This window comes from Plodia interpunctella, chromosome 3 (assembly GCF_027563975.2).
Source record: "Plodia interpunctella isolate USDA-ARS_2022_Savannah chromosome 3, ilPloInte3.2, whole genome shotgun sequence".
Lineage (NCBI taxonomy): Eukaryota > Metazoa > Arthropoda > Insecta > Lepidoptera > Pyralidae > Plodia > Plodia interpunctella.
The window spans coordinates 1-71,051 of NC_071296.1; the positions used below are offsets into that span (position 1 = coordinate 1).

Consider the following 71,051-nt stretch of genomic DNA (forward strand, 5'->3'; position numbering starts at 1 on the left):
AAAAAAAAAAAAAAAAAACCGAGATGTCGTCGTCCCCATCCCCAGCGGCTGACTGTCAAGTCCGCGCCGAGAACAGCGGCGCCTCCAGCGAAGTGACAGGTGCACCGGCGGTCCCCATCTCGCCGATCACACGCCAGCCACTGGTTACGGGACAGCACACGACAGAAAAGGACAAGAGAGCTGTGCCAGGGCCCAGCAAACTACCCAAAACCTCCGCTCCCAAAAAGGCCAAAAAGGTGACCAAGAGCCCACCAAAAGGCGCCATGGAAGTGGGAAGAAGCTGGGCACTGGCACAGTCAGCCAAAAAGAAAACAAAGACTGGAGGGTTGCGAAGAGCAGTGGTCATAAAAGGCGCGCAAGCTGCAGCCAGAAGAGGCCAAATAGACGATGCCAGGAATCTGGCGGACGTCTCGGTACTAGAGGCCTCGCAGATAGACCTCACACAACCCCCTGACACACCAAACACTACTAACATGACGCCCTCTTCTGCCGAAACAGGAGAGGAAAAACCTAACACCACAACCATGACACCCTCTTCTGTCGAAACAGGAGAGGAAAAACACCTGACACACACGCCAACAGGGGAAGTACCACCCACGACTCCGAAGTCACCGGAAACCCCAGAGCCGCTAATGCCCACTCATGCCCCCCCAAAACATGATCACTACTCGATAGTGATCTCCACCACCTCCGCACAGCAAGAGGAATCGCCAGAGTCCGAAGCCAGCGACTCGCAAGAGAAGCTGAGCAATCCAGTGGCGTGGGAGGAGGAGAGGTCAGAGGCAGGCTGGGCATGGCATGGTGAAGAGTTTGCCGAAAGAAGACAGAGCATACTCCCCCCCCTCGGACCACACAGGGGAGTATCTAAGGACATGGCAACAGACGCAGCCAGAGATTACTACCAGAAGGGGAAGGACGCGGTAGAAAGCTCAAAAACCCTGAAAAGGGAATTAAGAGCGACCGCTGTGGAGTGCATGGGCAATCTCTTTGAGATTGTCCTCGCCCTGGCCGAATCCAGAAGCAGGCACCGCCTGAACCTGGAGTTGGAACGGACGAGGGCAACAAAATACATGGTGAGTGTAGAGAGAGCCCATCAAAAAGCCCTCCAGGACCAACAGGCAAAGTTTGACGCAAGGCTCAAAGAGATGTTGGAGTCTCTAAAAGGAACTCAAAGCTCTGTCGAGAACGTACAGAGCTGGCTAAATTTCGAGATGGACGGAGTGGTCACCAAATCGGTGAAGACCGTCCACCTCGAGATGGGCCAAAAGTCCACACCAGCGCCAAACAAAAAGCCAAAACGCGCCAGACTAACAAGGCGCCACCCCCTGAGGAGTAATCGGGCAGCGAAGCCTAAGCTGTCGGAGAAGCTACAGGACCTAACAAACACGGTAGGATCTCTAGTTCACGAGGTGCACTATCTAAAGACCGACACCACCACCATCAGGGAGCGAAGTGAGGTATCTCCCCAATCTCCCACACAGCAAGAGACCGATGAGTCCTCCTTCAAAGGCATAAAGGAGGAGGTAAAGGAGCTGAGGCTGGAGATGGAGCGTATGCTCCGAGAAATCCGAAGCCTCAGACCAGTCTCGAAAGAGGAGATCGGGGATGAAATCCGAGAGGTCACCGCCCCCCTGATGACCAAGGCAAAGAGAATCCTCGATGGTGTAGAAGAGGTAAAAGATGTAGCTCTCTCCAACTCGGCAAACAATACCGGCCCAGGACTCGGAGCTGAACTGGCAATCGCCGACACCGCTGCCCAAATTGAGGGAATGCTAAACCCGATAAGGGCGGAGGTGTCGGAGATAGCCACAAACAGCCGAAAAACTATGGAGTGGTACAACTCCTCAGTTAAAAACGCTGCAATCCCAACGGCTCCTCCAATGCCCAAACAGCAAGCAAGAGACTATGCCGCCGTGGCTAAAACACCAAAGCCACAAAAGAACCCCAACCACACACTGATAATCTCTAGCACGGACCCAACCAATACGGGAGAGAAAGTGCTGGAGATAATCACAAAGACGCTGGACTTTAAAAATACCGGCGTCATAGTGGACAGGGTAAGGAAGGCGAGGAACAGCAAGATCCTGCTGAGCTGTGAGGATAAAGAGGACGCCAGGAAATTGCAGTCCCAAATTAAAAAAAACGCATCCCTGAAAGTTCAGGAGGCAAAGCCACAAAACCCCCTAATCAAGGTGAATAACATCATGGCGTACCTGAAGGATGAGGAGATGGTCGAGCACATTAAGGCCCAAAACAGGAAACTGTTTGAAAAACTTCCTGGCGACCAACAACACATCCGATTAAGGTACCGAAAGCGAGCAAGGAACCCGCTACAGTGCCACGCAGTATTCGAGGTTGCACCCTTACTCCACAAGCGCATGCTTGAGGAGGGAAAGATCCATATTGCAATACACAGGAGAGATGTAGAGGATCAATCCCCCCTCGTGCAGTGCGCCAAATGCCTAGGGTTCGGACATCCTAAAGCACTCTGCCGGGAGTCGGCGCAGTATTGCAATTACTGCGGCGGCGCCCACTCCTGGCAGGAGTGCAGAACCAGGCAGGAGGAAAGGCCCCCAAAGTGCAAAAACTGCAAGGACGCCAAGGCACACGACATCTTCCCCCACATGGCATTCAGCGAAGAGTGCCCAGAGCGCTTAGTGTGGGACAGATTAGCGCGTTCTAAGATAGCGTATTGCTAAGGGCAGCCAGATGAACGGACCTGGTACCTCTGGAGAAGGAGCAGGGACAAAACTGGGGATTGTGCAAATCAATCTCCAGCACTCCAAGATCGCCACAGCCGAGCTACTAAAAGTAGCAGAGGAGAAAGGTATTGCTATTGCACTGGTGCAGGAACCATATACTGGATCCAGCGGCAGAGTAAAGCAGTACCCCGGCACTAGAGTAATCCAGTGCTCCTCAAACATCAGCAGCCGGAACCCAGTTAAAGCAGCGATAATAGTTTTCGGTGACCAGTTCAGGATCATACACGATCCTCAGCTGGTGACCGAAACGGAATCTGCAGTGGTGCTGGAAGCAGGCAGCTTCAGGCTTGGAGTAGTCTCTGTATACTTTGACGGAGCGGCCGACATAGGTCCCTACATTGAGCGAACCAAGGCGACATGCAAATCGCTTAACACGCCAAACACCTTGTTAGCGGGAGACGTGAATGCCTGGAGCCACTGGTGGGGCAGCGAATCCGAGAACGAGAGAGGGACGGAATACAACGCCTTCATCAACGAAATGGATTACCACATCCTCAACACCGGAAACACACCGACCTTCGAAGTCTGGCGGAGAAACGTTCTATGCACCAGCATAGTTGACGTGACTGCGTGTAGTTCTTCACTGCTGGGAAAGATCAGGAACTGGAAAGTCGACAGGACGCTCATTACATCAGACCACAACGCCATCACGTACACACTAGAGTTAGGAGTGCGGTTGCAACACGCAGCAGCCCCCACCACTAGAGTGTACAACACCAAAAAGGCAAACTGGTTAGCGTTCGACGAAACACTCCTGTCTTTGCTTGCGGAAAGGGACATAACACCTGCCAGAGTAGGAGAGATAGTGACCGGAGAGGAAATGGAGATCCTTACAGAAGCCTACATAACAGCTATTCGGGAAGCGTGCGAAAGCGCGATCCCTAAGATAGGCAGAAGGCGCCAAGGTACCCCCCTTCCCTGGTGGACGGAAGAAATAGAACACCTAAAAAGGGACCTCGTTCGTAAAAAGAAAAGGATTAAAAACGCTGCCCCGCACCGGAAGGAACACGTACTGCAAGAGTATAATGAGGCCAAGGCGTTATACGCCAAGCAATCAGCAGAGGCCCAAACTCGAAGCTGGAAGGAGTTCTGCACAAAGCAGGAGAGAGAGAGTATGTGGGACGGAATCTACCGTGTCCTCAGGAAAACATCAGGAAGGAAAGAAGAGCCACTTCTAAGGGGACCGGATGGAAAGACGTTGGACCCCAAGCAATCTGCCGATCTACTGGCGAACACCTTCTACCCTGAGGACGCGGTGGTAACCGATACCCCGTATCACACTCAACTCCGAAAAATTGTGCAAGAAACACCTCAAAAGCGTTTGGGAGAATTGAAAGAGGACGACCCACCGTTCACCGAGGCCGAATTGGAGGCTGTGCTGCAAGAGCAAAACCCCAAAAAGGCACCGGGACCGGACGGGTTCACCTCGGACACTTGTGCCAGAGCGATTCGCTGCTCAAGGGAAGTATTCATGGCAATTGCCAACAAATGCCTAGCCATTTCTTACTTTCCGAGACAGTGGAAGATCGCCCATGTAGTCATTCTCAACAAACCGGGCAAAGAAGATTACACCAGCCCCAAATCCTATCGCCCCATCGGACTGTTGTCCGTCCTGGGAAAAACGTTAGAGAAACTTTTTGTGAGAAGACTACAATGGCACCTACTCCCAACCCTCAGCCCAAGGCAGTACGGTTTCTTGCCGCAGCGCGGAACCGAGGACGCCCTGTATGACCTGCTGAAGCACGTCAACGCGGAAAAGGAAGCGGGAAGATCCGTGTTGATAGTGTCGCTGGACATAGAGGGGGCCTTCGACAACGCGTGGTGGCCGGCTCTGATGAACCAACTAAGGATCAGACGTTGCCCCAGAAATCTGTACCTGATGGTGGACTCATACCTCCAAGACAGAAAGATAATCGTTAATTATGCAGGCGAAACCAGCGAGCGGGAAACAACCAAGGGATGTGTGCAGGGCTCCATTGGAGGCCCTACTTTCTGGAACATCATATTGGATCCCCTCCTGCAAAGATTATCGTCCGAGGAAGTCTACTGTCAGGCCTTCGCAGATGATGGGGTCCTGGTATTCTCCGGAGAGTCCATAGATGGAATGGAGGATCGCGTCAACAGAATATTGGAGCGGACGGTAGAATGGGGTAGAGAGAACAAGTTAAACTTCGCAGCACACAAGACGCAAGTCATGTTGCTAACAAAAAAACTGAAGTACACTCCTCCCCAAATCACCATGTCCGGAACAACTCTATCTCTGGTAGACGAGATCAAACTCCTAGGACTGACCATAGACAGGTGGCTCAACTTCAACTCGCACGTGCGAAACATCTGCACCAAAGCGGCCAGCATATATAAACAGCTGATATGCGCAGCAAGAGTCACCTGGGGACTTAATGGAGAAATTATCAGGACACTATACGTCGCAGTAATAGAACCTATTGCGACCTATGGGGCCTGCGCATGGGCAAAAGCGTCTGAAAACCTAACCAACAGGAAAGCGCTAGATACACTCCAGAGGGGTTTCGCGCAAAGGATCTGCAAGGCGTACAGAACAACGTCTCTGCCTGCAGCGCTAATCCTTGCAGGAATCCTACCGCTGGACCTGAGAATCCAGGAAGTGGCATCCCTTTACGAGGCGAAGAAGGGGCTCTCCGTCGACTTCCTACCACCAGATCGTAAACTCGAGGAGATTGTAAAAGCCAAAGATTTACCACACCCGGCCACTAAACTCCAACTAGAGTACACTCTGCTCGAGGACATGACAGATGCCACCCAAACTGCACTCCAGATTACTGGCCCACAGGTTTACACCGATGGAAGTAAAATGGAAGGCAGGGTGGGAGCGGCACTTACATGGTGGGAAGATGGCAAGGAGACACACAGCCAAGTCTTCAGCCTGGACTCCACGTGCACCGTATTCCAGTCTGAGATCTATGCACTCCACAGGGCAGTGTCCGGAGCGTTGGAAAGCGAAGATGCAGCAATCAACATCCTGAGCGACTCAAGATCGTCGCTGGATCTGTTGTGCAGCACTCGGCTAACCCATCCTCTGGCAAAGGCCATAAAGGAGAGCATTGCTGAGATGCGGTCGCGAGGGAGGGAGGTCCGTTTGTTCTGGCTCAGAGCTCACGTGGGAACGGCGGGAAACGAAAGGGCGGATGAGCTTGCCAAAGAAGGAGCCTCGAAAGAGACCTCTTCACCCGATTACGCAGAAGTTCCGCTGTCATACGTCAGAAGGAAGATAAGGGAGGAATCTATAGCCAGATGGCAGGATAGATTCGATACTGCCTCCCAAGGTGCGGTCACAAGAACGTTCTTCCCCAATGTAAGCAAAGCTTACAGTTTCGTGCGAGGAACGAATCTAAATCACCTGCACGTACAAATCCTGACGGGACATGGCGGCTTCGGAGAATACCTGCACCGGTTCATGTTGAGAGACAGTCCCGGATGTGAGTGTGACCCGAATGTCAGCGAATCGGTATGGCACATATTACTCGACTGCCCCAGGTTTCAGACTGCCCGTTACAACCTGGAGTGTATCTGCGACACAAAGTTGAGGCGGGAAGTGTTGGGAGATCTGCTGCAAAATAAGTCAACAAGGAGTCACTTCCTCAACTACATCGAGGAAGTAGCGGCCATTGCGACAAAACGCAATAAGACTGCAGAGGCGCAACCATCCACCAACACTAACACCAACACCGACACCAACTCCACTAACACCGACACTAACACCACACGCACCGACACCATCAACACACAGGTGCAGCAGTACTCATCAGACAACCAAGATCAGTTGTCCACACTCTTAAAAGCCGGAGAAGCGGGGAAGCCCAGGCTGCGGGTCCGAGGAGTTGCCATGTTCATGAACAACAACTCGGAACGAGTGGGAGTGGCCTTCTGCAACGACAGGGCGAAGACTAACATCTATATCTCACCGGGACTCGGACTCCTGTTGAACGGGAGCACAAGCAAAACGACCATGCGCCGTAAAGTTTACGACGCCTTACCTACGGTCTCCGTGGGGGGTCAGCGGTGTCGAATGGTGCGGAGGAAGAACAAAACCATCGCACTTTTCGCCACTGATGACATCTCTACGGCTTTTCAGAAGGTCTGCAGCGTGCTAACGTCGATAGGGGGCTGTGTTCTGGGGGATACTCCCATTCCTAGAGTGCTAAGCGTGGATGCCATGGCAGTGTCTCACCACACGGGCGAAACAAGAGATCATCTGGGCGCCCTTGAAGCCTCAAAACATCATGAGGTAGTGGTATATGAGAACAGAGGTCAAGACCTCGGGTTTCTCTTGAGACGTGACCAGGGTGGAAGCGAAGCCACTACGAGCCGCGGGGGATCCCTGAACCAAGTTCGGGATATCAGCGGATCGGAGAGGCTGCAACAAGCACTCGAAGAGGAGAGTCGCCAGTCGAAGCAGAAAGGCACCGACCAGGACAAAGATAGGAAGAAGTCCACGGTTGCCACACTCCTAAACCGAATGGCCCAAGCTATCGTAAGCCCGGTAAAAGAGAAGATGAGAAAACTCAGAGGAACGGTTCAACTGGAAACGGCAGTGGAAAAATTCACAGCCCCATCCATATCCCGCCAAGAGGTTACGCAGATCACCCAGCGAACCAGAGCGGATATGGGGCTTGTGACCCCCCCTCGGCTGAAGCCAGCGAACGATCAGCTGGCACACATGGAGAACGCTCTTCGAGAGTTCTTAGCGATAACGGCTGCCACAAGGAAAGTCAACGCGGACATCTGCAGTGCGATACTGCAGACTTACAAACGTGGCAACGTCAAGTCGCTCGAAGTGAAACTGGAAGAAGCGGAGGCCGCAATTTACGACCTAGACACACAACGTGTTATACACGGTAGCGTGTGCGGGGAGTATATGGCGGCATACTGCGCAACGGAAGGCTTCATAGAACTCGAAAAGAGCCAGCCGGGAGAGAGGGACCTCATCCGGCCAATATGTCCCCCCAGTGACCCGAAGGTTGTGATTGCCAAGTGCACCAGAGTGATGCTAGAAGACAGAATTCTTGAGATGGCTAACACCATCTTCGGGAACCTGACAGATAGCACCCGACTGGAATGCTTGGCGACCACAGCTTTCACATGGGTGAACGGGGTGCCCGGATGCGGTAAAACCACATGGGTAGTCGCTCACGTCAACATCGAGAGCGACCTCATAGTGACCGCCACTAGGGAAGCAGTCAAAGATCTCAGGGACAAACTGACACCAAAGGTCGGGGAAGAACGAGCCAAACGGCGAGTTCGGACCATGGCCTCACTGTTGGTAAACGGGATGATGAAGGGCGAAACGTGCACCCGTCTTGTGGTGGACGAAGCCCTAATGAATCATTTCGGATCCATAGTGATGGCTACAAAGATCACAGGAGCCAGCGAGACCTTGTTGATTGGAGACCACAACCAGCTACCCTACATCGACCGACACAACCTGTTCCCTCTGAAGTACTGCAGACCCCACAAAGTCACGACAGTCACGAAGGAGTTGTTGTGTACGTACAGAAACCCACAGGACGTGGCGTATGCCCTTAGTGAAATCTACAGCGGCATTTACTCGGCCAAGAATCTTACGCGCTCCCTGACACTGAAAGAATATAGAGGGGCTAATATCCCGAAGTTGGAAGATACGTTGTATCTGACCCATACCCAGGCTGAGAAGGAGCTCCTAATCAGCCAAGGATATGGAGCCAACTCGGGTTCCTGCACCCTTACTATTCATGAAGCCCAGGGCCGCACGTTTGATACAGTGATCATCGTACGTACAACAACCAAAAACTCCAAGCTGCCCCAGAGTGTCCCACACGCGGTAGTTGCAATCTCTAGACACACGAAGACCTGTGTGTACTACGTGGATAATAAAAAGAACGACGCAGTAGCTCGTTTTATTCAACGTGCAGAGAGAGCAACTGACGCTTCCATCCGGGACTACAACCTGAAAATGGCGATTTGGCATGGTGACGACAAGACTCGGGACAACATCCTCGCATCCGAAGCGGAGCTGGAGGAGGCCTGAAAGTGACACCCCCCCCTGAAAAGACAACAGCCTTCGGCGGGACCGTTGGCGACATCTCGGACATGAATAACTTTAGCCAGTAAGTAGTAATACTCTTTAATAAAAAAATAAAAAAAAAAAAAAAAAAAAAAAAAAAAAAAAAAAAAAAAAAAAAATGACGTAATCAATATTAAAAAAAAAAAAAAAAAAAAAAAACAATGACACAAAAAAAAAAAAAAAAAAAATGACACAAAAAAAAAAAAAAAAAAAAAAATAGTTTTAAAAGTAGTATAAGCCTGACAAAAAAAATAAAAAAAAAAAAAAAAAAATTAACTTAAGTAGCAATAAAAAAAAAAAAAAAAAAAAAAAAAAAAAAAAAAAAAAAAAAAAAAAAAAAAAAAAAAAAAAGACGACAATGGACAGAACTACAAAATGGAGTACGTCATGCTCACGAAAATGGTCAATCTGGCGGCGGCGTCGTGGGCCGGGTCGTGAGGTTCCCTCCAATATGGTTGAGCTTTGCGATGGCTGACCCATGCGTCAACTCGTGAACGGGTGCTGCCAGGGGGTCCTGGTCTGCTCCATTCTGGGGTTCTGTTCGTAGAGTTAGAGTTAGTTAATTGTATTTAGTATTTTGTAACCGCCAATGGTATTTAGTTATTAAGACGAAAATTCGCGGAGCGAATTGGATGTTTCAACAAAATTTTCTAAACTTAAAACATTCATTAAATTAAAAAAGGTACAGGCCACGCGCCGTAGCTGAAAAATTTATTTAAAAAAAAAAAAAAAAAAAAAAAAAAACCTAACCTAACCTAACCTAACCTAACCTTTTTTTTTTTTTTTTTTTTTTGTTTTCGCAGGGGGGAATGCATTTAGGCACCGGCCCCCGGGGACACTGTTCCCGGGGAGTGTGGGACTCCCAGGCCTAGCCCGGACTACCCACTAAACCCCCCTGCGGCGTTTCCGCACCGGCCGTTATTGGGGGCGCCATGGGATCGCGAACATTCTACCACGACGCCCCCCGGCGTTGCCTCACGGCACTATCCTAGCAGACGACGGGCATATTGTGCCCGCCGCCTGCCTCTTCGTCCTCGCCGATGGGGAGGGGCATGCGCTCGTGCCTCGCGCTCCCTTTCAGCAGCCTCCTTCTGCGACATTACCGTTTCGCAGAAGGAGTATACTGCATCCCAGCGTCCCTCGCCGCTCAACATCTTGCTGATGACGTTGTGCAGCGAGAGATCCAGGCCTCCTCCTCCTAGGGCCACTGCTAGGGCCACCCTCTCCTCGGTCCATTTCCCGCAGTCTGCCAGAGTGTGTTGGGCCGTGTCATCCGGCTCCCCACACTCATGACAGACCGGGGTTTCCTCCTTTCCTATTCTGTGCAGGTAATGACCGAAGCACCCGTGTCCGGTCATCACCTGCGTCATCCTGTACGTCAGTTGGCCGTACGTTCTTTCCATCCATTCCTCGAGCGATGGGAGGAGCGCCCCGATGGTTCGAACACCATACGGGGAGTTTTCCAGCTCTACTCGCCATCGCTCTTTCAACCTGTCTACGGCCAACTGACGGACAGTCCTTAATTCTCTTGGGGCGGGCCTTTCCCCCACAGCTCGCCTCCTTGCCCGCTCCCAATATACTTCCGCCTGAACCTTAGCGTCCATATCCCACGGTGGGGTGCCAGCCAGTGCACACGCCGCCGCCCATGCCACCGTTACGTAGGCCCGAGCTATGCGATTGGCCACCACTCTCTGTGGCCTCCGCAGCTGGGCCACGTTGGCTTTGGAGAGCCTATCTGCCCAGATTGGTGCCCCGTACAATGCCATGCTTCGGGTTACACCCGCATATAGCTTGCGGCACGGGGCACTGGGCCCTCCAACATTGGGCAGCAGCCGGCCCATGGCCGACGCAGCACCGACTATCCGGGGAGCCAGTCGTTTGAAGTGCTCCCGGAAGTTCCAGCGTGAGTCCAGGATGATACCTAGGTACTTGATATGCGGTTTCACCTGGACTCGTTCCCCACCGATGGATATGGACGCGCCCTCAGGCGGCTTCCATCCCCTGCTTCCGAAGGCGATGACCTCACACTTGTTGAGGGCCACCCTGAGCCCCAGCAGCCTGACGCGGGTGACCATCAGGTCTGCTGCGACTGCGGCTGCCCTGAGGGTGCTTTCCAGCTTCTCTCCCCAGATGGCCACCATCGTGTCATCTGCATAGCAGATGACAGTCATCCGGGGGAGCAGGGCCCCGCGGATGGCCCAGTCGAAGCCGATGTTCCATAGCAGAGGCCCTAGAACAGACCCCTGGGGAACACCGCAGGTCATCGCCTTGGATTTTACGCCTTCTCTGTCCTCGTAGAGCACCACCCTCTCAGTAAGGTAGTGCCCTACGAGGTTCCTGAGGTAGAGGGGCACCCCATGGTATTTGAGTGCCTCCTCTATTACCTCATATGGGAGGGAGCCGAAGGCATTCGCTATGTCCAGCGAGACACCCACGGCCCCTCCCTTCCGTTCCATTGCGTCCTCCGAGAATATTCGGAGGGCCCCTATCGCGTCAACGGTCGACCGCCCTTTTCTGAATCCGTACTGGCGGTGCGACACGTTGGGCCCGACATTTTCCAGATGCTGGATGATCCGGTTGGCCACAATGCGTTCTAGCATTTTCCCGGTTTCATCCAGCATCAGTAGGGGCCTCCACCCCGAGGGGGAGTCCTCGGGCCGGCTCTCCTTCCTGAGTAGGCAGAGCTTGCCCTCCTTCCACGGTTTGGGGAACCGTCCTGATGACAAACAGTCATCAAAGAGCTGTCTGAGACGGCTCCCCAGGTGTTTTAAGGCCACCGGTAGAACCAGACCAGGGACGCCATCTGGGCCAGGGGCCTTTTTGCAGGCCATTAGGCGCGCTACTCCCTGGTCAAATTCCTCAGTCGTCACCGGTGGCACTTCCGTCGTGATGGACTCCCGCTCGGGGGCCGACATTCTCGGAGGAACGAATGTTTGGGCCGTTGGGAATAGGCCTTCGACAATCCTATTAAGGAGATCCGGCTCTAAGGAGGCTGTGGGGGGGGCGTGGCGCATCTTGTTGCGCACTACCCTATATGGCCTCCCCCACGGGTCCCTGTCGAGTGTGGCCAGAAACGCCTCGTGGGCTTCCTCCTTAGCCTTAGTGATTGCCATCGACAGGGATTTTTTAGCCTCCTGGAGGGCAGCATGGAGTCGCTCCTCCTCTCCAGCTACCCAGTTCCGTCGCCGCCTGCATCGGGTGTAGTTACGACGGGCGCGGTTACTGAGACGTCGGAGTTCAGCAATGTCCTCCGACCACCAGTGAACCCGCGCCTTTGCAGGCAACGGGCCGGACCTCCTCATGGATGCGTCACACACCTCAGTGAGTGACACGCGAAAGCCTATTGCCCTTTCCTCCACACCAAGGGACCGGCTTGGTGTGGGTTCTCTCCATTCGATAATCATGGCAGCCTCTTCAGCCAGGTCCCTGTCGAGACTTGCCATATTCCACCTGGGGAACCCTTGCCGCCCCCCCTCGTCCCGACCGGGCATTTGGGAACAGGGCATGTTGGAGACCGTCGTCCTTATATATAAATGGTCGGAGAGGGTCTCGACATCCTCCAGGACACGCCAATTCGCCACCCGCGCGGCAATGGCCGGGGTCGCAAACGTCACATCAACTATCGACTCCCCGTTCCGCCGCACACAGGTAGCGGCGTTGCCCCGGTTTAGGACTTCAAGCCCCACTCCCACCGCCCAGTCATAGAGGGCTTCCCCCCTTGGGCTGGCGACGGGAGAACCCCATGCCGTGTGTTTCGCGTTGAGGTCTCCCATCAGCATGACAGGTGTCGGCGCTATGCTCCCGATCGTCCCACCCACTCTCTCAAGGAGGTCTTCGAAGTCACGAAGCGGCTCGTTGGGGGAGAAGTATGCAGCAATTATTGCGATAACTCCCCATCTCACCGCCACGTAACCTCTACCACTCACAATTTTCGAGAGAGGTGGGTGGTTTCCGATTTGGGGAGCAGTAACCGCCACCAGCCCCTCAGTGTCGCCAGCCCAGTTGGAAAGCGGGGGGACGTAATAGGGTTCCGACACTATGGCAGCGCCAATGCCCCACTCCGCCACGTGCTGGACTAGGAGGTCTTGGGCACGGGCGCAGTGGTTGACATTGGCCTGCAGAACTTCCAGGTGGTGGGAGGGTCGTGTTGGCATTAATGTTCCATTAGTCGACCCTCCGAGACCTCCCTCGTAGCCAGGGCCGTCTTACCCCTGGTGCGTGGGGGGTTGCAGGCCTTTCCCCCCATTACGTGCCCCGCCGGGAGCTTTGCGGCGTGGCACACGGCACACCATGGCTCCTTGGCGCTACATTCCACCGTCATGTGGCCCGTTTGGCCGCATCGGTGGCACACATTGGATCTGTCCACCGGAGACGGACAGAGGGCCCTAGTGTGGCCCAAGCCCATGCAGCGGAAGCATCGCATGGGCAGGGCCTCGAGCCCCTTGATTTTGGCGGCCGACCATCCGACCAGTAGGCGTCCGGCTTTGATCAAATTGTTGGCGGCTGCTACAGGGCAAGTTAGAATAGACGCCCCGGTCTGGTCAGGTGCCGTGCGAATAGCGCCAACCCTTATCTGTCCCGGTGGACAGTTTCCAGCTTCAGCTGCAGCTTCCTTTAGGGACTCCTGGGTCACTGACTCATCGAAGCCATAAATTTTTATTTGTGCCGTTTTATATGGCCGTGATATTTGGGCTTCATCGCCCACCATCTCCCTTAATTTTTCGGCCAGGGTGTCAGCGGAGACCGCACTGTGAGCTCCGGGGATCTCAATAATGCGAGCCCCGGTAGCAGTTCTCCTTACCGCCACGTGGTCCACCCCAATGGACGGTAGCTTAAGGGTGGTGACCCTGGCCATAACTGATTTGTAATCCATTTTGGATTCCGGCCGTAGGGTTACCACCACCGCCGACGACTTTGGTGGGGTGAACATTTTCTTAGGTGGCGGCTTCGCAGACACCCCGGGGGTTCGGACCTGGGCTTGGGTGGGTTTCAGCTTGTCAGGGGGGGAATTTTTTCCGTGCCCCTTGCCTTTTCCCCTCTTGCCTTTTTTCTTTTTCACCACAGTGGCCCATCCTTCCTTCTCCTGGTTGGTCAGAGGAGCTTCAGTTGTCTGAGAGGGGCCAGGCTGTGGCTCTTCCTCCTGCGGCTGTGGCCTGCGACGGGTTGTATTTCGCGCCGCTGGTCCAGGTCTTGCGGATGACATTAGTGTTGTTGGCCGTTCCTCTTCATGGTTTTGGCGTTCAACCTCATTTGGCCTCTTATCTGTCGTAAGGGGCGGGCGCATAATCGGCTCGGGAGCAAGAATGCCCCTTTTTTCAGCCTCCTTAAGCCGATCCGTAACCATGCCCCCCAATCTCAGAAACAGGTCCCTTTCTAAGGATTCCTTAAAGTCCGCAAGGACTTCTTGGATTTCGGTCCTTGTGATTCCCGTCCCTGAGGTTAAAGGCGCAGCCGCCTTTTCGGAGTAGGCCGTACGGAGCGCCTTTGTTTCCTTCTGTAGAAGTTCTAGCTGTTCCCTCATCCTTTTATTGTCCGCTGTGAGTATTCGAACTGCTTCCGATTCCACCTGTTGGGCCTCGATTTTCTCGGCAGCTTCCAATATTTGTTGGCAGGACTCTTTCATGGCCCGCCACACCGTCCCTTTGAGGTTTCCGGACTTATCGGCTTCTTCGAGCACCCTGTTGGCAGCAGCCCGGACCACCCCCAAGTGCTCGTCCACTACAGTGGCGCGTTTACGGCCTTCAGTTGCGCCTTGTGTGCGCCGCATACCTGGTGTGCGAGGCCGGCCCCTGATGGCGGTGTTGATTTTAGGACCTCGTTCCATAGCTCCTGATACTTCCGGTGCTTTCCTTTTCAGGGGAGCACTACCCCTGCCACCTCTGTTCTCCTCGTTCAGCAAAGCCTCTGGGAGACTAGAGTCGCTGTCGTTGTCAGAGTCCGTCTGGACTGATTGTTGAGAGGGACTTGCGTCCCTATGGCGGTTGATGCCCCCCCCAGATACGGTGAGGCTGTCCACATCCGAAGATGCAGAGAGGGATTCTCCAGCGAAGCTGGTACCCTCCTGGGGTAAATAGTTTTTGTCACTCGCCATTTCATATTTTCCTTTTTTGATCAGGGTGAGGTCCCTGACTCCTCCTACACTCATGTGAGCGCTCGGGACGGGGTTCCCCCCCCGCCATTCATCCCATCGGCACGCTAGACCTTGGGATTGGGGTTATTTTTGATGAGGTTTTCTTCCTCGCGGCGCTGGCTTTTAATAGCACAGCACCCTCGGCCCCAGTATTTGGGGTAACGAGTTGCCCGACGCAGGTCCACGTCCAAGACCTGAACGCCGCGCAAGCCACATCTGCTGCTCACTGTCTGATTGTTCAGACAGGAGAGAGTGGCTGGTTAGCGGGATATTGGCCAACAACCAACAAGACCCCGCATAACGGAGAGTTGTTGGCTGCCGCCCAGGGTGCACCGTCCCAAATCCCTTGTCAGCCACCGCTCTAACCGAATCCAAGAGGATTAAGAGAGAGAGGTAAACGTTCAAGGGAATGGGCACTCGAGGAGGTTTCCCGCACTTAGCACCCCAACCTAACCTAACCTAACCTAACCTAACCTAACCTAACCTAACCTAACCTAACCTAACCTAACCTAACCTAACCTAACCTAACCTAACCTAACCTAACCTAACCTAACCTAACCTAACCTAACCTAACCTAACCTAACCTAACCTAACCTAACCTAACCTAACCTAACCTAACCTAACCTAACCTAACCTAACCTAACCTAACCTAACCTAACCTAACCTAACCTAACCTAACCTAACCTAACCTAACCTAACCTAACCTAACCTAACCTAACCTAACCTAACCTAACCTAACCTAACCTAACCTAACCTAACCTAACCTAACCTAACCTAACCTAACCTAGTTCCCCGCGCTCCTCCGAGCCGAGCGCCACGTTTTTGCAAAGCTCCGCGTCAAAAATTCCTAAAATTGGGTTTTTTCGCAAGAAAGTACTAGTGTTATATATCAAAATAATCGCGTTTGTGCCCGCTACACAATGGTGTTTGTTTCGTGAAAATCGGTGCACGCAATAAAAAGTTGTGACAAAAACAAAATTTTCCATCCGAACTTTCGACCACATCGTCGCTGAAAACTTTCGTTTTATATCGGGAACTTTAAGAACTTGAACCGTGAGTCTGTGCTAAGTGTCTGTGTGCATCTTTCCACAAAGTTTCAGAATTATACCTTTCAAATCCGAGGGACTACGCCCATTTTCGTATCAGTGAAAAAACTATACTAAGTTTCCCCCAGTGAAATTTCTCATAAACCAAGGCAATAGATTAATGATTCACAGTGATCCGTATTCTCTAGTTCATGACCTTTACGGAGGCACCACCACATAACGCCGCATGACTCATCTTCCACCTGCAAAAGGCCTGGGAAACTGAGCGGAACGCGGAAAACCGCCGAAATTCAAGCTTTCGAAGGCTCCTGTGGGCAGTGGATTATCCAGGAACAGTTGGTGCACAGCTAATTGTGTAGAGCACTACTAGGAGCTGCCCTGGACCAAGTTTCACGACCGTCCGACATCGGGTGGCTGAACAGCAACAGAAAGAAGATTTCAGCCAATCAGAGGTTTTCCCGTGTTTGCGGCTGAACCCTGAGGAGTGGAACTGCGGCTCCTGTGCTGGTGGATGGGCCACTCTCTGAGGAATCCGGAGGCACCTCAACTTCCTCCGTGGGTGCTCCCACTACCTACATATCACACTTTTTCCGATCAGCTGTGAGTAAATTTGACAGATTTTGACACTCAGTGATTTTTCTAGACTCCCCCTGACTCCCCACCGTCCTCAAACGATTATAGTGTTAAAGCAGAACTATCTCAAAGTGACTTTAAAAAGTTTGATCGACATACGTTTCTAATTCTTAAAACTACATGTGTTTTCCTGCGTCGAGACCTAAAAGTTACGTAATAAAAGTGCAATTCAACTTTTTTTTTCCTCGAAGTTTTCCCTTAAAACTATATATATAATTTGGACTATACCTCAATATAAATAAGTTTTCCGCAAGCAGTTTTGTTGTAGATACTATACTTTTACTGTAAATCGCATTGGAAATTTCGGGAAAACCGCGCTGGAATTCCTCACCTGCAGCTTTTTCCGCTACAGTAATAACCTAATAGTCGTCTATACACCTCCTAATATATAATACATCTAGTTTTATCACACATCCGCGGGTATTATACTAACATTTCAAACATCTAAGTACTGTCTGAACTGGGAATTTCGGGAATTATAGTACTTAGTACTTACTCAGTAGGAATTTCCAACCTCCAGCTGTTTTCCTCAAGTGTCCGATGCAACCTATTCATCATTTTATTTTTAGTATAGTCCTAGTGTAGGTACTTTGTAATACAAACAAGTTTTTTTTTTTTTTTTTTTTAAATCCAGTGGGAATTTCTATTGTTAACTCACATATCACAACCTCACCTCAGTTACACAGAGCTTAACCACATCACACCCATTGCTAAACACGACATCTCATCATTAACTCAAGTGTTTCCTTCCACCCTAAAGTATAAATTTACAGAAGTGACATTCCTTAAAATTCATAACCCGATCGCTTTCCTTGACTCACTAATGCAATACAAATCCATGACTAAACTGTGCTTTTACTTATATTTAGCATAATTAATAAAACCTGTGTACATATTTATTCTTAATTCCTTATTGAAAATTCCATACTGTCTTAGAACTAACCCAAACTATTGCATTGCAATTATCTTTATCCAACTTTATATACTAAACTACAACCCACTTCACAGAATTTAAACCAATATTTTCAATTAAACAACTTTTCTAAATTGAATCGAGTACCCACTTCTGTAAAATTTTATTTTACTTCTTTTTTTTTTCTTTTTTAGATTAATTTCATGTTCTATCCATCAGTTGAAATTGATGTAAACTGCATTAAAATACTACATGCAGCTGCATTTTCTGCATATATAGAGATTTGACCCTAAAAATTCTTAGATTGCTACTTTTCTCTCCCCGTTTTAAGAAATTACAATCTCCCCTTCTTATTTCATTTAAAACCTCCATTGTATTCTACAATACACTACAACCACACCTTAGTAATACAGAGCCTAACCACATCATACTCATTGCTAAACACGGTATCTCCTCATTAACTCAAGTGTTTCCTTCCACCCAAAAAAAAAAAAAAAATATTTTTTTTTTTTTTTTTTTATATATATATATTCTATATACTCTCCTCAAGAGTTCGATATAAACACCTACCACTCATCTGTATATTTCACATTACCCTAGTGCACTGTCTTGCAATTGTCTTGTTACTTATTTATTTATTTATTTTATTATTTCATTAAACCCAGTAGGAATTTCCATCCTTAACTCATACACTACAACCACACCTTAGTAATACAGAGCCTAACCACATCACACTCATCGCTAAACACGGTATCTCCTCATTAACTCAAGTGTTTCCTTCCACCCAAAAAAAAAAAAAAAAAATTTTTTTTTTTTTTTCTTTTTAATATATATATATTCTATATACTCTCCTCAAGAGTTCGATATAAACACCTACCACTCATCTGTATATTTCACATTACCCTAGTGCACTGTCTTGCAATTGTCTTGTTACTTATTTATTTATTTATTTTATTATTTCATTAAACCCAGTAGGAATTTCCATCCTTAACTCATACACTACAACCACACCTTAGTAATACAGAGCCTAACCACATCACACTCATCGCTAAACACGGTATCTCCTCATTAACTCAAGTGTTTCCTTCCACCCAAAAAAAAAAGAAAAAAATTTTTTTTTTTTTTTAATATATATATATTCTATATACTCTCCTCAAGAGTTCGATATAAACACCTACCACTCATCTGTATATTTCACATTACCCTAGTGCACTGTCTAGCAATTGTCTTGTTACTTATTTATTTATTTATTTTATTATTTCATCAAACCCAGTAGGAATTTCCATCCTTAACTCATACACTACAACCACACCTTAGTAATACAGAGCCTAACCACATCACACTCATCGCTAAACACGGTATCTCCTCATTAACTCAAGTGTTTCCTTCCACCCAAAAAAAAAAAAATTTTTTTTTTTTTTTTAAATATATATATATTCTATATACTCTCCTCAAGAGTTCGATATAAACACCTACCACTCGTCTGTATATTTCACATTACCCTAGTGCACTGTCTTGCAATTGTCTTGTTACTTATTTATTTATTTATTTTATTATTTCATTAAACCCAGTAGGAATTTCCATCCTTAACTCATACACTACAACCACACCTTAGTAATACAGAGCCTAACCACATCACACTCATCGCTAAACACGGTATCTCCTCATTAACTCAAGTGTTTCCTTCCACCCAAAAAAAAAAGAAAAATTTTTTTTTTTTTTTTTAATATATATATATTCTATATACTCTCCTCAAGAGTTCGATATAAACACCTACCACTCATCTGTATATTTCACATTACCCTAGTGCACTGTCTAGCAATTGTCTTGTTACTTATTTATTTATTTATTTTATTATTTCATCAAACCCAGTAGGAATTTCCATCCTTAACTCATACACTACAACCACACCTTAGTAATACAGAGCCTAACCACATCACACTCATCGCTAAACACGGTATCTCCTCATTAACTCAAGTGTTTCCTTCCACCCAAAAAAAAAAAGAAAAATTTTTTTTTTTTTTTTTTTTAATATATATATATTCTATATACTCTCCTCAAGAGTTCGATATAAACACCTACCACTCATCTGTATATTTCACATTACCCTAGTGCACTGTCTAGCAATTGTCTTGTTACTTATTTATTTATTTATTTTATTATTTCATCAAACCCAGTAGGAATTTCCATCCTTAACTCATACACTACAACCACACCTTAGTAATACAGAGCCTAACCACATCACACTCATCGCTAAACACGGTATCTCCTCATTAACTCAAGTGTTTCCTTCCACCCAAAAAAAAGAAAATTTTTTTTTTTTTTTTAATATATATATATTCTATATACTCTCCTCAAGAGTTCGATATAAACACCTACCACTCATCTGTATATTTCACATTACCCTAGTGCACTGTCTAGCAATTGTCTTGTTACTTATTTATTTATTTATTTTATTATTTCATCAAACCCAGTAGGAATTTCCATCCTTAACTCATACACTACAACCACACCTTAGTAATACAGAGCCTAACCACATCACACTCATCGCTAAACACGGTACCTCCTCATTAACTCAAGTGTTTCCTTCCACCCAAAAAGAAAAAAAAAATTTTTTTTTTTTTTTTTTTTAAATATATATAAGATCTTATCTTAATTCTTCAGGAGTGTTGGAAATAAACTCTTGTGTTGCTGTAAACAAAGTTTTTATTTTGTATTAACTAACATTCACTATTTCTTACTATCGACTTAAACTAACATTTTAAAATATAAAGGTACATACCTGTAAACAAAGAAACGACAATAAAGTTTATTTCTTACACTTTTTATCAAAATTATATCCACCAATTTATTTCACAATACAATCATCAACAAATTATTTTACCACCTCCTATATTTTGAAATTATTCTGTCTGACGTCTATCGACTTGACATTGACGTGACTGAACGCGGCAAATTTAAATAACAGAACTGTTTTACCAACTTTACCATGCTGCTTTGTCGACAACGCAAAGCGCGGCAAATTCAAAATGAAGAAATAATAATCTTATTTCTTTACATCTCCCCCCCCTCGGAGGAAATTTCTTCTCGAAATTTCTATCATATGATATCACTCTTCTTATTCTTGTAGTAACTCCTCTTTACCTGGGACAGGAATAAGCTTTGTTATGTGGAAAAGATTTGATTCTATTTTCTTGTGACCTGTATCTACTCTATAAATTGAGTTAGAAATTTTTTCAATTATCTTATATGGCCCAATTTTCAATTCATCTAGTTTTTTCCTGTTTAATTTATTCCCATTTTCCACAAAGACCATATCTCCAACATTAAATATCCAAGGTTTTCGTTTTTTGTCAAATAATCTTTTATTGTATTCATGTGATTTTATAGTATTTGCAAATGCAATATTTTTATCCCTTATCCAATCATTATGTGATACTTCTTGCTTGAGTTGTTCTGGTAGAATTGATACATTTGTACCATACAACAGATAAGATGGTGAAAATCCAGTAACTGAGTGATCAGTTTTATTGTATATGCTTACACATTCTTGAGCTATGGATGTCCAAGCCTGCTTTTTCTCACTTTCATTGATTCGACATCTAATTTTATTCACTAATGTTTGGTTTAGTCTTTCATTAAGACCATTAGAGAATGGTGCATTTACTGCTGTAAATACTATTGGTATCTGTTTGTCATCCAAAAACTTTTTGAATTCATAAGAATTTATACCTGGGTATTGGTCTGTGAGAATCATACCTATGACCTCTGTTTCCGATATATTCTTGACAAGCTTTATGAAATCATTTGCAGTTTGAGTCTTCGAAGTAAGAATAAACGCGTACCTGGTAAAATGATCTACTAACAAATGAAGATATTTTTTTGTAGATCTTGAGCCTCCGAAACCTCCTATTGTGTCTATAGAAATTATCTCAAAAGGTCTTGTGGCTGGTCCTAGATGAGACAAGTGTCCAAATTTGCCATGTCCTCTTGATTTATTTTTTATACAAGTCGTACAGTTCCTACAAATCTTTCTGATGTTTGCTGACATTTCATTTGTAGAAAAGAGAGGACCAACCATTTTCTGCATTTGTCCGACACCAATATGACATAAGCTTTCGTGGACATTTTTAAGAAGTTTTAAACTGAATCTTTCTGATAAAATTATCTTTTCCTTGTTTCCAACTTTTTTGTAGTATAGATTTTCCTTTTTTATTAATTTATTTTTATTCTTTTGTATTTCTGTATTACTTTCTTGATCTTCTATAATATCTTCCAAATTTATCAAATTCACTACTTTTAATTGCTCATCTGTATTTTCATTTATCTCCAATACTGGGTTTCGGCTTAAGCAGTCCGCCTCGAGATTATTTTTCCCAGGAGCGTATTTTATTTTAAATTCGTATTGCGACAAATAATATGTCAAATCTCCCAGTTCCTCATCAGTTCTTGATTTTAAATTCATATTTTCTAAAGGTTTGTGGTCTGAGTACACTGTAAATGACCTACCCAATAACCAATATTGCCAGTATCTAACAGCTTCTCTTATAGCTAAACATTCTAAATATATAGCTTTCTTTTTCTTCTGGGCTTCGTTTAGTTTTTTTGAGAAATAAGCTACTGGTTTTTCTTTTCCATCTAGTTGTACCTGTTTTAAAATAGCGCCTACGCCTTCTATAGAAGCATCAGTGTAAATATTGATAGGCAAATTTTTGTCAAATATTTCTAGAATCGGTTGAGAGCATAATAGATTTTTTACCATATCAAACGATTTTTGACATTCATCAGACCAAACAAACTTCTGATTTTTTCTTAATAAATTGTGCAAAGGATCTAATATTATAGCGCTCCTCGGTATGTATTCGTGGTAAAAATTAATTTTCCCAAGAAACTGTCTTATATGCTTTTGAGTTTTGGGAATAGGAAAATTCTTAATGGAAATGACATTGTCTTTGACTGGCTGAACTGAATTATTTTGAATTATATGACCGAGATATTTAACCGAGTTTGACGCAAATGTGCATTTTGTGAATTTTAGTCTAAATCCTTCTTTTTTTATAGCGTCCAGTAATTGCGTCAAATGATTAATGTGTTCATCAAAACTCCTTGAAAAAACCAAAATATCGTCTATAAAATTAGCAGCAAATTCTGAAAGATTGTATTTTCTTAGAATATTACTTAAAATTCTTTGGAAAATTGCTGGGGATGTTTTTAAACCAAAGGGTAAGCAGGTCCACTGAAAATGACCTTCTTGAGTTACGAATCCTGTCTTCTTTCTGTCTTCTATCCGCAAGGGAATAGACCAGAACGCAGAATTTATATCTAAGGTTGAAAAAAAAGTACAGTTTCTAGTCTTAATTACTAAGTCTTCAATTAAAGGGAAAGGTTGAGCTTGAGGTACCACAATTTTGTTCAGATCCCTGAAGTCTATACATAATCTTGATTTCTTGTTATCCTCTTTTTTAAATGCTAGTGTTACGGGTGCTGCAAAAGGACTGTAAGATTCTTCTATTAGCTTGTTATCTAATAATTTTGCTATTTGATGTTCTATTTCTTTTTTATCTTCCATAGTGCATTTATAAGGCCTTTTACTGCAGTATTTTTCCACTGATAAGTCTATTCTCGCTTCATACCCATTAACAGTACCAACATCGTATTTATCTTTTGCAAAGACAGATTTGTATTCATTTATCAACTTATTTATATTTTCCTTTTTATCTTCATCTAAATGATTTATTTTCATTTCAAAGTCTTCTTCATTTACATGTTCATTGAAATTTATTTCGTATTTTTTTAAGATACTACTGTTTTCTTTTTCTTTTCCTGATGTGTAATTAAAAGTTGTACTAAATTCTTCTACTTTATCGACTTTATCATTATTTGGATACCTTTTCTGTATAATTTCTAAGTCTTCAGTTTGAATAAGTTTAAATATTTTTATTAAATCTAATCCAATTAAAAAGTCATACTTAAAATTTTTTCCATCAATAATGTACACATCAACTTGTTTTTCTAATCCAAAAATCTTTACTTTTAAGCTTGTCAAACCACTTGTCTTTTGAACACCATTAATTGTTATTAAATTTGCTTCATTTGTATAAGTATTGTTCTCGTTCTTTTTTAACTTCAATAATTTTGAATTTATCAAAGAGACATTAGAGCCTGAGTCATAGACTCCGTTTATTTGTAATTTATCATTTATAATTAGTTTGACAGTTATCAATGGTGTTACTATTAGTTTTTTTGATCAGCCTCGTTTAATTCTGCTTCAATTACTGAATTATTGACATGCCTAATGGAATTTTTCTTAATTTTTTCCTCTTCTTTTTCTTTAAACCAGCATAAATTTTCAGAATGATAACGCGAGCCCTTATTTAATTTTTCACATATTTTGCATGGAATTTTTGTTTCGGTTTTAACATAAGACTTCTGATTTCCATAATTTCTCTTGGCCACAAAATTTCTTTTATTCATCGAGTGTTCATGCTTATTCAGCTCATTAAATAAATCCATTGTATCTTTTAGAATTTCTCGGTCTATTTTGTTTAAAATGAATTCTGGTAATCCCGCTGCAATAAGATCTGTCAAAGTACCTGTATCAATTGATGGTCTCATCTCCAGCAGAAGTTTTTCCTTTTTTATAGCGTATTCTAGTAAAGAACCATCTTTGTATTTAAAAAACAGTGCGTAAGTGACTGGGTTCCATCCCTTATTGGCGAATGTCTCACAAAATTTGCTTTTCCATATAGACCATTCAGATTTGAATGACAATTTCATAATCATAGAACTATACCAGTCAGCGCAGGTCTTATCCAAAAACAATCTGAGTATTTCAATTTTTTTTTCATCCGATGTTACCTCACATCGCAAACATTCTTTTTCAAAAATGTCAATCCACAGATTTGCGTTGGCATTTTTACTAGTAAATTTTTCTAATACAAATTTTTCTGCAATTGATTTTAAACTTTGCTGCCTATTTGCTTGCGTGGTTTCTATAAACTTTTCAAATAATTTTTCTAGTGTACCTGACTCGTTCTTCTGCGCCACTTCTTCTTCTATTATTTCTTCTAAAAATTGATCTCCAAATTGCACGTTTCCGTCTTCATCTAAATAAATTCCAGCCAATTCTTGTGTCATTGTTATCCAGACTCTTCTTGTTTGGAACCTTTTTTTTAAGCTATTCTTCACTTTATTATATGCAGAGGTTTTAATGATTTCTTTGTGATGGCCAACCGCCTGAAACTCCTCAGGTATTGCATACACTTTGTTGTCCTTAGTGGTTATTGAGGTTATAGAATACACATTTGACTTTCCATCACTTCCGGGCAATAATGTAAATTTAAATTGAAGTTTCTCCATTTTTCATTAAAACAAGATTGTCGTTTTATAAGATCTTATCTTAATTCTTCAGGAGTGTTGGAAATAAACTCTTGTGTTGCTGTAAACAAAGTTTTTATTTTGTATTAACTAACATTCACTATTTCTTACTATCGACTTAAACTAACATTTTAAAATATAAAGGTACATACCTGTAAACAAAGAAACGACAATAAAGTTTATTTCTTACACTTTTTATCAAAATTATATCCACCAATTTATTTCACAATACAATCATCAACAAATTATTTTACCACCTCCTATATTTTGAAATTATTCTGTCTGACGTCTATCGACTTGACATTGACGTGACTGAACGCGGCAAATTTAAATAACAGAACTGTTTTACCAACTTTACCATGCTGCTTTGTCGACAACGCAAAGCGCGGCAAATTCAAAATGAAGAAATAATAATCTTATTTCTTTACATATATATATATTCTATATACTCTCCTCAAGAGTTCGATATAAATACCTACCTCTCATCTGTATATTTCACATTGTCCTAGTGTACTTGTCTACTTTATTTATTCATTCATCATAGAAAAAAAAAAAAAAAAAAAAATATATATATTTTTTTTTTTTTTGTTGTTTTGTGTTGTTTTACGTAATTACAAGTGGAAGATAAATTTTCCCGTTTCCCCCTTTAATACTGTCTTCTTATATTTCGTATCGGAATTCGTGTCCGTTTTGTTTTGTATATATTATAAGGCTACTGCGTGCGTTACTTTCATACTTATTGTCTGGACGCCGCCAAAATGGTCCTGACGCGGTCACCTGCCAGGAGGGGTGGAGGCCAGTCACCACCACAATCACAGCCACTGGCAATACCGTCCCACTCCCGTGCATTCACTGTCGATGAGGACCCTGCGATCACACCACACACACACACACCCGCAGACGCCGTCACAGACACGGCCAAACAAACCCTATTGAAGTCACCATCACCGCCCATAACTCCCCCTTTGGTTATGACCTCACTTACTCAAGAGACCATCTCACCCCAGATTTCACCAATTTACCCCACTTCCGAGGGGACAAACTCGGAACCGAATATGTACCAGATGGCATTCGACACTATCACGGCCTCGGCGAGGGAAATACTGACCAAAATCACAGAAGGGAAAAGTGTCACCAGCGCAAATAAGAAAAGGATACAAGAACTCGCCAAAGGGATAATATCCACGGCGGAAAAGACACGAGACCAGCCGCCGCCAAAATTGCCCAAGGCTGTCTCTGAAACTATCATTATGACAATCCGTGAAAGCATCAGAGAAGAACTAAAAGAGCAACGGCTAGCACCCACACCGGCCCCCCCACCAGTCCCGGCCCCTCTGAATAGATCCTTCTCCTCGGCGACTTCAGCCCCACTGCCCAAGCGCCGTCCTGTGCGTACTCTACCTGCAATAATAGTTAAAAGCAAGGAGACGGGCGACCATCAGCCTGTCGTGTATGACGAGTGGCGCAAAAACATATCTTTCAGACACACGACTTTCGCCCCAACTAAAGTGCGCTCTCTGCGTCAGAATAAACTAAAAGTCGAGTTCGACACCATCGCACAGAGAGATGAAACCCTAAAGAAGGTAAACCAGATTCCAGGAATTACAGCGGAGGAGGCGAAACTTCGTCGGCCTTTGATCATCTTGAAGGGCATTAGTAAGGAGGTACAGCGAGAGGAGCTAATTGAGATCGTAAGCAACCAGAACCAGATTCCAACCGAAGATATTCGCTTATGCTTTTTGTTAAAAAATCGAAATGAAAAATTGTACAACGCTGTCTTAGAGGTAGCCCCTACAGTGCGACGCACCCTAGTCGAAGGAGAACGCGTTAATGTGGAGCACCAGCGGGTGCATGTAGCGGACTTCAGCAGATTCTTGCAGTGCTACAAGTGCTTACAATTTGGGCACACTAACAACAAATGCACAGCTGAGTTCTACCCATGCGGCCACTGTGGCTCCTCCGCACATCACACGACCACCTGCCCTGTTCGCAACGATACATCCAAAGTTTGCTGTTACAACTGCAAGACAACAAACAGCGCTGATACAAACCACTCTGCTCTAGATTCGAAATCATGCCCGAAGATAATCAATGCCATTAAATCCCTAGAAGAAAACACCGATTATGGTTATTAGGTCATTAAAGGTCATTCAATGTAACCTTCAGCGTTGTTACGTTACACAGCGAGAATTCTTCGCATATTTTCATCAACAAAACTACGACATTGCCCTCGTTTCGGAACCCTATGTGGGCTCCGACCTAGAGATGAAGCCTCCCCCCGGAATTAACGTACATCAATTTTCTAAAGGCTCACGAATAAAGTCGTGCATCATTACCAAACCCACAGTTTCTGCCCTTGGCATCACCCAGCTCTCCAACGAGAACGTAGCTGTGATCCGTATTAATTTGGGAATGAAAAACCTAGACATCGCCTCATTCTACATAGAACCAAACAACGACGCCAATCAAACCATCCAGAAACTGGACAACTTTCTACATTCAACCGGATCCTCCTTACGTTTAGTCGGTGGGGACACCAACGGAAGCCACCAGGAATGGGGCGAAGCCACCGCCAATGACCGAGGTGAAGAATTTGCAACAGCCATGGCATCCAATGATATGACAGTATGCAACATCGGAACAGAGCCCACATTCGAAGCCATTCGGCACGGCCAGCATTGTTCATCCATAATAGATGTCACTTATGTGACACAAAACATGACCGACTGCATACGAGATTGGCAAGTCAACCACTCGGCATGCCCTTCCTCTGATCATAATGCGATAGACTACATTCTAGCTCCGCCCCAACACCCTGAGAAGGTTAAAAGTAACACAACATTCAAATACAATACACACAGAGCAGACTGGTCCGATTTTCGAACAAAACTACACACAGCTACCGAACAACTCGTAGCCCGCACAGACTTCTCCACCCTTTCTGAAAGAGACCTCGATCAAGTTGTGGACAAACTGACTGCCACCGTACAGAAAGTTTGCAATAGAACACTTCACCGTAAGCGAAACCCTAAGTACTTCAATCCTTGGTGGTCTGACACCCTCGAACAGCAAAAGAGAGAGTGTATACGCCTACACCATCGCCTTCACGACCTCAAAAAGTCTCGAAGACCGCTGGACGACATCATAAAAACCTACAGAGAAGCCAAACTAAACTACGCCAAGTCACTCTCTCAGCACTCCACGGAACACTTTAGACAGTTTTGTGAGGCACAGGGTAAGGAGGACGTGTGGGCTGTCACCAATCGACTGATTAAAGACGCCCCGCTCAGACGCCCCCCACAGACTCTCAAACTGAACAATACATATACAGACAACAGCAGCAACACTGCATCCACTCTACTCGATCACTTTTACCCAGACGATACACCGGACCAGACCAACGACCACCACGAGATACGCACTACAGCAAATAGAATACCGGACACACAAGATGACCTACCCTTCACGACCGAGGAGATTAGGGAATGTCTGAGTCATATGAGTGCCAAGAAGGCCCCCGGCGACGATCACCTGACTGCCGACATCTGCCGGGAAACCTTTGAAGTTCTATCTGACTTCTACACAGCGCTCTATAATAAATGTCTGGAAACAGGACACTTTCCAAGTTCATGGAAGCAAGCAATAGTAAAGATCATTCCAAAACCAAACAAACCGGCCGACCAACTCAGTTCATACAGACCAATTGGATTAATTGCAGTATTCGGGAAAGTTCTCGAGAAACTTATTATCAAAAGACTCGAGTACAAATCAGAAAACGAGGAGTCTCTGAGTAAGGAGCAATTTGGATTTAAAGCCCAAACCTCAACCACTGACGCCCTAGAGAGAGCCTTGACAATCATCAAAACTGCCAGGAACAAAAAACACCAAGTGGTAGCCATCTCCCTGGACATCAAGGCTGCTTTTGACAATGCCTGGTGGCCGGCCCTATTTAAGCGGCTTCACTATATCCGGTGCCCCAAAAATATATACAGACTTATACAAAATTACTTCACCGATAGAACCGTGACCCTTAATTACGCTAACAGCACTTCCACCAAATCCATGACTAAGGGCTGCGTCCAAGGCTCCGCCTGCGGACCAGCATTTTGGAACCTGATATTAGATGAGCTCCTCACCATCCCTCGACACAAAAACGCTCACATACAGGCCTTCGCGGATGATGTCCTGCTGATAGTTGAAGGGAAGACACAACAGGAGGTTCAATCCATAGCCAATACTTGTCTGCAGGAGATACATTCTTGGGGCGAACGCGCCAAACTACGATTCGGTCCGGAAAAAACTCAGTGCATTTCGTTTACGCCACAAACCAAGAAAGCCGAAATATACATGAACAACACAAAAATTCCCCTAATTGACCAAATTAAACTCCTCGGGATAATAATAGACAGCAAGCTCAACTTCATTCAACATTCCAAGTACATCATACAAAAGGCCACCAAGATCTTCAAAAATTTATCCAAATTCGTCAGACCTACATGGGGCGTTCACCCGGAGAACGTGGAGTGCATCTACAGACAAGTGATAATTCCAATTATTACGTATGCGGCCGGAATCTGGGGAACAGCCACAAAATTCTATTCCGTACGTCGGGCTCTTCGCTCCTTTCAAAGAACATTTGCCATCCGCGCAATCAGAGGATTCCATACCATCTCCGCGATTGCAGCGGAAGCACTAGCACAGTTTCCACCTCTACACCTTATAGTAAATGAAGCATATGAACTACACAAGACCAAAATGACAGGAAGGCTGGAGGGGCTCCCCACTGATATAACCCTGTATAGGAGAACTAAAGTAAAAAACCTTCTTCATCCAGCAAAAAGGGTAAACATTGAATTTAAAGAAGCGACCACTCAAGAGGAAACGGATGAATTATTCATTCCAGACTCACCAAATATCTTCACCGATGGAAGTAAATTAGACAGCGATGAGACAGGCGCGTCATTTGTCGTAATACAAGAAGGGCGACAAGTAGTCATCCGAAAGTTCAAATTAGGCCGTACAGCTTCAGTTTTTATGAGTGAGCTATTTGCTATCTCCCGGGCTTTGGAGTGGCTTCTCAATCGAAGACACTCTTCGGCCACTATTTTCTCTGACTCCAAGTCATCACTCGTTGCCATACAGGACCGTAGCAATACTGACCCCTTAGTAAACACAATTCACAACTACATCTCCCGATTACAAAACGAAAACACCACAGTGAATTTCGTATGGACAAAAGCTCATGTGGGGATCGTTGGTAACGAGCTTGCAGACTGCGCCGCCAAGGAGGCGGCTGCTAAGAAGACGGCAGCCGAACTCAACGTATTCCCGCTCTCGTATGCTAAACGACTCGGCAGATCGAGCGTCTTGGACGAATGGCAACGAGATTACGAGACGTCCACGCAGGGCACAGGTACAAAATTCTTCTTTAAACATGTCCGGGATATAGGAACGGTTCGTAAACAAATAAAGATATCATTCGCGGTAACGCAAATACTTAGCGGACACGGATACCATAAGTCTTATCTAAAAAGGTTTAAAATAGTAGACGATGACCTCTGCCCTTGTGACAACTCCTCTATACAAGACGTTGAACACATTCTTAAAGTGTGTCCCATATTCTCACGAACCAGATACTCCTACATTATGTATTGCAACTCCAAGAAAATAGAACCCTTTAACTTACTCCAAACAATAAAATGCGAAAACACCTCTGAAAAACTCATTAACCACATAACGACAATAGTATCAAAACTAAAATCGATTAATGGAACTTAAAAAAAAAAAAAAAACTCTTACTTGTGTGTGTGCTCACCACTCACCACTGTTCATAAACATGTAAAAGTTTTTAAGTTTTTTTTTTTATATATAAATATATACCCACCTAATCCACTTTAAATTGTTGATATGATAATAGCGTTTGGAAAACCCATAGAAATTATTTTATTATGCCCAGAACTCATTTGTTGTAAATCATATTTCTCTAGTATGAGAAACCAATGTAAACCTTTAAAACTTTAAGTATATTGTAGGTTTAATTTAAGCGTAATAATGTAAAATTAATTAGAACTATTTTATTATATAAGTGATAGTCAATAACTATTAGTCCTAAAATGCCGTCAAATTGCCATGTAATACTAATTGCTGTAAAATATTCACTACATTGACAAAATATTCCACAATTTATTCGCATTCCTTTATGTAACTAAATTTAGTAACTGAGTTAATTATAGTGACTGTACATGTAAGTGTGACTGTATATAATTACCTGTATCAAATAGCAGGTTTACAATAAACTCCTTTCATCTGTGGTGTAACAGATGGGAGAAATCTTAAAAAAAAAAAACCTAACCTAACCTAACCTAACCTAACCTAACCTAACCTAACCTAACCTAACCTAACCTAACCTAACCTAACCTAACCTAACCTAACCTAACCTAACCTAACCTAACCTAACCTAACCTAACCTAACCTAACCTAACCTAACCTAACCTAACCTAACCTAACCTAACCTAACCTAACCTAACCTAACCTAACCTAACCTAACCTAACCTAACCTAACCTAACCTAACCTAACCTAACCTAACCTAACCTAACCTAACCTAACCTAACCTAACCTAACCTAACCTAACCTAACCTAACCTAACCTAACCTAACCTAACCTAACCTAACCTAACCTAACCTAACCTAACCTAACCTAACCTAACCTAACCTAACCTAACCTAACCTAACCTAACCTAACCTAACCTAACCTAACCTAACCTAACCTAACCTAACCTAACCTAACCTAACCTAACCTAACCTAACCTAACCTAACCTAACCTAACCTAACCTAACCTAACCTAACCTAACCTAACCTAACCTAACCTAACCTAACCTAACCTAACCTAACCTAACCTAACCTAACCTAACCTAACCTAACCTAACCTAACCTAACCTAACCTAACCTAACCTAACCTAACCTAACCTAACCTAACCTAACCTAACCTAACCTAACCTAACCTAACCTAACCTAACCTAACCTAACCTAACCTAACCTAACCTAACCTAACCTAACCTAACCTAACCTAACCTAACCTAACCTAACCTAACCTAACCTAACCTAACCTAACCTAACCTAACCTAACCTAACCTAACCTAACCTAACCTAACCTAACCTAACCTAACCTAACCTAACCTAACCTAACCTAACCTAACCTAACCTAACCTAACCTAACCTAACCTAACCTAACCTAACCTAACCTAACCTAACCTAACCTAACCTAACCTAACCTAACCTAACCTAACCTAACCTAACCTAACCTAACCTAACCTAACCTAACCTAACCTAACCTAACCTAACCTAACCTAACCTAACCTAACCTAACCTAACCTAACCTAACCTAACCTAACCTAACCTAACCTAACCTAACCTAACCTAACCTAACCTAACCTAACCTAACCTAACCTAACCTAACCTAACCTAACCTAACCTAACCTAACCTAACCTAACCTAACCTAACCTAACCTAACCTAACCTAACCTAACCTAACCTAACCTAACCTAACCTAACCTAACCTAACCTAACCTAACCTAACCTAACCTAACCTAACCTAACCTAACCTAACCTAACCTAACCTAACCTAACCTAACCTAACCTTTTTTTTTTTTTTTTTTTTTTTTTTTTTTTTTTTTCGTATGGAAAATGGCCAACCCACTGACACCACTTTCACTGCGGGGACAGGAAAGCAGTAGTGTGGGGCTCGAACCCACTAAAAAACCATACGGTGTACCTCTTATCGCAATTGGTGCCGTTAGCAGGGTCACCTGACCGAAGTCTGGCATTCTACTGCTGTCGGCTGCGATTACCTGCTTCCAGGTTCCTCTTGTTTTTGTTGCCTCTTGGGTTGCGCGCAGGCACACGCGCACGCATCCTCAAGTTGGGTCGACAGACTTATCCCCGAGTCCGCCACCCAGATTTGCCAGTCAGGGGGGTTGTTGGCGGTTAAAGTCCCGCCTTCTTCGTCCTTTTGTTCTACGTCGCATGGGGTCTGAGGTCGTAGCTTCACGTTCACGCTCCGCTTCCTCCTTTACTCCCATTACAACTTCGCAGAATCTTTTTACAGCATTCCATTCTCTTCTGGACGAGACCATCGCAATCAGAATGGCCCGCAGAGAGAGATCTAGCCCAATTGCGGCTGTAAGCTCAGCACGCTCCGTACTAAATGCCGTACACACTGTTAAGGTGTGCTCGGCCGTATCCTCAAAGCCGCCATCACAGTGGTGGCACTCGGTTGTCGGCTCCCTTCCAGCCACCTGACACAGATATTTGCCAAAGCAACCATGCCCGGTCAAAATCTGCGTCAGTCGGAAGGTAAGGGACCCATGACTCCGGTCCACCCACTGCAGTAATATAGGACGGACGGCTTCTACCGTCTGACGACCAGCACTTGTGTTTTCTAGCCTGTCCTGCCATAATTGTAGGGCTTCCATTCGCTTTTGGGAGCGACACCCCGCCACCTCTCTAGGAGCAGGTCGATTACCACGAGCCACCGCTTCTTCACGCCAGTTATAGACCGACGCGAGAATTCTTGCCTCTAGGTCCCATGGCAACGACCCTGCTAGTACACATGCCGCACTGTGGGAAACCGTGCGATATCCTCTTATGACTCTGATTGCCATCACTCTCTGAGAGGAATTAAGGAGAGCGACATTCTGGTTTTTCAGAGTCTCCGCCCATATAGGCGCTCCATATAAAGCCATCGATCTCACAATACCCTCATAAAGGCGACGGCAAGATGAGTTCGGACCTCCCACATTCGGCAGCAGACCTCCCAGGGCTAGTGCCGCTGTTTTAAGTTTGGGCACCAACGTCACAAAGTGGGTGGTGAAGTCCCACCTACTATCAAGTATCAGCCCAAGATACTTCATTGACCTCTTTATGACGATGGTGATTCCTCCCACCGTTATTTTACTTCCTGCAGGGGGCGCACTCCGAGGTCCGTGGAAGATTATGGCTTCAGATTTCTCAAGCGCAACCTCCATTTTTTTTTTTTTTTTTTTTTTAACGTGTGGAAAGACCCTCGTCCCGTCCATCCGGCCACGGGAAGCCGGACAGGTGTGTGGGACTTGAACCCACTAAAACCACACGATGCCAACGCCGACCGCATTTGTGCCGGGACCATGTGCTACTCTCGCTCCACAGTCCCGGCGCGGCGGCCGCTACCACGGCGGCCTCGGCTCGGCCGCTCTCCTCGGAGCGGCCAGCGGGACGGCTCGTCAGCCTTCAGTTCTACCCGCTTGGGTAAAGGCGCGCTTGGCATGGGCGCGCCTTTCTACCCGGGGGCCGTTAAGCCGGGCGACGGGAAATCCCGTTTCCGCCACCCGACCGGCCCTATTGTGGGGGCAGCAGGTGCAGGGCGTATGCCCGCCTCCTGCGCCCTGTGCGCCGACGGCGTATGGGGAGGTCGGTTGTATCCTCCCTCTCCCTTTCCGCCGCCTCTTTGCGGAGCATTACGCTCTCCGCAAAGGCCTGCACCGCTGTCCACGACGTCTCGCTGTCGGCCATCTGTCTTACGACAGCCGGCAGGGAGAGGTCGTCCCCCACAACCGCGCGCAGCTGCGTGCGGTCTTCGTCCCAGGCTGGGCAGTCCTCCAAGGTGTGCTGGGCGTCCTCGTCAGCACATCCGTCGCAATGGTGGCAAACGGCAGACGGTTCCCGACCCGCTATGCGACACAGATACCCTCCGAAGCATCCATGCCCGGAGAGTATCTGCGTCAAGCGGAAAGTCAGTTGGCCGTGCTGCCTCGCCAACCATTGGCCCAAAACTGGACAGAGCGCTTCGACGGTCCTACTCCCAGCAGTGGGCTGCTCCAGCCGTTGGGACCACTCTTCTACGGCGCGCTGATATAGCTCGCCGCGGCGTCCCGCGATCTCTCTTGGTGCCAACCGGTCACCCCGAGCCGAAGCCTCCTCGCGCCAGTCAAACAAGGATGCGAGGATTTTGGCCTCCAGATCCCAGGGCAGGGAACCGGCCAGCACTGACGCTGCCTCGAAGGAAATCGTGCGATATCCCCTCACGGCCCTTGTCGCCATCAGCCTCTGCGGCCTTCGCAGGAGGGCGAGGTTCTGACGAGATAGGGCCTCCGCCCATACAGGGGCCCCGTAAAGGGCCATGGACCGCACGACAAGCGCAACCTCCAAACCTAACCTAACCTAACCTAACCTAACCTAACCTAACCTAACCTAACCTAACCTAACCTAACCTAACCTAACCTAACCTAACCTAACCTAACCTAACCTAACCTAACCTAACCTAACCTAACCTAACCTAACCTAACCTAACCTAACCTAACCTAACCTAACCTAACCTAACCTAACCTAACCTAACCATATACCTATTTGTTCCCCTACATCCCTGTGAATTTTCTCTTTAGTGCATCTCGTGTACCCATCGATATAACAAGTGTTTTCAGTGCAGTTTTCTCTATAGTTTCTCTTTAAAAAATTCATTTAGTTCCCGTGAACGCCATACTTAGGCGCTAACACTCAAATTATTCCCTAAAATTTTTTCTCGCTATCCCTTGATCGTCTTTGGCTGTAGTTCTGCTTACTTACCTGTCTCCCGGCTCCCTGTGAAGTTTCATCGCTTTCCGTTGCATCCTTGTTGCATTTTCACCTGTAACATAGAAATTTTTCATACAAATTTTATTAAAATCACACTTTTTCCTGTTTTTTCCAAGTTTTTCCTATCGGACCCTCGCTAGCTTGTTGCACCATCTTATCAGGCTAACGGAGGCGCATCTTTTGACGCCTCACACGTCTCGATAGGACCACCCGTTTTTGAAATCGTATTTTCACGATCTTCAAAAAGTCTACCTAAGCCCCTCAGGCACGTGTTCGACATATACCTATTTGTTCCCCTACATCCCTGTGAATTTTCTCTTTAGTGCATCTCGTGTACCCATCGATATAACAAGTGTTTTCAGTGCAGTTTTCTCTATAGTTTCTCTTTAAAAAATTCATTTAGTTCCCGTGAACGCCATACTTAGGCGCTAACACTCAAATTATTCCCTAAAATTTTTTCTCGCTATCCCTTGATCGTCTTTGGCTGTAGTTCTGCTTACTTACCTGTCTCCCGGCTCCCTGTGAAGTTTCATCGCTTTCCGTTGCATCCTTGTTGCATTTTCACCTGTAACATAGAAATTTTTCATACAAATTTTATTAAAATCACACTTTTTCCTGTTTTTTCCAAGTTTTTCCTATCGGACCCTCGCTAGCTTGTTGCACCATCTTATCAGGCTAACGGAGGCGCATCTTTTGACGCCTCACACGTCTCGATAGGACCACCCGTTTTTGAAATCGTATTTTCACGATCTTCAAAAAGTCTACCTAAGCCCCTCAGGCACGTGTTCGACATATACCTATTTGTTCCCCTACATCCCTGTGAATTTTCTCTTTAGTGCATCTCGTGTACCCATCGATATAACAAGTGTTTTCAGTGCAGTTTTCTCTATAGTTTCTCTTTAAAAAATTCATTTAGTTCCCGTGAACGCCATACTTAGGCGCTAACACTCAAATTATTCCCTAAAATTTTTTCTCGCTATCCCTTGATCGTCTTTGGCTGTAGTTCTGCTTACTTACCTGTCTCCCGGCTCCCTGTGAAGTTTCATCGCTTTCCGTTGCATCCTTGTTGCATTTTCACCTGTAACATAGAAATTTTTCATACAAATTTTATTAAAATCACACTTTTTCCTGTTTTTTCCAAGTTTTTCCTATCGGACCCTCGCTAGCTTGTTGCACCATCTTATCAGGCTAACGGAGGCGCATCTTTTGACGCCTCACACGTCTCGATAGGACCACCCGTTTTTGAAATCGTATTTTCACGATCTTCAAAAAGTCTACCTAAGCCCCTCAGGCACGTGTTCGACATATACCTATTTGTTCCCCTACATCCCAGTGAATTTTCTCTTTAGTGCATCTCGTGTATCCATCGATATAACAAGTGTTTTCAGTGCAGTTTTCTCCATAATTTCTCTTTAAAAAATTCCTTTAGTTTCCGTGAACGCCATACTTAGGCGCTAACACCCAAATAATTCTCAAAAATTTTTTCTTGCTATCCCTTGATCGTCTTTGATTGTAGTTCTGCTCACTTACCTGTCTCCCTGCTCCCTGTGAAGTTTCGTCGCTTTCCGTTGCATCCTTGTTGCATTTTCACCTGCAACATACTAATTTTTCATACAAATTTTATTAAAATCACACTTTTTCCTGTTTTTTCCGAGTTTTTCCTATCGGACCCTCGCTAGCTTGTTGCACCATCTTATCAGGCTAACGGAGGCGCATCTTTTGACGCCTCACACGTCTCGATAGGACCACCCGTTTTTGAAATCGTATTTTCACGATCTTCAAAAAGTCTACCTAAGCCCCTCAGGCACGTGTTCGACATATACCTATTTGTTCCCCTACATCCCAGTGAATTTTCTCTTTAGTGCATCTCGTGTATCCATCGATATAACAAGTGTTTTCAGTGCAGTTTTCTCCATAATTTCTCTTTAAAAAATTCCTTTAGTTTCCGTGAACGCCATACTTAGGCGCTAACACCCAAATAATTCTCAAAAATTTTTTCTTGCTATCCCTTGATCGTCTTTGATTGTAGTTCTGCTCACTTACCTGTCTCCCTGCTCCCTGTGAAGTTTCGTCGCTTTCCGTTGCATCCTTGTTGCATTTTCACCTGCAACATACTAATTTTTCATACAAATTTTATTAAAATCACACTTTTTCCTGTTTTTTCCGAGTTTTTCCTATCGGACCCTCGCTAGCTTGTTGCACCATCTTATCAGGCTAACGGAGGCGCATCTTTTGACGCCTCACACGTCTCGATAGGACCACCCGTTTTTGAAATCGTATTTTCACGATCTTCAAAAAGTCTACCTAAGCCCCTCAGGCACGTGTTCGACATATACCTATTTGTTCCCCTACATCCCAGTGAATTTTCTCTTTAGTGCATCTCGTGTATCCATCGATATAACAAGTGTTTTCAGTGCAGTTTTCTCCATAATTTCTCTTTAAAAAATTCCTTTAGTTTCCGTGAACGCCATACTTAGGCGCTAACACCCAAATAATTCTCAAAAATTTTTTCTTGCTATCCCTTGATCGTCTTTGATTGTAGTTCTGCTCACTTACCTGTCTCCCTGCTCCCTGTGAAGTTTCGTCGCTTTCCGTTGCATCCTTGTTGCATTTTCACCTGCAACATACTAATTTTTCATACAAATTTTATTAAAATCACACTTTTTCCTGTTTTTTCCGAGTTTTTCCTATCGGACCCTCGCTAGCTTGTTGCACCATCTTATCAGGCTAACGGAGGCGCATCTTTTGACGCCTCACACGTCTCGATAGGACCACCCGTTTTTGAAATCGTATTTTCACGATCTTCAAAAAGTCTACCTAAGCCCCTCAGGCACGTGTTCGACATATACCTATTTGTTCCCCTACATCCCAGTGAATTTTCTCTTTAGTGCATCTCGTGTATCCATCGATATAACAAGTGTTTTCAGTGCAGTTTTCTCCATAATTTCTCTTTAAAAAATTCCTTTAGTTTCCGTGAACGCCATACTTAGGCGCTAACACCCAAATAATTCTCAAAAATTTTTTCTTGCTATCCCTTGATCGTCTTTGATTGTAGTTCTGCTCACTTACCTGTCTCCCTGCTCCCTGTGAAGTTTCGTCGCTTTCCGTTGCATCCTTGTTGCATTTTCACCTGCAACATACTAATTTTTCATACAAATTTTATTAAAATCACACTTTTTCCTGTTTTTTCCGAGTTTTTCCTATCGGACCCTCGCTAGCTTGTTGCACCATCTTATCAGGCTAACGGAGGCGCATCTTTTGACGCCTCACACGTCTCGATAGGACCACCCATTTTTGAAATTTTCGCCCACCACACCCGCCCAATTGTGTTCAGGTTGTAAAAGGGACTTCACTTGGGACACCCCATACCCAGATCTACTTCGCTTTTACCGCCACCTAGGGCCAAAAATTGTCACCTAAATTAACAGCTCCCTTAATAACAACAGTTTAGGATTACTTTGCTAGTTCTACCCGTCCTCTACTTTGGAAAATTGTTGCTTCTTGTTATTCTCTCTTCTGTTGTTCTCCCTCGCCTCCTCAACTTTTACTTACCTAGACGATATTCTAAATTTTTTCATACCTTCTTCTAAACACTTTTCCGATCTAAGACAACATGGTCTTAGCCCACTCACCCCCGCGTAAGGCGGCCAATACTCGCCCCCCAGACAGGAACCGTAGGAACCTCACCCGCATCTCCGAGACTCCTACGGACATTATCACACAGCAGAGTCCCCCGCCGCTACCCACCACCACCTCTAGAGCGGGGCATTCACGCTCTCACTCCCCGCGGTCACCCCCGCCCAGGGGAAGGGCCCCTGTACGTTCACCTCCCCAGCGACTCCAGCGTATCATGCAGTCACCATCACCGTCCACTTCTCACGGTGCTCCTACCTCCCCATCGTCCCCGCGGACGCCCCCACCCCAGTTGCCCCGACCGAGATCATCTTTCTCCCCCCCCGCAACCCCTTCTCGGGGATACATGTCGCCACCTAGCACTCCGGCCAGCAGGCGTGGGTCGATAAGCCGTGTGGGGGAAGATATCCCGGCGTCCTGGGAATCACTCTCACCGCAGTCGGATATCACCCCCGCACTCGTTTACTCTACGTCGTCTACCCTCACCCCCGCGCCGGCGAACTTGCCGCCCCCGGCTGCTACACCGGCGCTGACGCACCCCCAGCCTCTCTCAGTCGCAATCGCGACGGCGACGGTCGCCCCGCAAGTGACACCAGCCCCCACCTTCCCCACCGCGCTCCAAGCGGCACTCTCCTTTATCTCGGACTCGGCCAAGGAAATCATCGCCAAGATTTCCGAGGGTAAGAGCGTGACCAGCGGTAACAAGAAGCGCATAAAGGAGCTGGCGCAATCTATCATGGGCGCGGTGGAGGGGTCCCGAAACGAGACTCCGCCCGAGCTCCCGAAACCGGTTTCGGACGCGGTCCTCCATGCCATCCGGGAGACTATTAGGGACGAACTAAAGGGACATGCGCCTACTCACGTTCCCACTCCCCACCCCGCCCCTCTGCCTGCCTCAACCCCCCCAGCGCCCCAGTCGAGGTCCTTCGCGACGGTAGCTGCCACCTCTCCACCCAAACGTCCTTCGCCAATGCCTCGTACCCAGCCGGCTATAATCATCAAGGCCAAGGAGGCCGGTGACAAGCAACCGGATGTCTATAGCGAGTGGCGCAAAAACATCAAGTTCAGAAACACCACATTCGCTCCCTCGAAAGTGCGCACCTTGCGCAACAACACGGTGAAGGTCAATTTTGACAACGCCGCGCAGAGGGATGAGACATTGGCGAGGGTCAACGAAGTCCCGGGTATAGTCGCGGAGAAATCCAAACTCAGGAAACCCCTCATCATCCTAAAAGGCGTGAGCAAGGAGACAAACAAGGACGAGCTGTTGGAGATCGTTGCCAGCCAAAATCAAGTGGCTGCCGGCGACCTTCGACTATGTTTCCTCCTTAAAAACCGCAATGAGAATCTTTATAACGCGGTACTGGAGGTAGCCCCCGCAATTCGACGCGCGTTTGTCGAAGAGGGTCGCGTGAATGTGGAGCATCAGAGGGTGCACGTGGCGGATTTCAGCCGCTTTGTACAATGCCGCAAGTGCCTGCAGTTTGGACACACAGGCAACAAATGCTCGGCTGACTTCTACCCGTGCGGCCACTGCGGCTCCGCTACGCACCACATCACTACGTGCCCATACAGAACAGACGCAACTAAGATGACCTGCTATAACTGTAAAAAAGCAAACAGCACCAACACCAAACACTCCGCCCTCGACGCTAAATCTTGCCCCAAAATCCTCAACGCCTTAAAATCCCTCAATGACACAACCGACTATGGTTATTAGTACGATCAAAGTAACTCAATGTAACCTCAATCGCTGTTACACTATATATCACGAGTAAACAGCCTTAAGGCTGTGAATAAAACTCTATAGCGAATAAGTTCCTTTATTTATCAAAGGCATATAAATATAGTATAATATAGATATATAACACATATAAAATTATGTATTGAAATATATAAATAGAATATACATACACGTATGATACACAATAATACATATATACACATACATATACTTATAAATATAACCAAATTATGTATAATCATACAGTGGCGGGATTCCCCACAACTCTGTATCCAATAGCAGAAATCAGAGGGAATCCCAAAACTTAATCCTTATCGAATCATCAAAAATATCAAAGCCATATAAATATAGCATAATACAGACATATAACACTTATAAAATTATGTATTGAAATATATAAATAGAATATACATATACGTATAATACACGATAATACATATATATATATATATACATATACTTATAAATATAACCAAAACTATGTATAATCATACAGTGGCGGGATTCCCCACAACTCTGTATCCAATAGCAGAAAGCAGAGGGAATCCCAAAACTTAATCCTTATCAAATCATCAAAAATATCAAAGCCATATAAACATAGTATAATACAAACATATAAATTGAATATACCTATACGTATAATACACAATAATACATATATATATACATATACTTATATATATAATCAAAATTATGTATAATAATACAGTGGCGGGATTCCCCACAACTCTGTATCCAATAGCAGAAAACAGAGGGAATTCCAAAACTTGATCCTTACATGACTAAATGTAAAGAAATGATAACTGTTTGAGCCCTCATATTTTAACGTCTAGCCCCCACAAAAAAAAAAAAAAAACCTAACCTAACCTAACCTAACCTAACCTAACCTAACCTTTTTTTTTTTTTTTTTTTTTGTTTTCGCAGGGGAATGCATTTACGCACTGAGTGTGGGACTCCTGGGCAGCTAATCGGCCCAGACTACCCACTAAACCCCTGCGGATGCCATCGGCCGCTTTTTACAAAGAGGCGCCTCGGATCTAACTAGCACAAGGCGCCTCAGCGACTGGCCGGTCTCTATCCCCAGAGACCGGACTCTCCACTCTCAGGGGCCCTCCGACATCTGGAGGACCCCTGCCGCCGGGTGGGACCCTTGTCCCACCGATTCAGGGGGGCGCCCGCAGGCGCGCCCCCAACCACCAAGGCGAGCCGCACGCCATCCAGTCCGGAAGCAGACCGGAGGCAGCGGCTCTCCGTCTTATTCGGCCGCAGAGGATAGGGACAGCGGCGCACCGTAATACCGGCAGTCCTCCTCCTCTGCGGCCCCACCGACCACCATGCCTGCGCCATGGCCGCGCCTCATTCGGCCGCAGAGGATAGGGACAGCGGCGCACCGTAATACCGGCAGTCCTCCTCCCCTGCGGCCCCACCGATCACCATGTTAGCGCCATGGCCGCGCCTGGTCGCGGAGGATAGGGAGAGCGGCGCACCGTAATACCAACCCCTCCTCTTCCCCCGCGACCCCTACCACGGCTGTAAGAGTAGAGGGCTTAGCCCCCTTCTCTCACAGCCACTGAGCCAATTGGCTCTCCAACCTGGGTTACCCGACATGGGTAACCCACCACCAGTTGCCAGGACATTTGCCAACGGCTAACAAGACCCCTAAACGGGGAGTTATTAACCGTCGCCCAGGGTGCACCAGCCCAATAACTTGTCAGCCGCCGCTATCACCGAATCAAAGATCAAGTGACAGAAGCAAACCTTCAAATCATCGAGCCAACGTGGAGGTTTCCTGACAGTAGCACCCCAACCTAACCTAACCTAACCTAACCTAACCTAACCTAACCTAACCTAACCTAACCTAACCTAACCTAACCTAACCTAACCTAACCTAACCTAACCTAACCTAACCTAACCACCCCATACCCAGATCTACTTCGCTTTTACCGCCACCTAGGGCCAAAAATTGTCACCTAAATTAACAGCTCCCTTAATAACAATAGTTTAGGATTACTTTGCTAGTTCTACCCGTCCTCTACTTCGGAAAATTACTGTATATTGTTATTCTTTCTTCTGTTGTTCTCCCTCGCCTCCTCAACTTTCACTTACATAGACGATATTCTAAATTTTTTCATACCTTCTTCTAAACACTTTTCCGATCTAAGTCAACATGGTCCTAGCCCATTCACCACCGCGTAAGGCGGCCAATACTCGCCCCCCAGACAGGAACCGCAGGAACCTCACCCGCATCTCCGAGACTCCTACGGACATTATCACACAACAGACTCCCCCGCCGCTACCCACCACCACCTCTAGAGCGGGGCATTCACGCTCTCACTCCCCGCGGTCACCCCCGCCCAGGGGAAGGGCCCCTGTACGTTCACCTCCCCAGCGACTCCAGCGAATCATGCAGTCACCATCACCGTCCACTTCTCACGGTGCTCCCACCTCCCCGTCGCCCCTGCGGACGCCCCCACCCCAGTTGCCCCGACCGAGATCATCTTTCTCCCCCCCCGCAACCCCTTCTCGGGGATACATGTCGCCACCTAGCACTCCGGCCAGCAGGCGTGGGTCGATAAGCCGTGTGGGGGAGGATATCCCGGCGTCCTGGGAATCACTCTCACCGCAGTCGGATATCACCCCCGCACTCGTTTACTCTCCGTCGTCTACCCTCACCCCCGCGCCGTCGAACTTGCCGCCCCCGGCTGCTACACCGGCGCTGACGCACCCCCAGCCCACCCAAAGCCAAGTTGTGACTCAGCCTCCCTCAGTCGCAATCGCGGCGGCGACGGTCGCCCCGCAAGCGACACCAGCCCCCACCTTCCCCACCGCGCTCCAAACGACACTCTCCTTTATCTCGGACTCGGCCAAGGAAATTATCGCCAAGATTTCCGAGGGCAAGAGCGTGACCAGCGGTAACAAGAAGCGCATAAAGGAGCTGGCGCAATCTATCATGGGCGCGGTGGAGGGGTCCCGAAACGAGACTCCGCCCGAGCTCCCGAAGCCGGTTTCGGACGCGGTCCTCCATGCCATCCGGGAGACTATTAGGGACGAACTAAAGGGACATGCGCCTACTCATGTTCCCACTCCCCACCCCGCCCCTCTACCTACCTCAACCCCCCCAGCGCCCCAGTCGAGGTCCTTCGCGACGGTAGCTGCCACCTCTCCACCCAAACGTCCTTCGCCAATGCCTCGTACCCAGCCGGCTATAATCATCAAGGCCAAGGAGGCCGGTGACAAGCAACCGGATGTCTATAGCGAGTGGCGCAAAAACATCAAGTTCAGAAACACCACATTCGCTCCCTCGAAAGTGCGCACCTTGCGCAACAACACGGTGAAGGTAAATTTCGACAACGCCGCGCAGAGGGATGAGACACTGGCGAGGGTCAACGAAGTCCCGGGTATAGTCGCGGAGAAATCCAAACTCAGGAAACCCCTCATTATCCTAAAAGGCGTGAGCAAGGAGACAGACAAGGACGAACTGTTGGAGATCGTTGCCAGCCAAAACCAAGTGGCTGCCGGCGACCTTCGACTATGTTTCCTCCTTAAAAACCGCAATGACAATCTTTATAACGCGGTACTGGAGGTAGCCCCCGCAATTCGACGCGCGTTTGTCGAAGAGGGTCGCGTGAACGTGGAGCATCAGAGGGTGCACGTGGCGGATTTCAGCCGCTTTGTACAATGCCGCAAATGTCTGCAGTTTGGACACACAGGCAACAAATGCTCAGCTGACTTCTACCCGTGCGGCCACTGCGGCTCCGCTACGCACCACATCACTACGTGCTCATACAGAACAGACGCAACCAAGATGACCTGCTACAACTGTAAAAAAGCAAACAGCACCAACACCAAACACTCCGCCCTCGACGCTAAATCTTGCCCCAAAATCCTCAACGCCTTAAAATCCCTCAACGACACAACCGACTATGGTTATTAGTACGATCAAAGTAACTCAATGTAACCTCAATCGCTGTTACACTATATAACACGAGTAAACAGCCTTAAGGCTGTCAATAAAACTTAATAGCGAATAAGTTCCTTTATTCATCAAAGGCATATAAATATTGTATAATACAGATATATAACACTTATAAAATTATGTATTGAAATATATAAATAGAATACACATATACGTATATACTTACAAATATAACCAAAACTATGTATAATCATACAGTGGCGGGATTCCCCACAACTCTGTATCCAATAGCAGAAAGCACAGGGAATCCCAAAACTTAATCCTTAACAAATCATCAAAAATATCAAAGCCATATGAATATAGCATAATACAGACATATAACACTTATAAAATTATGTATTGAAATATATAAATAGAATATACATATACGTATAATACACGATAATACATATATATATATATATATATATACATATACTTATAAATATAACCAAAACTATGTATAATCATACAGTGGCGGGATTCCCCACAACTCTGTATCCAATAGCAGAAAGCAGAGGGAATCCCAAAACTTAATCCTTATCAAATCATCAAAAATATCAAAGCCATATAAACATAGTATAATACAAACATATAAATTGAATATACCTATACGTATAATACACAATAATACATATATATACATACATATACTTATATATATAATCAAAATTATGTATAATAATACAGTGGCGGGATTCCCCACAACTCTGTATCCAATAGCAGAAAACAGAGGGAATCCCAAAACTTGATCCTTACATGACTAAATGTAAAGACATGATAACTTTTCGAGCCCTCATATCTTAACATCTAGCCCCCACAAAAAAAAAAAAAAAAAAACCTAACCTAACCTAACCTAACCTAACCTAACCTAACCTAACCTAACCTAACCTAACCTAACCTAACCTAACCTAACCTTTTTTTTTTTTTTTTTTTTTTTTTTTTGTTTTCGCAGGGGAATGCATTTACGCACTGAGTGTGGGACTCCTGGGCAGCTAATCGGCCCAGACTACCCACTAAACCCCTGCGGATGCCATCGGCCGCTTTACAAAGAGGCGCCTCGGATCTAACTAGCACAAGGCGCCTCAGCGACTGGCCGGTCTCTATCACCAGAGACCGGACTCTCCACTCTCAGGGGCCCTCCGACATCTGGAGGACCCCTGCCGCCGGGTGGGACCCTTGTCCCACCGATTCAGGGGGGCGCCCGCAGGCGCGCCCCCAACCACCAAGGCGAGCCGCACGCCATCCAGTCCGGAAGCAGACCGGAGGCAGCGGCTCTCCGTCTTATTCGGCCGCAGAGGATAGGGACAGCGGCGCACCGTAATACCGGCAGTCCTCCTCCTCTGCGGCCCCACCGACCACCATGCCTGCGCCATGGCCGCGCCTCATTCGGCCGCAGAGGATAGGGACAGCGGCGCACCGTAATACCGGCAGTCCTCCTCCTCTGCGGCCCCACCGATCACCATGTTTGCGCCATGGCCGCGCCTGGTCGCGGAGGATAGGGAGAGCGGCGCACCGTAATACCAACCCCTCCTCTTCCCCCGCGACCCCTACCACGGCTGTAAGAGTAGAGGGCTTAGCCCTCTTCTCTCACAGCCACTGAGCCAATTGGCTCTCCAACCTGGGTTACCCGACATGGGTAACCCACCACCAGTTGCCAGGACATTTGCCAACGGCTAACAAGACCCCTAAACGGGGAGTTATTAACCGTCGCCCAGGGTGCACCAGCCCAATAACTTGTCAGCCGCCGCTATCACCGAATCAAAGATCAAGTGACAGAAGCAAACCTTCAAATCATCGAGCCAACGTGGAGGTTTCCTGACAGTAGCACCCCAACCTAACCTAACCTAACCTAACCTAACCTAACCTAACCTAACCTAACCTAACCTAACCTAACCTAACCTAACCTAACCTAACCTAACCTAACCTAACCTTTTTTTTTTTTTTTTTGTTTTCGCAGGGGAATGCATTTACGCACTGAGTGTGGGACTCCTGGGCACGGCCCAGACTACCCACTAAACCCCTGCGGATGCCATCGGCCGCTTTACAAAGAGGCGCCTCGGATCTAACTAGCACAAGGCGCCTCAGCGACTGGCCGGTCTCTTTTACCAGAGACCGGACTCTCCACTCTCAGGGGCCCTCCGACATCTGGAGGACCCCTGCCGCCGGGTGGGACCTCTGTCCCACCGATTCGGGGGGGCGCCCGCAGGCGCGCCCCCAACCACCAAGGCGAGCCGCATGCCATCCAGTCCGGAAGCAGACCGGAGGCAGCGGCTCTCCGTCTTATTCGGCCGCAGAGGATAGGGACAGCGGCGCACCATAATACCGGCAGTCCTCCTCCTCTGCGGCCCCACCGACCACCATGCCTGCGCCATGGCCGCGCCTCATTCGGCCGCAGAGGATAGGGACAGCGGCGCACCGTAACGGCAGTCCTCCTCCTCTGCGGCCCCACCGACCACCATGTTTGCGCCATGGCCGCGCCTGGTCGCGGAGGATAGGGAGAGCGGCGCACCGTAATACCAACCCCTCCTCTTCCCCCGCGACCCCTACCACGGCTGTAAGAGTAGAGGGCTTAGCCCCCTTCTCTCACAGCCACTGAGCCAATTGGCTCTCCAACCTGGGTTACCCGACATGGGTAACCCACCACCAGTTGCCAGGACATTTGCCAACGGCTAACAAGACCCCTAAACGGGGAGTTATTAACCGTCGCCCAGGGTGCACCAGCCCAATAACTTGTCAGCCGCCGCTATCACCGAATCAAAGATCAAGTGACAGAAGCAAACCTTCAAATCATCGAGCCAACGTGGAGGTTTCCTGACAGTAGCACCCCAACCTAACCTAACCTAACCTAACCTAACCTAACCTAACCTAACCTAACCTAACCTTTTTTTTTTTTTTTTTTTTTTTTTTGTTTTCGCAGGGGAATGCATTTACGCACTGAGTGTGGGACTCCTGGGCCGCTATCCAGCCCAGACTACCCACTAAACCCCTGCGGGTGCCATCGGCCGCTTTACAGGGAGGCGCCTCGGATCTATCTAACACAAGACGCCTCAGCGACTGGCCGGTCTCTTTCGCCAGAGACCGGACTCACCATTCTCAGGGGCCCACCGACACCTGGTGGACCCCTGCCGTCGGGTGGGACTAGTCCCACCGATTTAGGGGGGCGCCTGCAGGCGCGCAAGGTAGCGCCTGCGTCGCACCCCCGTCCGCCTTCTGCGGATCGGCTCCGCGAGGGGGTGGTCCTCGCGGTTCCTTTCCTCGGCCTCCCTCTGTGACATAACAGTCTCACAGAAGGAGGCCACTGCCGCCCAGGCTCCGTCACTCCCGAGCATCGCATTGACGACACTCGGGAGCGACAGATCCACTCCACCGAGCACTGCCACCAGATCGTGGCGCTGCCGACTCCACCTGGGACACTGCTCTAGAACATGTTGAGCAGTGTCCCGAGCCTCGCCACAATCGTGGCAGACCGGCTCGGTCTCCCGCTGGGCCACGCGGTGCAAGTACTCACCGAAGCAGCCATGCCCGGTGAGCACCTGCGTCATGCGGAAGGTGAGAGGCTTGCGCCGCCTCAACATCCATCTCTCCAGGACCTGGCGCAGGGCCTCCACTGTGCGTACACCGTACGTTGCCCGCGCCAGGTCTGCCTCCCACCTCCGCATGAGTTCCGCTTGCCCTCGCAAGCGGACCCGCCGGACCATCTCAGGCGAGGGGTGCTCGCCGATTTCCCTCCTGTTCGCCACAAAGTGGTAAACCTCGGCGAGCACCTCCGCCACCAACTCCCACGGCGGGTCGCCCGCGAGGGCTGTGGCCGCAGAGAACGCCACTGTACGGTACCCCCGTATCGCCCTTACCGCGATCACCTTCTGCGCCTGCCGGAGAAGGCGCTTATTCTCCGCGGCAAGGGCGTCCACCCAAACGGGGGCGCCGTACATCGCCATACTCCGGCACACGCCGGAGTACAGCTTCCGTACAGCGTCGCTGGGCCCACCCAGATTGGGCAGGAGTCGGCCCAGCGACGCAGCCGTCCTGATGATCCTTTGCCCCAGCTCTCGGAAGTGGGGGACAAAGGACCATCTCCCGTCGAGGATGAGGCCCAGGTATTTCATCTGGGCACTCACCCTCAACTCCTCATGACCCACCTGGAGGCGCGCCCCTGGGGGAGGTCCTCGCGCCCGGGCCCCGCGGAAGAGGAGGACTTCGGTCTTATCCAGTCGGACCCGAAGCCCCAGCCTCTCTATGCGGCCGACCAAAAGGGCGAGGCCCGTTTCGGCCAGCCGCGCCGCCTCACCGAAATTCGCACCCCGGGACGTGAAGAGAGTGTCATCCGCATAGCAGATGACACCCGTCCCGGGGGGAAGCCGGCACCGCAGGACCCAATCGTATGCGATGTCCCACAGGATAGGGCCGAGAATCGACCCCTGCGGGACACCGCACCCGACGCCCCGCCGGACCATTTGACCTCCCCTGTCCTCGTACAGGACGACCCGCTCCTCCAGGTACGCCCCCAACAGCCCCCGCAGGTACGAGGGCACTCCGAAGTACCGGAGCGCCTCCCGTATTACACAGTGCGGGATACTGTTGAAGGCGTTGGCGATGTCTAACGACGTCGCCAGGGTCACCTCGCCTTCTCGATCCGCCTCCTCCGTCACCGACCGCAGACGCCTGAGGGCGTCGATGGTGGACCTCTTGGCCCGGAATCCGTACTGCACGTCAGAGAGACGCGGTCCCGGGCCTTCCTCCACATGCCGAACGAGGCGAGAGGCCACAACGCTCTCTAGGGCCTTCCCAGCCTCGCTCAGCAGGACCAGAGGTCGCACCGCCGAAGCCGAGTCCAAGGGCCGGCTCCCCTTCGGAATAAGGCAGAGCCGGCCCTCCTTCCATAATTTCGGGAACTGCCCCTCTCGCAGACAGCGGTTGAGCAGCCCCCGAAACTCCTCCCCGAGGTGCACGAGAATCAGCGCAAGCACTTTCCCGTGCACCCCGTCTGGACCCGGTGCCCTCTTCCTTGTCTGGAGGCGGTCGAGGACCACCTCCATTTCGACGTCGGTGACGGGAGGCGGATCCGCCTCCACCTCTTCTCCCTCCGCGTCAGGCGGCTGTCGGGCCATCCTCGGAGGAGAAAACCCTCGCGGATTGCCGGGGAATAGATCCCCGACAATCTCCCCCAGCAGAGCTGGCTGAAGGGTCTCCGTTAGCGGGGTCGCCTGTGGGCGCAATTTGTCTCGCGCCCACTTATACGGCCGGCCCCATGGGTCTCTTTCGATACCCTCCACCAGCTCCTCGAAGGCTTCCTCCTTGGCCCGACCGATGGCCAGCTGCAGCTCCTTACGGTTTTCCACATACACCGCATACAGCTGACCATCCCTCTCCTCGTCCCGGGGACTGCGCCGCCTGCTTCGACTATAGGCCCTTCGGGCCGCGTTGCAGGCGACGCGAAGGGCGGCAATCTCCGCCGACCACCAATAGACCGCCCGCCTAGGGGGGGCTCGACCTACGCTTGGCATGGCCGCCCGGCACACCGCTGTGAAAGCGTCGCCGAGACGGTCAGCCGCGTCGTCCACCCCCATTCCGTCTAGAGGCGGGAGGCTCCAGCGGCCGACGATGGCCGCCTCTTCCGCCAGCTCCCGGTCAAGCCGCGTAAGGGCCCAACGCGGGAACCGGCTGCGCACCCGGGACGATGATGCCGCCTGACATTGGGGGGCGGCCGACACCTCGAACCGAATATACAAGTGGTCCGAGAGTGTCTCCACCCCCCCTTCCACCCTCCAGTCCGACACGGAGCGCGCGGCGGAGGGGGTGGCGAACGTCAGGTCCACCACCGATCCGCCCGTCCGTCGCACGCACGTGTGGGCTGTCCCCCTGTTTAGGAGAGACAGCCCGGCGGCCAGCGCCCACTCTTCCACCTTTCGCCCCTTGGGCTCCGTGGCCGGGTTCCCCCACGCCGTTGATTTGGCGTTGAAGTCACCGGCCACGAAGACCTTTAGGGGCGCTAACCGCCTTATCTCCGGCCCCAGGGCATCCAAGAACCGCTCCAGGGCCGGCAAATCCCGGTTCGGGGAGAAGTAAACACCAATTATGGCGTACTCTCCCCGAACCGCCACCACAAAGCCGTTCCCTCTCTTCTTAATCGCGAGGGGAGGGGCGGCACCAGGCCTAGCCACGATGGCCACGAGGTCATCCAGATCCCCCGCCCAGTGGGGCAGGGAGGGAACCGCGTACGGCTCCGCGACCACCGCGACATCCAAATCCCACTCCGCCATGGATTGCAGGAGGAGATCCTGCGCCCTAGCGGAGTGGTTGAGGTTGGCCTGGAGGAAGGTGACCCCCATCACTCCTCCATTTGGCCGACTGGCGCCTCCCCTTGCCTTCCCTCGCGCGGAGGAGGGGACGGCCCTTTCCCTCGGATCGGGGGTGGGTTGCAGGCCCTACCCCCCATCACGTGGCCCGCCGGCTTGCCGGCGTCGCGGCATACCGCGCAGCGGGGCTCCGCTGTGCAGGAGGCGGACAAATGCCCTGCCTCCCCGCACCTATAGCAGAGCCGGCTGCGGTCCGTCTGCGAGGGGCACAGCGATGCGGTGTGCCCCTTCCCCATGCACTTGTAGCAGTGCATGGGGCGCGCCTCCAGGTGCCGGAGCTGCACTCGACTCCAGCCTACCGTGAGGCTGCCCGCCTCGATCAGCTTTTTAGCCGTCGTGACCGGGCAGCGCATCAGGGCAGAGCCAGAGCCCCGCCAGTCTGAGCGGATTTCACCCACCCAGACCTGGTCCTCCGTGCAGCTCCCGGCTTGCGCGACCGCAGCCTTTATCCGCTGCGCCGTTGCCGCATCATTCAGGCCCGTCACGCGGAAGTCCGCGGTTTTGACGGGCCTGGAAACGTCCGCGACGCCGGAAAGGGCCGCCTTCAAGGCCGATGCAAGCGCATCTGCCTTGTCTGAGTTGGAGGGGCCAGAGACCTCGATTAGCCTCGCTCCGGTCGCACTCGGGCGAATCCGAAGCGAGCCGATTCCTAGCCCCTCCAGGCTCACCGCCTGCTCGGCCTTAAGGAGGGCGGAGCTGTATGTGGCCCCTTTTTGCGCTGCCTCCGGCTGTAACTTGAGAATTACAGCCGAGGAGCTAGGGGCCGACAGCTTGGCCGCCCTCGCTGGCGCCGCCCTGGGGGGTGCCTTGGGCGCCGTTGCAGTGGCCTTTGTTGGGGCCGCCGCCGGTCGCTCCGCAGGTTTGGGCTGGGACTTCTTTCCCACGCCCTTCCCCTTCCCCCTCCTCCCCCGGACTTCGACCCAGGGGAGCTCCGGGCATTCGTCGACCACAGCTGTTGAGGTCGACGGCCCGAAGGGCCCCCACTCTGTCACTCCCCCAGCACCTACCCCCTTACAACCCCGCCTCTCAGAGGCCGGGCGTGCAGGGGCCCGAACCTCCAACTCCACCACCGGCTGCTCAAGCCGCGGCGCCGGACCCAGACCGGAGGCCCGATCAATGGCCGTCCTTGCAGCCCTCGCCACCTCGGAGTTGTCACCTGCCAGAGGTGGACGAGTGGCACTCCGAGGACACCCAGCCAGTCCTAGCGCTGCCAGACGGCCATCAATCAATCTGGCCATCCTCTGCTCCAGCTCATCCTCCACTGGAGCAGCCTGCCGCTGCACCGTCCGCGCAGCCTGAGCAGCCTCACGGCGAGCCTCCTCGAACCCCCGGCGGAGCGCAGCGACCTCAGCCTTCATAATGGCCACCTCCCTTTGGAGGCGACCATTATCGGCCTTAAGGCGTCGAACTTCGTCCGACTCGCTGCGCGCCACCAGGGTGTCCACGATATCCCTGATATCCGAGGAGGCCCGCATAATTTTAGAGTTGAAGCCCCCCTTGAGGGCGGCAGTCTTTCCGACGAGGCTGGTTATTATACCCAGCCTCTCCACCGCAGTGGCCATGAGTCCATCAGCACCCATGGCCCCAAAGTCCCGCGCATCAATGGGGGCCACCACCACATCATCGTCCCCACCACTCGGGGGTCCTCCCCTCCGGAAGGCCCGAGCCCCTAGAGAGGCCGAGAAGGAAGCCTCGGCATCCTCCTCTTGACTCCTCCTCGCCTCAGCCCGGGCCCTCGTCAGGTGCGAGGCACCCCGGGCCTTGCCCCTCTTCGCCACTGACTGTGCCCGTGGCACACCGACCTCAGTGTCGGTGCCGGAACCAGTCGCCACCTCAGAATAGAGGCGCTTGTTGCCCAGCACCGACTCCGACAACGAGGTGATGGAGCCCGCACTTCCCATCAGGCTCCCCATCCTCTTTTGGCCCACAGCGAGGCCACTCCCGTCGGTTTCCTCCCCAGCGGAATGTTCAGACCCTGAACATTCCATTTCCCCCCTTCCCTTTGTTTGGCCCTGAGAAGGGCCTTTTGGGTGGCCCTGAGAAGGGCCTTTTGGGTGGCCCTGAGAAGGGCCTTTTGGGTGGCCCTGAGAAGGGCCTTTTTTCAGGAAACGCCCGCGGGCGTCCCTCATTATTTGGTCATTATACGACATTCTTCACAGTTCGCAAATTGCTCCTTCTGCACAGTGCACTTTAGCCGTCGGCCTAACCACTCCGTTACGGTGGTTAGGACGCGACGTTGCCCGGGGAACGCGACGTGGACGCAAGCACTGTGGGGTGGTTCCCCAACCTAACCTAACCTAACCTAACCTAACCTAACCTAACCTAACCTAACCTAACCTAACCTAACCTAACCTAACCTAACCTAACCTAACCTAACCTAACCTAACCCAGTCTCCCCGCCGCGCGCGAGCTGAACGCACACGGTCCACGTCGCTCCGCGCAAAAAATTCCCCATTTTTCGTCTAAAAAATTAATACCTCCGGATCTAAAAGTGCTACAGCTAAGTGAGATACCTTAAAAAATGCGCGCTTATTAGTGCTACAAACTGTGTTTAGTGTTATAAGTGTAGATTTTTAGTAACTATTTTTAAAAGTGCAAAAACTCAAAATTTTCGTTGACTTTTTTCATATTAAAATCAATAAAAAAACCCAGTGGACAGATATCTCTATGATTCATATACCAAATTAAAGGTTACAACAGTGCGCAACTTTTGACATATAGTACAGTGATATTAAGACAATAGTGTAACAACAGGAAACCCAAACATTTTCACTTTTAAAAATTTTAAACTTCAAAAAATTTTTTCTCTGGAATAAGATCGATAACCCCACTTTTTTGAACTGCTATCTTGTGTATAAAATCAGTGACTACAATTTCACCAAATTTGAGACATTTCTGCTGAGCCATCAGGTGGCTATCACAGAAAAACGATCACAGCCAATCAGCGGTTTTCTTGTGTTTGCGGCTAAACCCATGCACCTTCGCTAGTGGTTCAACTGCCTCCTGAAGTGCGGTAAGAAGACGCATCTGAAGGCAGTTTCACCAAGTTCCTGGGATCCCGCGTTCCTGAGATACAGCCGTTTTTCCTGCCGAAATTCAACATCTGGCGACTTCGCGTCATCACACACCAGGACCCTGGAGCCCCAGAGCTAAGTGACATAGTTGAGCCCCTAGTGCATCTATCTGACCATAATTGTGCCAAATCTGAGAATTTTCCCTGCCATAGTTTCTGAGATAGACCGTCCTAACCAAAAAAGAGAACATTTTCTCGACGACTTTACGTAATTTCAAACTGAAAAATCACTTTTCTCCTACGGGATTTTTGGACAAACCAACATCATACATCCATAGTCTAGACCTAAAAAATAAGTTCCACGCTGTTTTTGGAATTTTATACCCAGTACTTTCTGAGATATTAAGCTCGTAAAATCGGAAATTTTCACTACTTTTTCGCATTTTTGGTCAAAATTGCACTCTTTTCCAATAGATTAGACCCACAGAAGTACACCTATGCCATTTTTGAAATCTTTTCTCAACTAGTTCCTGAGATATTAATTTATAAAGTTAAAATATTTCTCTTACCTTTTTTTTTTTTTTTTTGGTAAAGTCATTCTTTCTTCCATTTACCATGGCAAGCGTTAAAGCCACCTTGCCCACCCCCCCGACCCTCCCCAATTTGTCAGAAAACCCCACAGAAAAAATATATCAGCTAGCAAACATCATTATTGAAGCAATTAATCAAGGAAAAAGCGTCACAGCACCCAACAAGAAATTAATAGTAGAAGCAGCAGAAGCTATTAAGAGCACTACGATAAGAATCACATCGAGCAATAGTGAGAAAAGCCCTCAGGACACCCCTAACCCCCTAACCCCAAACCCCACTATTCAGGAAGACACTCTCAGACGGGTTTTTAGGGAGGAGCTTGAGGCGTTCCATACCCTCTCTACTCCCTCCAAGGCCCCCACATATGCCTCTTTGACCGCCAAGACCCCCACTAAACCAGCTATTCTTGTCAAGACCCCAACCCCCGACGGCGACAACGCCAAACCAGCTATACAGACCCTGAGAGAACAAATCTCATTTAAAGATAAGAACTTCGCCCCTAGCAAAATAACCCAGATTACAAAAGACAAACTTATAATAGAAGTTGAAAACCCACAACAACAGAAAGAAACATTAGAGTACATTAACCAGTTCGAACACCTGCAAGCCTCTATACCAAAGAAACGTAAACCACTAATTATTGCAAAGGGAATCCATAGCCGAATAAAAAGAGAAGAACTTATACAAATCATTACAACACAAAACACTCTCCCAACAGAATCAATCAGGCTGTGCTACTTGACTAACAACAGGAACCCTAAACTATACAACGCCGTACTAGAAGTCGACCCCTCTGTTTACGCCCGTATCATCGGACTAGAGAGGATCGCTGTTGACTTGCAACGAGTGCACGTAGCCCCCCAAACAAGATTTATACAGTGCCACTCGTGCCTCCAATTTGGACACACGAAAAACAAGTGCACATCCAAAACTAAACCGTGCGCACACTGTGCATCCCCTGACCACCAGATTGACACCTGTCCAACCAAGAACGCTCCAGAGTCAGCCTGCTGTTACAACTGTGCAGGCAAAGGCCAAATAAGGAACATCCAAGACACACAACTCAACCTAAACCACTCCGCAACCGACCATAAGCTGTGCCCTAGAATAAGGGCAGCCAAAAACAGAATAGAAGAAGCCACTGACTTTGGATATTAAACAGAAACGAAATTCCTCCAAATAAACCTCATGAAGAGCCATCACATTAACAAATTCTTCCCAGAACTTAGAACAATTAAGAAAATTTACAGAAAAAAAAAAAAAAAAAAAAAAAAAATAGCACCGAAATTTGAAACTACTCAACTTATAACCTAGCATACAACCCATGAAACACCTAACAGAACACCAAAATTTTACAAATCAAGAAACGAACATGAAGAAGTAGCCAGGATCTACAAAATAGACCCATATGACCTCAATCAAATTCATTACCGAGACTCCACCATCAAGACATTAGCAAACCATTTACACAGCATACTAACTAACTTGAAAAAATTTAACCTACAATTGTAACTAGATTAATAATTAAGTGATTATAAAATAAACGCCACTGTATCAAATCGCAGAGGCAACAAAACTGTAAAATCAAAGACAATTGCTTATGTAAAACTCCGATATATATTATGTAAGAAACTCTGTAATAATGCTCGATAATAAATTCCTCCCGGATGTCGTGTAGCATCCAGGAGAAATCTAAAAAAAAAACCTAACCTAACCTAACCTAACCTAACCTAACCTAACCTAACCTAACCTAACCTAACCTAACCTAACCTTTTTTTTTTTTTTTTTTGTTTTCGCAGGGGAATGCATTTACGCACTGAGTGTGGGACTCCTGGGCAGCTAATCGGCCCAGACTACCCACTAAACCCCTGCGGATGCCATCGGCCGCTTTACAAAGAGGCGCCTCGGATCTAACTAGCACAAGGCGCCTCAGCGACTGGCCGGTCTCTTTCGCCAGAGACCGGACTCTCCACTCTCAGGGGCCCTCCGACATCTGGAGGACCCCTGCCGCCGGGTGGGACCTCTGTCCCACCGATTCAGGGGGGGCGCCCGCAGGCGCGCCCCCAACCACCAAGGCGAGCCGCACGCCATCCAGTCCGGAAGCAGACCGGAGGCAGCGGCTCTCCGTCTTATTCGGCCGCAGAGGATAGGGACAGCGGCGCACCGTAATACCGGCAGTCCTCCTCCTCTGCGGCCCCACCGACCACCATGCCTGCGCCATGGCCGCGCCTCATTCGGCCGCAGAGGATAGGGACAGCGGCGCACCGTAATACCGGCAGTCCTCCTCCTCTGCGGCCCCACCGACCACCATGTTTGCGCCATGGCCGCGCCTGGTCGCGGAGGATAGGGAGAGCGGCGCACCGTAATACCAACCCCTCCTCTTCCCCCGCGACCCCTACCACGGCTGTAAGAGTAGAGGGCTTAGCCCCCTTCTCTCACAGCCACTGAGCCAATTGGCTCTCCAACCTGGGTTACCCGACATGGGTAACCCACCACCAGTTGCCAGGACATTTGCCAACGGCTAACAAGACCCCTAAACGGGGAGTTATTAACCGTCGCCCAGGGTGCACCAGCCCAATAACTTGTCAGCCGCCGCTATCACCGAATCAAAGATCAAGTGACAGAAGCAAACCTTCAAATCATCGAGCCAACGTGGAGGTTTCCTGACAGTAGCACCCCAACCTTTTTTTTTTTTTTTTTTGTTTTCGCAGGGGAATGCATTTACGCACTGAGTGTGGGACTCCTGGGCCGCTATCCAGCCCAGACTACCCACTAAACCCCTGCGGGTGCCATCGGCCGCTTTACAGGGAGGCGCCTCGGATCTATCTAACACAAGACGCCTCAGCGACTGGCCGGTCTCTTTCGCCAGAGACCGGACTCACCATTCTCAGGGGCCCACCGACACCTGGTGGACCCCTGCCGTCGGGTGGGACTAGTCCCACCGATTTAGGGGGGCGCCTGCAGGCGCGCAAGGTAGCGCCTGCGTCGCACCCCCGTCCGCCTTCTGCGGATCGGCTCCGCGAGGGGGTGGTCCTCGCGGTTCCTTTCCTCGGCCTCCCTCTGTGACATAACAGTCTCACAGAAGGAGGCCACTGCCGCCCAGGCTCCGTCACTCCCGAGCATCGCATTGACGACACTCGGGAGCGACAGATCCACTCCACCGAGCACTGCCACCAGATCGTGGCGCTGCCGACTCCACCTGGGACACTGCTCTAGAACATGTTGAGCAGTGTCCCGAGCCTCGCCACAATCGTGGCAGACCGGCTCGGTCTCCCGCTGGGCCACGCGGTGCAAGTACTCACCGAAGCAGCCATGCCCGGTGAGCACCTGCGTCATGCGGAAGGTGAGAGGCTTGCGCCGCCTCAACATCCATCTCTCCAGGACCTGGCGCAGGGCCTCCACTGTGCGTACACCGTACGTTGCCCGCGCCAGGTCTGCCTCCCACCTCCGCATGAGTTCCGCTTGCCCTCGCAAGCGGACCCGCCGGACCATCTCAGGCGAGGGGTGCTCGCCGATTTCCCTCCTGTTCGCCACAAAGTGGTAAACCTCGGCGAGCACCTCCGCCACCAACTCCCACGGCGGGTCGCCTGCGAGGGCTGTGGCCGCAGCGTACGCCACGGTACGGTACCCCCGTATCGCCCTTACCGCGATCACCTTCTGCGCCTGCCGCAGAAGGCGTTTATTCGTCGCGTCAAGGGCGTCCACCCAAATGGTCTGGGGATCCAGGACCTCCCGCAACTTGGCCGCCAGCTGGTCGGCCTTATTATCTCTGTCGGCGCCCGCAATCTCCAATATGCGAGCGCCAGTAGCCGCCCTTTTAAACTTAACCCCGGATATACCCAGGGCACCGAGGTCCACCTTCTCCCGGGCTAGATCCAGGATCTGGCCATAGGTGGTTCCGTGCTTTTCCGCGTCCGCTTGAACCTTTAAAAGCACCGCAGCGGATCGCGGAGGGCGGAGCCTTGGCATCCGGAGCTGGGTCTTTGTCGACCTGCTGGCGGCAATCCGCGTCTCGTGGCTTGGGGCAGCGGCAGCGGGTGGTGGCCTGCGCGCACCCCCCCTAATTGGCACCTGCCTCAAGGGTTGCTCCACTGGCCCAGGGGCAGGTTGCAACACACGCACATGACAAGGCGGTGCAGAACGGGGCGCGGGTCGTGGGGCCCGCGATAGGTCTGGTGATGCGGTTACCCCCGCATAGGATGGCCCATCTACAGCCACCCTACGAGGCGGTGCTCGTGGAGGCGGGGCCGTGGACGTCGAGGCCACTGGCTCCGACACTTGTCCGGATGCTGGAGAAGCATCCTTCCCATTCTTCCTGTCTTTCCGGCTCTTTTTCCCTTTGCCCTTTCCCTTACCGGGCACAGGCTCGGGAGCCGGTTGAGAAGGAGCCTTCCTCCATATGGCGGTCCGGCTTACCGGCGTCGGCGTCGGCGCCGGCACCTCCTCCACCTCGGTGTCAGATTCGTCCACCATGTCGGCCACCGAGGCAGCCAGCCTTTCGTTCGCCAAAGCTCGGCGTTTATCAGCAGCAAGCGCCGGCCGCACGTTCTTCTCCGGCAGGAGACGGCCCTGAATTCCCTCAAACCTGGCATTGACCAAGGGGCCTACTGTAGTGAGGATGAGGCGCTTTAGCCCCTCCGTCTCCTCCTGCCGGAGGCCGCCTAGCGAAGCCGGCACTTGCGCCGCCCGCTCTGCTCGCTCTTTTTCAATGGCGGCCTTGAACTCCGCCATTTCTTTTTCCAATGCGAAGACCTTAAGCTCCATACGCCGGTTAACAGCGCGGAGCCTTTCGGCCTCCTCACTCGCCGATCTGGAGCCCAAGACCGACACAATTCTCTCGAGCGACGCGGCAGCATCCTTCAGGCCCTTTTGGAAGGTGCCCTTGAGGTTACCCGATCGGGCCGCAATTTCGCGTATCACTTTACAATACGCTGCGGCCTGGTCCTCAAGAGCCTCCTCCGCAGGGCTCGCCGCCTGCGTCTCTCTCAGCGCTTCGGCCTTACTGGTCAACTGCGCCACTACTTTTTCTGCCTCGTCTCGTCGTGCCGCCGCCTGACCCTTGCGGGCGTCAGCGGACAGCGCCGACTTGGGACGCCCTCGCCGCGCCACCACTTTAGGCGCCGGCATTTCTGTACTAGGTCCTTCCTCCCTTTCACGACCCCTCTTCAGGCGCCGCAATCGGGGGACCGAGTCCTCCACTAAGCTCTCCACGCTCATCCACGACTCTGCGTCGGATGTGCCAGCCTCTGGCTGCGAACTTTCGAAGAAGGAGGGACTTGCGTCCCTCTGGCGGTTTGTGCCCCCCCCAGATACGGTGGGGCTGCCCACGCCCCTAGGCGTGGGGAGGGATTCTCCGACCGGAGACCGGCCGGTACCCCCCTGGGGTAATGTTTTTTTCAAAGTCGCCATCATGAATTTTCCTTTATTACGAGGGTGAGGTCCCTGAGAAAGTGGACGTTCGCAACGGAGTTCCCCCTCCGCCATTCATCCCCTCGGCACGCCCGACACCTTGGGATTGGGGTTATTTTTGAAGAGGTTTTCTTCCTCGCAGCACTGGCCATAACTAGGCACAGCACCCTCGTTCTCAGAATGGGGTTACGAGTTGCCCGACGCTGGCCGAAGCCAAGACCGCCGCGCGAAAACGTGAGCACACACATCCGTTCACCGTCTGAAAGCAGACGGGAAGGAGTGGCTCCCACCAGCAGGATATTCGCCGGTAACCAATAAGACCCCGACTACCAGGAAGTTATTGGCTACCGCCCAGGGTGCACCGTCCCGAATCCCTTGTCAGCCCGCCGCTCTCACCGGATCCTTGCTGATAAAGTGAGAGAGGCTAAAGCCTTCAAGGGACCGGGCGCTCGGGGAGGTTTCCCGCACTAGCACCCCAACCTAACCTAACCTAACCTAACCTAACCTAACCTAACCTAACCTAACCTAACCTAACCTAACCTAACCTAACCTAACCTAACCTAACCTTTTTTTTTTTTTTTTTTTGTTTACCCAGGGGAATGCTTGTTACGCACTGAGTGTGGGACTCCTGGGCCGCTAGTCGGCCCAGCCTACCCACTAAACCCCTGGGGCGTTTTCACGCTGCCGTTATGGGGGACGTCACGGGGTCGCTAGGCATTCGACCGCGACGCCCCCCCGGCCGGCCTTTCGGCCCCGACCTGGGCGGGCAGCAAGCACAAGTGCTAACCACCCGCCCCTTACGCCACGCGAGCGTGGCGCGGACCATCAAGCCCACTCCGCACACCAGTCAGAAAGCTGACGGGGGGAGCGGGCATCACCGACCGCTGGTCCTGAAGGGACCAGCGATCACAACACACACACAAAATCTTGGGTGCCACAGGGCACCCAAGTCTGCCTCTGTACGGGCGCAAGAGGTGATAGGCAGGTGACACCCACACATTGCACCCGATACAGAGGCAGCCACCCTTCGGCCGCAGAGGACAGGGGGATCGTCGAGAGACATACCGACTCTCCTCTTCCCCTGCGGCCCCACCGCACCGTGTTCAGCGCCACGGCCGCGCTGTGGTCGCGGAGGACAAACCCCCGCGACCCCACCTCTGGTCCCCTCTAGTTTCCACATCCAAAGGCTGGTGGCGGGTCACCAGCCAATGGCAGTACTACTGAGGGGACCGTCCACCAGGCCCAGAGCACCCACCAAAGTCTCTGGGCCTTGGGTTCCTCTTGGTTCACCGGGGTGGCTGGTTGTGTCAGACCAGCCCCCCCGGTTACTAAGCCCCACCATCGCGACAAGATGGGAACCCGTCGGGGGGAACCTAACCTAACCTAACCTAACCTAACCTAACCTAACCTAACCTAACCTAACCTAACCTAACCTAACCTAACCTAACCTTTTTTTTTTTTTTTTTGTTTTCGCAGGGGAATGCATTTACGCACTGAGTGTGGGACTCCTGGGCACGGCCCAGACTACCCACTAAACCCCTGCGGATGCCATCGGCCGCTTTACAAAGAGGCGCCTCGGATCTAACTAGCACAAGGCGCCTCAGCGACTGGCCGGTCTCTTTTACCAGAGACCGGACTCTCCACTCTCAGGGGCCCTCCGACATCTGGAGGACCCCTGCCGCCGGGTGGGACCTCTGTCCCACCGATTCGGGGGGGCGCCCGCAGGCGCGCCCCCAACCACCAAGGCGAGCCGCATGCCATCCAGTCCGGAAGCAGACCGGAGGCAGCGGCTCTCCGTCTTATTCGGCCGCAGAGGATAGGGACAGCGGCGCACCATAATACCGGCAGTCCTCCTCCTCTGCGGCCCCACCGACCACCATGCCTGCGCCATGGCCGCGCCTCATTCGGCCGCAGAGGATAGGGACAGCGGCGCACCGTAACGGCAGTCCTCCTCCTCTGCGGCCCCACCGACCACCATGTTTGCGCCATGGCCGCGCCTGGTCGCGGAGGATAGGGAGAGCGGCGCACCGTAATACCAACCCCTCCTCTTCCCCCGCGACCCCTACCACGGCTGTAAGAGTAGAGGGCTTAGCCCCCTTCTCTCACAGCCACTGAGCCAATTGGCTCTCCAACCTGGGTTACCCGACATGGGTAACCCACCACCAGTTGCCAGGACATTTGCCAACGGCTAACAAGACCCCTAAACGGGGAGTTATTAACCGTCGCCCAGGGTGCACCAGCCCAATAACTTGTCAGCCGCCGCTATCACCGAATCAAAGATCAAGTGACAGAAGCAAACCTTCAAATCATCGAGCCAACGTGGAGGTTTCCTGACAGTAGCACCCCAACCTAACCTAACCTAACCTAACCTAACCTAACCTAACCTAACCTAACCTAACCTAACCTAACCTAACCTAACCTAACCTAACCTAACCTAACCTAACCTAACCTAACCTAACCTAACCTAACCTAACCTAACCTAACCTAACCCAGTCTCCCCGCCGCGCGCGAGCTGAACGCACACGGTCCACGTCGCTCCGCGCAAAAAATTCCCCATTTTTCGTCTAAAAAATTAATACCTCCGGATCTAAAAGTGCTACAGCTAAGTGAGATACCTTAAAAAATGCGCGCTTATTAGTGCTACAAACTGTGTTTAGTGTTATAAGTGTAGATTTTTAGTAACTATTTTTAAAAGTGCAAAAACTCAAAATTTTCGTTGACTTTTTTCATATTAAAATCAATAAAAAAACCCAGTGGACAGATATCTCTATGATTCATATACCAAATTAAAGGTTACAACAGTGCGCAACTTTTGACATATAGTACAGTGATATTAAGACAATAGTGTAACAACAGGAAACCCAAACATTTTCACTTTTAAAAATTTTAAACTTCAAAAAATTTTTTCTCTGGAATAAGATCGATAACCCCACTTTTTTGAACTGCTATCTTGTGTATAAAATCAGTGACTACAATTTCACCAAATTTGAGACATTTCTGCTGAGCCATCAGGTGGCTATCACAGAAAAACGATCACAGCCAATCAGCGGTTTTCTTGTGTTTGCGGCTAAACCCATGCACCTTCGCTAGTGGTTCAACTGCCTCCTGAAGTGCGGTAAGAAGACGCATCTGAAGGCAGTTTCACCAAGTTCCTGGGATCCCGCGTTCCTGAGATACAGCCGTTTTTCCTGCCGAAATTCAACATCTGGCGACTTCGCGTCATCACACACCAGGACCCTGGAGCCCCAGAGCTAAGTGACATAGTTGAGCCCCTAGTGCATCTATCTGACCATAATTGTGCCAAATCTGAGAATTTTCCCTGCCATAGTTTCTGAGATAGACCGTCCTAACCAAAAAAGAGAACATTTTCTCGACGACTTTACGTAATTTCAAACTGAAAAATCACTTTTCTCCTACGGGATTTTTGGACAAACCAACATCATACATCCATAGTCTAGACCTAAAAAATAAGTTCCACGCTGTTTTTGGAATTTTATACCCAGTACTTTCTGAGATATTAAGCTCGTAAAATCGGAAATTTTCACTACTTTTTCGCATTTTTGGTCAAAATTGCACTCTTTTCCAATAGATTAGACCCACAGAAGTACACCTATGCCATTTTTGAAATCTTTTCTCAACTAGTTCCTGAGATATTAATTTATAAAGTTAAAATATTTCTCTTACCTTTTTTTTTTTTTTTTTGGTAAAGTCATTCTTTCTTCCATTTACCATGGCAAGCGTTAAAGCCACCTTGCCCACCCCCCCGACCCTCCCCAATTTGTCAGAAAACCCCACAGAAAAAATATATCAGCTAGCAAACATCATTATTGAAGCAATTAATCAAGGAAAAAGCGTCACAGCACCCAACAAGAAATTAATAGTAGAAGCAGCAGAAGCTATTAAGAGCACTACGATAAGAATCACATCGAGCAATAGTGAGAAAAGCCCTCAGGACACCCCTAACCCCCTAACCCCAAACCCCACTATTCAGGAAGACACTCTCAGACGGGTTTTTAGGGAGGAGCTTGAGGCGTTCCATACCCTCTCTACTCCCTCCAAGGCCCCCACATATGCCTCTTTGACCGCCAAGACCCCCACTAAACCAGCTATTCTTGTCAAGACCCCAACCCCCGACGGCGACAACGCCAAACCAGCTATACAGACCCTGAGAGAACAAATCTCATTTAAAGATAAGAACTTCGCCCCTAGCAAAATAACCCAGATTACAAAAGACAAACTTATAATAGAAGTTGAAAACCCACAACAACAGAAAGAAACATTAGAGTACATTAACCAGTTCGAACACCTGCAAGCCTCTATACCAAAGAAACGTAAACCACTAATTATTGCAAAGGGAATCCATAGCCGAATAAAAAGAGAAGAACTTATACAAATCATTACAACACAAAACACTCTCCCAACAGAATCAATCAGGCTGTGCTACTTGACTAACAACAGGAACCCTAAACTATACAACGCCGTACTAGAAGTCGACCCCTCTGTTTACGCCCGTATCATCGGACTAGAGAGGATCGCTGTTGACTTGCAACGAGTGCACGTAGCCCCCCAAACAAGATTTATACAGTGCCACTCGTGCCTCCAATTTGGACACACGAAAAACAAGTGCACATCCAAAACTAAACCGTGCGCACACTGTGCATCCCCTGACCACCAGATTGACACCTGTCCAACCAAGAACGCTCCAGAGTCAGCCTGCTGTTACAACTGTGCAGGCAAAGGCCAAATAAGGAACATCCAAGACACACAACTCAACCTAAACCACTCCGCAACCGACCATAAGCTGTGCCCTAGAATAAGGGCAGCCAAAAACAGAATAGAAGAAGCCACTGACTTTGGATATTAAACAGAAACGAAATTCCTCCAAATAAACCTCATGAAGAGCCATCACATTAACAAATTCTTCCCAGAACTTAGAACAATTAAGAAAATTTACAGAAAAAAAAAAAAAAAAAAAAAAAAAATAGCACCGAAATTTGAAACTACTCAACTTATAACCTAGCATACAACCCATGAAACACCTAACAGAACACCAAAATTTTACAAATCAAGAAACGAACATGAAGAAGTAGCCAGGATCTACAAAATAGACCCATATGACCTCAATCAAATTCATTACCGAGACTCCACCATCAAGACATTAGCAAACCATTTACACAGCATACTAACTAACTTGAAAAAATTTAACCTACAATTGTAACTAGATTAATAATTAAGTGATTATAAAATAAACGCCACTGTATCAAATCGCAGAGGCAACAAAACTGTAAAATCAAAGACAATTGCTTATGTAAAACTCCGATATATATTATGTAAGAAACTCTGTAATAATGCTCGATAATAAATTCCTCCCGGATGTCGTGTAGCATCCAGGAGAAATCTAAAAAAAAAACCTAACCTAACCTAACCTAACCTAACCTAACCTAACCTAACCTAACCTAACCTAACCTAACCTAACCTTTTTTTTTTTTTTTTTTGTTTTCGCAGGGGAATGCATTTACGCACTGAGTGTGGGACTCCTGGGCAGCTAATCGGCCCAGACTACCCACTAAACCCCTGCGGATGCCATCGGCCGCTTTACAAAGAGGCGCCTCGGATCTAACTAGCACAAGGCGCCTCAGCGACTGGCCGGTCTCTTTCGCCAGAGACCGGACTCTCCACTCTCAGGGGCCCTCCGACATCTGGAGGACCCCTGCCGCCGGGTGGGACCTCTGTCCCACCGATTCAGGGGGGGCGCCCGCAGGCGCGCCCCCAACCACCAAGGCGAGCCGCACGCCATCCAGTCCGGAAGCAGACCGGAGGCAGCGGCTCTCCGTCTTATTCGGCCGCAGAGGATAGGGACAGCGGCGCACCGTAATACCGGCAGTCCTCCTCCTCTGCGGCCCCACCGACCACCATGCCTGCGCCATGGCCGCGCCTCATTCGGCCGCAGAGGATAGGGACAGCGGCGCACCGTAATACCGGCAGTCCTCCTCCTCTGCGGCCCCACCGACCACCATGTTTGCGCCATGGCCGCGCCTGGTCGCGGAGGATAGGGAGAGCGGCGCACCGTAATACCAACCCCTCCTCTTCCCCCGCGACCCCTACCACGGCTGTAAGAGTAGAGGGCTTAGCCCCCTTCTCTCACAGCCACTGAGCCAATTGGCTCTCCAACCTGGGTTACCCGACATGGGTAACCCACCACCAGTTGCCAGGACATTTGCCAACGGCTAACAAGACCCCTAAACGGGGAGTTATTAACCGTCGCCCAGGGTGCACCAGCCCAATAACTTGTCAGCCGCCGCTATCACCGAATCAAAGATCAAGTGACAGAAGCAAACCTTCAAATCATCGAGCCAACGTGGAGGTTTCCTGACAGTAGCACCCCAACCTTTTTTTTTTTTTTTTTTGTTTTCGCAGGGGAATGCATTTACGCACTGAGTGTGGGACTCCTGGGCCGCTATCCAGCCCAGACTACCCACTAAACCCCTGCGGGTGCCATCGGCCGCTTTACAGGGAGGCGCCTCGGATCTATCTAACACAAGACGCCTCAGCGACTGGCCGGTCTCTTTCGCCAGAGACCGGACTCACCATTCTCAGGGGCCCACCGACACCTGGTGGACCCCTGCCGTCGGGTGGGACTAGTCCCACCGATTTAGGGGGGCGCCTGCAGGCGCGCAAGGTAGCGCCTGCGTCGCACCCCCGTCCGCCTTCTGCGGATCGGCTCCGCGAGGGGGTGGTCCTCGCGGTTCCTTTCCTCGGCCTCCCTCTGTGACATAACAGTCTCACAGAAGGAGGCCACTGCCGCCCAGGCTCCGTCACTCCCGAGCATCGCATTGACGACACTCGGGAGCGACAGATCCACTCCACCGAGCACTGCCACCAGATCGTGGCGCTGCCGACTCCACCTGGGACACTGCTCTAGAACATGTTGAGCAGTGTCCCGAGCCTCGCCACAATCGTGGCAGACCGGCTCGGTCTCCCGCTGGGCCACGCGGTGCAAGTACTCACCGAAGCAGCCATGCCCGGTGAGCACCTGCGTCATGCGGAAGGTGAGAGGCTTGCGCCGCCTCAACATCCATCTCTCCAGGACCTGGCGCAGGGCCTCCACTGTGCGTACACCGTACGTTGCCCGCGCCAGGTCTGCCTCCCACCTCCGCATGAGTTCCGCTTGCCCTCGCAAGCGGACCCGCCGGACCATCTCAGGCGAGGGGTGCTCGCCGATTTCCCTCCTGTTCGCCACAAAGTGGTAAACCTCGGCGAGCACCTCCGCCACCAACTCCCACGGCGGGTCGCCTGCGAGGGCTGTGGCCGCAGCGTACGCCACGGTACGGTACCCCCGTATCGCCCTTACCGCGATCACCTTCTGCGCCTGCCGCAGAAGGCGTTTATTCGTCGCGTCAAGGGCGTCCACCCAAATGGGGGCCCCGTACATCGCCATACTCCGACACACGCCAGAGTACAGCCTCCTCACGGCGTCACTGGGTCCACCCAGATTTGGAAGGAGTCGGCCCAGTGACGCAGCCGCCCTGACTATCCTCGGCCCCAGCTCGCGAAAGTGGGGGCCGAAGGACCATCTTCCGTCAAGGATGAGACCCAGATATTTCATCTGAGTACTCACCCTCAACTCCTCATGACCCACCTGGAGGCGCGCCCCTGGGGGAGGTCCTCGCGTCCGGGCCCCGCGGAAGAGGAGGACTTCGGTCTTATCCAGACGGACCCGAAGCCCTAGCCTCTCTATGCGGCCGACCAAAAGGGCAAGGCCCATTTCAGCCAACCGCGCCGCCTCGCCGAAATTCGCACCCCGAGACGTGAAGAGAGTGTCATCCGCGTAGCAGATGACACCCGTCCCGGGGGGAAGCCGGCACCGCAGGACCCAATCGTATGCGATGTCCCACAGGATAGGGCCGAGAATCGACCCCTGCGGGACACCGCACCCGACGCCCCGCCGGACCATTTGACCTCCCCTGTCCTCGTACAGGACGACCCGCTCCTCCAGGTACGCCCCCAACAGCCCCCGCAGGTACGAGGGCACTCCGAAGTACCGGAGCGCCTCCCGTATTACACAGTGCGGGATACTGTTGAAGGCGTTGGCGATGTCTAACGACGTCGCCAGGGTCACCTCGCCTTCTCTGTCCGCCTCCTCCGTCACCGACCGCAGACGCCTGAGGGCGTCGATGGTGGACCTCTTGGCCCGGAATCCGTACTGCACGTCAGAGAGACGCGGTCCCGGGCCTTCCTCCACATGCCGAACGAGGCGAGAGGCCACAACACTCTCTAGGGCCTTCCCAGCCTCGCTCAGCAGGACCAGAGGTCGCACCGCCGAAGCCGAGTCCAAGGGCCGGCTCCCCTTCGGAATAAGGCAGAGCCGGCCCTCCTTCCATAATTTCGGGAACTGCCCCTCTCGCAGACAGCGGTTGAGCAGCCCCCGAAACTCCTCCCCGAGGTGCACGAGAATCAGCGCAAGCACTTTCCCGTGCACCCCGTCTGGACCCGGTGCCCTCTTCCTTGTCTGGAGGCGGTCGAGGACCACCTCCATTTCGACGTCGGTGACGGGAGGCGGATCTGCCTCCACCTCTTCTCCCTCCGCGTCAGGCGGCTGTCGGGCCATCCTCGGAGGAGAAAACCCTCGCGGATTGCCGGGGAATAGATCCCCGACAATCTCCCCCAGCAGAGCTGGCTGAAGGGTCTCCGTTAGCGGGGTCGCCTGTGGGCGCAATTTGTCTCGCGCCCACTTATACGGCCGGCCCCATGGGTCTCTTTCGATACCCTCCACCAGCTCCTCGAAGGCTTCCTCCTTGGCCCGACCGATGGCCAGCTGCAGCTCCTTACGGTTTTCCACATACACCGCATACAGCTGACCATCCCTCTCCTCGTCCCGGGGACTGCGCCGCCTGCTTCGACTATAGGCCCTTCGGGCCGCGTTGCAGGCGACGCGAAGGGCGGCAATCTCCGCCGACCACCAATAGACCGCCCGCCTAGGGGGGGCTCGACCTACGCTTGGCATGGCCGCCCGGCACACCGCTGTGAAAGCGTCGCCGAGACGGTCAGCCGCGTCGTCCACCCCCATTCCGTCTAGAGGCGGGAGGCTCCAGCGGCCGACGATGGCCGCCTCTTCCGCCAGCTCCCGGTCAAGCCGCGTAAGGGCCCAGCGCGGGAACCGGCTGCGCACCCGGGACGATGATGCCGCCTGACATTGGGGGGCGGCCGACACCTCGAACCGAATATACAAGTGGTCCGAGAGTGTCTCCACCCCCCCTTCCACCCTCCAGTCCGACACGGAGCGCGCGGCGGAGGGGGTGGCGAACGTCAAGTCCACCACCGATCCGCCCGTCCGTCGCACGCACGTGTGGGCTGTCCCCCTGTTTAGGAGAGACAGCCCCGCGGCCAGCGCCCACTCTTCCACCTTTCGCCCCTTGGGCTCCGTGGCCGGGTTCCCCCACGCCGTTGATTTGGCGTTGAAGTCACCGGCCACGAAGACCTTTAGGGGCGCTAACCGCCTTATTTCCGGCCCCAGGGCATCCAAGAACCGCTCCAGGGCCGGCAAATCCCGGTTCGGGGAGAAGTAAACACCAATTATGGCGTACTCTCCCCGAACCGCCACCACAAAGCCGTTCCCTCTCTTCTTAATCGCGAGGGGAGGGGCGGCACCAGGCCTAGCCACGATGGCCACGAGGCCATCCAGATCCCCCGCCCAGTGAGGCAGGGAGGGAACCGCGTACGGCTCCGCGACCACCGCGACATCCAAATCCCACTCCGCCATGGATTGCAGGAGGAGATCCTGCGCCCTAGCGGAGTGGTTGAGGTTGGCCTGGAGGAAGGTGACCCCCATCACTCCTCCATTTGGCCGACTGGCGCCTCCCCTTGCCTTCCCTCGCGCGGAGGAGGGGACGGCCCTTTCCCTCGGATCGGGGGTGGGTTGCAGGCCCTACCCCCCATCACGTGGCCCGCCGGCTTGCCGGCGTCGCGGCATACCGCGCAGCGGGGCTCCGCTGTGCAGGAGGCGGACAAATGCCCTGCCTCCCCGCACCTATAGCAGAGCCGGCTGCGGTCCGTCTGCGAGGGGCACAGCGATGCGGTGTGCCCCTTCCCCATGCACTTGTAGCAGTGCATGGGGCGCGCCTCCAGGTGCCGGAGCTGCACTCGACTCCAGCCTACCGTGAGGCTGCCCGCCTCGATCAGCTTTTTAGCCGTCGTGACCGGGCAGCGCATCAGGGCAGAGCCAGAGCCCCGCCAGTCTGAGCGGATTTCACCCACCCAGACCTGGTCCTCCGTGCAGCTCCCGGCTTGCGCGACCGCAGCCTTTATCCGCTGCGCCGTTGCCGCATCATTCAGGCCCGTCACGCGGAAGTCCGCGGTTTTGACGGGCCTGGAAACGTCCGCGACGCCGGAAAGGGCCGCCTTCAAGGCCGATGCAAGCGCATCTGCCTTGTCTGAGTTGGAGGGGCCAGAGACCTCGATTAGCCTCGCTCCGGTCGCACTCGGGCGAATCCGAAGCGAGCCGATTCCTAGCCCCTCCAGGCTCACCGCCTGCTCGGCCTTGAGGAGGGCGGAGCTGTATGTGGCCCCTTTTTGCGCTGCCTCTGGCTGTAACTTGAGAATTACAGCCGAGGAGCTAGGGGCCGACAGCTTGGCCGCCCTCGCTGGCGCCGCCCTGGGGGGTGCCTTGGGCGCCGTTGCAGTGGCCTTTGTTGGGGCCGCCGCCGGTCGCTCCGCAGGTTTGGGCTGGGACTTCTTTCCCACGCCCTTCCCCTTCCCCCTCCTCCCCCGGACTTCGACCCAGGGGAGCTCCGGGCATTCGTCG

The 71,051-nt window shown here is 50.1% G+C and overlaps 8 protein-coding genes across 8 annotated transcripts; 2 read left to right on the forward strand and 6 right to left on the reverse strand.

Moving 5' to 3' along the window:
- The first annotated feature begins 2,709 nt into the window (after positions 1-2,709).
- LOC128683499 (uncharacterized) lies at positions 2,710-8,871 on the forward strand. Its single transcript, XM_053769197.1, has one exon. It carries the CDS (start codon positions 2,710-2,712, stop codon positions 8,803-8,805), a length of 6,096 nt encoding a protein of 2,031 aa, XP_053625172.1. The 3' UTR covers positions 8,806-8,871.
- A 4,123-nt stretch (positions 8,872-12,994) lies between these two features.
- Positions 12,995-14,986, reverse strand: LOC128683938 (uncharacterized). Its single transcript, XM_053770053.1, has one exon. It carries the CDS (start codon positions 14,984-14,986, stop codon positions 12,995-12,997), a length of 1,992 nt encoding a protein of 663 aa, XP_053626028.1.
- Positions 14,987-20,246: 5,260 nt separating this feature from the next.
- On the reverse strand, positions 20,247-25,378 carry LOC135310065 (uncharacterized). Its single transcript, XM_064437066.1, has 2 exons — positions 25,093-25,378; positions 20,247-25,001 (listed from the first exon to the last, which is right to left on the reverse strand). The coding sequence occupies exon 2, from the start codon at positions 24,920-24,922 to the stop codon at positions 23,798-23,800; it is 1,125 nt and encodes a 374-aa protein (XP_064293136.1). The 5' UTR covers positions 24,923-25,001; positions 25,093-25,378; the 3' UTR covers positions 20,247-23,797.
- An 8,935-nt stretch (positions 25,379-34,313) lies between these two features.
- LOC128683939 (uncharacterized) lies at positions 34,314-35,096 on the reverse strand. Its single transcript, XM_053770055.1, has one exon. The coding sequence runs from the start codon at positions 35,094-35,096 to the stop codon at positions 34,314-34,316; it is 783 nt and encodes a 260-aa protein (XP_053626030.1).
- Positions 35,097-43,090: 7,994 nt separating this feature from the next.
- On the forward strand, positions 43,091-44,857 carry LOC128683940 (uncharacterized). Its single transcript, XM_053770056.1, has one exon. It carries the CDS (start codon positions 43,091-43,093, stop codon positions 44,855-44,857), a length of 1,767 nt encoding a protein of 588 aa, XP_053626031.1.
- A 232-nt stretch (positions 44,858-45,089) lies between these two features.
- Positions 45,090-51,210, reverse strand: LOC135310071 (uncharacterized). The gene is made up of 2 exons (XM_064437084.1): positions 50,777-51,210; positions 45,090-45,117 (listed from the first exon to the last, which is right to left on the reverse strand). The coding sequence occupies exons 1-2, from the start codon at positions 51,208-51,210 to the stop codon at positions 45,090-45,092; spliced, it is 462 nt and encodes a 153-aa protein (XP_064293154.1).
- LOC128683941 (uncharacterized) lies at positions 51,210-53,225 on the reverse strand. Its single transcript, XM_053770057.1, has one exon. The coding sequence runs from the start codon at positions 53,223-53,225 to the stop codon at positions 51,210-51,212; it is 2,016 nt and encodes a 671-aa protein (XP_053626032.1).
- A 14,645-nt stretch (positions 53,226-67,870) lies between these two features.
- LOC135310072 (uncharacterized) lies at positions 67,871-70,079 on the reverse strand. Its single transcript, XM_064437085.1, has 2 exons — positions 69,646-70,079; positions 67,871-67,952 (listed from the first exon to the last, which is right to left on the reverse strand). Exons 1-2 carry the CDS (start codon positions 70,077-70,079, stop codon positions 67,871-67,873), a joined length of 516 nt encoding a protein of 171 aa, XP_064293155.1.
- Positions 70,080-71,051: the final 972 nt, after the last annotated feature.

Coding starts and splice junctions, on each gene's coding strand:
- LOC128683940 (XM_053770056.1), top strand. CDS start 43,091: ATGGTCCTAGCCCATTCACCACCGCGTAAGGCGGCCAATACTCGCCCC.
- LOC135310072 (XM_064437085.1), bottom strand. CDS start 70,079: ATGGGGGTCACCTTCCTCCAGGCCAACCTCAACCACTCCGCTAGGGCG. Junction 67,953..69,645: donor AAGGGGCGAAAGGTGGAAGA/GTGGGCGCTGGC, acceptor CGTCTGGATAAG/ACCGAAGTCCTCCTCTTCCG.
- LOC128683499 (XM_053769197.1), top strand. CDS start 2,710: ATGAACGGACCTGGTACCTCTGGAGAAGGAGCAGGGACAAAACTGGGG.
- LOC128683939 (XM_053770055.1), bottom strand. CDS start 35,096: ATGGCCCTTTACGGGGCCCCTGTATGGGCGGAGGCCCTATCTCGTCAG.
- LOC135310071 (XM_064437084.1), bottom strand. CDS start 51,210: ATGGGGGTCACCTTCCTCCAGGCCAACCTCAACCACTCCGCTAGGGCG. Junction 45,118..50,776: donor AAGGGGCGAAAGGTGGAAGA/GTGGGCGCTGGC, acceptor TATTGGATACAG/AGTTGTGGGGAATCCCGCCA.
- LOC128683938 (XM_053770053.1), bottom strand. CDS start 14,986: ATGAGTGTAGGAGGAGTCAGGGACCTCACCCTGATCAAAAAAGGAAAA.
- LOC128683941 (XM_053770057.1), bottom strand. CDS start 53,225: ATGGAATGTTCAGGGTCTGAACATTCCGCTGGGGAGGAAACCGACGGG.
- LOC135310065 (XM_064437066.1), bottom strand. CDS start 24,922: ATGGAGAAACTTCAATTTAAATTTACATTATTGCCCGGAAGTGATGGA.